Source organism: Elaeis guineensis, chromosome 14, assembly GCF_000442705.2.
Source record: "Elaeis guineensis isolate ETL-2024a chromosome 14, EG11, whole genome shotgun sequence".
Taxonomy (NCBI): Eukaryota; Viridiplantae; Streptophyta; class Magnoliopsida; order Arecales; family Arecaceae; genus Elaeis; species Elaeis guineensis.
This window is the reverse complement of record NC_026006.2, coordinates 56,110,108-56,182,196: the sequence shown is the minus strand read 5'-3', so window position 1 is coordinate 56,182,196 and position 72,089 is coordinate 56,110,108. Positions and strand designations below refer to the sequence as shown.

The 72,089-nt window shown below is 39.9% G+C and overlaps 4 protein-coding genes across 9 annotated transcripts in view; 2 read left to right on the top strand and 2 right to left on the bottom strand.

Annotated features, from left to right (window-relative positions):
• Positions 1–31,991: 31,991 nt before the first annotated feature.
• On the bottom strand, positions 31,992–41,335 carry LOC105057704 (vesicle-associated protein 1-2). Of its 2 annotated transcripts, XM_010940398.4 has the most exons (10): positions 41,139–41,335; positions 40,945–41,029; positions 38,351–38,421; positions 37,791–37,872; positions 34,347–34,462; positions 34,073–34,270; positions 33,903–33,959; positions 33,705–33,767; positions 33,010–33,087; positions 31,992–32,376 (listed from the first exon to the last, which is right to left on the bottom strand). In XM_010940398.4, exons 2-10 carry the CDS (start codon positions 40,991–40,993, stop codon positions 32,266–32,268), a joined length of 825 nt encoding a protein of 274 aa, XP_010938700.1. In that variant the 5' UTR covers positions 40,994–41,029; positions 41,139–41,335; the 3' UTR covers positions 31,992–32,265. The 2 variants fall into 2 exon arrangements, with proteins under 2 accessions (XP_010938700.1, XP_029124058.1); XM_029268225.2 differs by lacking the exon at positions 33,903–33,959 and having other exon boundaries at positions 41,139–41,334.
• Positions 41,336–58,241: 16,906 nt separating this feature from the next.
• LOC105057703 (acyl carrier protein 1, chloroplastic) lies at positions 58,242–62,201 on the top strand. The gene is made up of 4 exons (XM_010940396.4): positions 58,242–58,461; positions 60,611–60,721; positions 61,378–61,500; positions 61,800–62,201. The coding sequence occupies exons 1-4, from the start codon at positions 58,396–58,398 to the stop codon at positions 61,926–61,928; spliced, it is 429 nt and encodes a 142-aa protein (XP_010938698.1). The 5' UTR covers positions 58,242–58,395; the 3' UTR covers positions 61,929–62,201.
• Positions 62,202–63,450: 1,249 nt separating this feature from the next.
• On the top strand, positions 63,451–69,645 carry LOC105057702 (protein NETWORKED 3C). 2 transcript variants are annotated; one of them, XM_029268226.2, is made up of 4 exons: positions 63,451–64,093; positions 65,577–65,681; positions 68,157–68,765; positions 69,457–69,645. In XM_029268226.2, the coding sequence occupies exons 1-4, from the start codon at positions 63,949–63,951 to the stop codon at positions 69,489–69,491; spliced, it is 894 nt and encodes a 297-aa protein (XP_029124059.1). In that variant the 5' UTR covers positions 63,451–63,948; the 3' UTR covers positions 69,492–69,645. The 2 variants fall into 2 exon arrangements, with proteins under 2 accessions (XP_029124059.1, XP_010938697.1); XM_010940395.4 differs by lacking the exon at positions 69,457–69,645 and having other exon boundaries at positions 63,460–64,093; positions 68,157–69,122.
• Positions 69,646–71,335: 1,690 nt separating this feature from the next.
• The window catches only part of LOC105057699 (serine/threonine-protein kinase RUNKEL), a 15,222-nt gene continuing 14,468 nt past the window's right edge, over positions 71,336–72,089 (bottom strand). For all 4 annotated transcript variants that reach the window (XM_073248408.1, XM_010940393.4, XM_073248409.1 and 1 more), the window contains one exon: positions 71,336–71,698. The gene's annotated coding sequence lies outside the window, so the exon portion shown is untranslated. The remainder of the gene's footprint in view (positions 71,699–72,089) is intronic.

The following is a 72,089-nucleotide window of genomic DNA, read 5'->3' as shown; positions in this document are numbered from 1 at the left end:
GATGGATCTGCACCCCCTGGCAGGCCACCATAACGGCCACAATCCTGCTCCACTTCCTGTGGCGGATTCCGCACAGCTCCATCATTCCCTGACAGGCCGCAGTAACCATCGCAGCTCTGCTCCACTTCCTGTGGCGGATTTCGCACAGCTCCACTACCCCCTGGCAGGCCACAATAACGGCCACGAACCTGCTCCACCTCCTGCGACGGATACCGGGCGATTCTCCCATCCGCTGGCAAGTCACGACAACGGACGCTGATCCACTCCTCGCAACTGATTCCACATGGCGAGCTGCGGTGATAGCCACGATTCTGCTCCACTACCCTTCGCAATAAATTCTCCCTGACTATGGGCGGCCCACGACCAGACGGTTACAGACGTCGCCATCAATCCGTTACCTCCTCCGCCTATAAAAAGGGAGATCCAGATACGTTATTCTCTAAACTCATTTCTTATCTCAAAACTCTGCTAAATTCTTCGTTCGAGCACTCCATTCTTGTTGAGGTAGAGAACTGACTTGAGCGTCGGAGGGTCTTGCCGGAGCAACCCCACCTCCGATTTAGACTTCCTTTGCAGGTCCCGACGGCGACCGCGGCTTCTCCGACTCCAGCTTCTCCGGCGCGAGCAGATTTTCGCACCAACAGGATTGGCGCTAGAAGGAGGGGCTTGTGTCTTCGCAGCACCCTTGTTCTTAAAGGAGTGTTCAACGGAGTCACCTCCGACCGTCTCTCCGTCACCCACTCCTAATCTTCCCCCGCGAGATCGACACTCGATGCCTCCGCGCAAGGCGTCCACCCGACGGTCCACGGCCTCCGCGGCCAGATCTCAGGCTCCGGCCTCCCCTCCTGTTTCTCAGCCTCCTCCTCCCATTCTGGCGGCGGCGGTCGGTGCGGAGCAATTTGACTTGCTGGCACAGCAGGTCAGAGGCCTTGTCGAAGCTGTGCAAGCAATGCAGCAGCAGCAACCGTAGGCGTCAGCGCACCCGGAAAGGGCATCGCCAGAATGCCAGAACCCGGTGGCGGGGCGGACCACCTAGGCCAGCCGCCCCGTCCTTCCCGGGAAAACAAATCCGAGGGTAGAGAGCCCTCAATCGGACCACGACTCCACCCCTGGAAGATCCCTGCCCCCGTTCTGCCAAAGGACCTTCGAGACTCGAAGTCGAGAGGATTTCCTGGACCGGAGGCTCCAGGAGATGAACCGGCGGATTGAAGAACTCCGCCACGCGCCCCCCGCTTATGGTGAGGATATTTGCACTGACCCTCCCTTCTCCCAAATGATTATGCAGGAACCGATCCCGCCAAACTTCAAGCTTCCCCAATTCGAAAGCTACGACGGGACCTCGGACCCGGTTGATCATCTGGAGGCCTTCCGAACGATGATGCTGCTTCACGGCGCTCCTGACGCCATCTTATGCCGGACTTTTTCGTCTACTTTGAAGGGAGCAGCGAGGAACTGGTACTCGGCTTTGAAGTCGGGTACCATCTTTTCCTTCGATCAAATGAGCCACCAATTTGTGGCCCATTTTGTCAGCAGCCGTCGTCCCCGGAAGGGTTCGGAGTCCCTCATCAACATCAAGCAGAGGGAAGGGGAGTCCATACGGGCCTACGTCAACCGCTTTAACATCGCGGTGTTGGAGGTCCGGAACTTGGACCAGTCAGTTGCCATGGCCGCCCTGAAAGGTGGCCTTCAGAAGAATGATCTTTTGTACTCCCTGGAGAAGAAGTACCCCAGGAATTTTGCCGATTTACTGGCTCGGGCTGAAGGATACGCCCGAGCGGAAGAAGCCTTCAAAATGAAGGACGAAGAGACAGCAAGGGAACGTCAAGCAGGAGATTCGAGTAAGCCCGCAGCTGAGAAAAGGCCAAAGGAAGCCCGGCCGCGTTCCCGATCCCCTCCTGGGCATAAGCGCGCCCATACTCCACCCCGGGCACGCAGGCAGAGAAGCCCGGACCGCGGGGTTCGGCGGGGCTCCCCACCAGGGAGATTTCGCAACTACGCCCCCCTCAACGCCTCGAAGGCCCAGGTATTAATGGAGGTCAGGGAGCAGCTTCCTAGGCCGGAGAGGATGCGCACACATCCCGGGAAGCGCAACCCCAACAAGTTCTGCCTCTATCACCGCGACCACGGCCATGACACCGAAGAATGCATCCAGCTCCAGGACGAGATCGAGGAGCTCATTCGGCGAGGTCGACTCGACAGATTCATCCGCTGCAGGCCTGAGGGTAGAGGAGACCGGCCAAGAGCCCTCCTACAGCCTGAACCGCAGAAAAGGGAGGAGCAACCCGGGGACCGGCCTCCCATCGGGACCATCGACTCCATCACCGGAGGGCCTCAAGGAGGAGCAGAAAAACTGTAAATGTATCACTTACGATTTCGCCTTGAATCTAATTTTCTTTCTACCTAACGTGCTCTTCCCACCTGGCATGGATTTGTTACGACTGGATACGACCCCTCCAAAAACCACAGCCATGTCAGGAACAGGAGGAGAACCTCGTCCTGACATGAGCGAAGTCAAAGGCCCGGTTCTTTTAGACCGGATGGGGGGAGAGGCCTTACAACGCCCTAATGTGCCCCCACAACCCTGTTAGGGACAGGAGGAGAACCTCGCCCTAACTTGAGCAAAGTCAAAGGCCCGGTTCTTTTAGACCGGATGGGGGGAGAGGCCTTACAACGCCCTAATGTGCCCCCACAGCCCTGTTAGGGACAGGAGGAAAACCTCGCCCTAACTTGAGCAAAGTCAAAGGCCCGGTTCTTTTAGACCGGATGGGGGAGAGGCCTTACAACGCCCTAATGTGCCCCCACAGCCCTGTTAGGGACAGGAGGAGAACCTCGTCCTAACTTGAGCAAAGTCAAAGGCCCGATTCTTTTAGACCGTATGGGGGGAGAGGCCTTACAACGCCCTAATGTGCCCCCACAGCCCTGTTAGGGACAGGAGGAAAATCTCGCCCTAACTTGAGCAAAGTCAAAGGCCCGGTTCTTTTAGATCGGATGGGGGGAGAGGCCTTACAACGCCCTAATGTGCCCCCACAGCCATGTCAGAAACAGGAGGAGAGCCTCGTCCTGACATGAGCAAAGTCGAAGGCCCGATTCTTTTAGACCGGATGGGGGGAGAGGCCTTACAACGCCCTAATGTGTCCCCACAGCCATGTCAGGAACAGAAGGAGAGCCTCGTCCTGACATGAGCAAAGTCGAAGGCCCGATTCTTTTAGACCGGATGGGAAAGAGGCCTTACGGCGCCCTAACGCGCCCCCACAAGCCAGGCTGATAACGAGAGGAGAACCTTACGCCGGCTCGAGCAAAATGGAAGGCCCGGACTCCTACGGGAGCCGGGTTCCAACGCCAAGGAAGACTTCACCCGGACTCCTACGGGAGCCGGGTCCCAACGCCAAGAAAGACTTCACCCGGACTCCTACAGGAGCCGGATTCCGTCTACAAGGAAGACTTCACCCGGACTCCTACGGGAGCCGGGTTCCAACGCCAAGGAAGACTTCACCCGGACTCCTACGGGAGCCGAGTTTCGCCTGCAAGGAAGACTTCACCCGGACTCCTACGGGAGCCGGGTTCCGCCTACAAGGAAGACTCCACCCGAACTCCTACGGGAGCCGGGTTCCGCCTACAAGGAAGACTCCACCCGGACTCCTACGGGAGCCGGGTTCCGCCTACAAGGAAGACTTCACCCGGACTCCTACGGGAGCCGGGTTCCACCTACAAGGAAGACTTCACCCGGACTCCTACGGGAGCCGGGTTCCGTCTACAAGGAAGACTCCACCCGGACTCCTACGGGAGCCGGGTTCCGCCTACAAGGAAGACTTCGCCCGGACTCCAACGGGAGCTGGGCTCCATCCACGACTTCCGCAGCGGGGGTTAATGGTGGCGAAACCCGATCGCCTAACAAGATCGGATGAAGAAAAAAAGCCCCCCCCAACGACGTCTACATCAAACAAGTCAAACGATAAGAAAGGTTCAGCAGACAACAATATCAGTGCAACGTGTGGACGAGGTAACACAAAATGCTCTTTTTTTTCATTTCCGATATACACACTACAGGGCCAGGATGGCCAAGGAAAGAAGGACAAAACGACAAAAAGGAAGTAACTACATGATAAGACATAAAGACAAAAGAGCTCTAAGGAGGCCCTGCTCCCTCCGACCTAGGGTTATCTACTCCATCCCTCAACCAGGACTGCCTCAGGTTCTCTATTGCTTCTTCTAGTTCTTTCCTCTTCCGCAGCGCGTCCTGGAGCGCCCGACGAAGTTGCTGGCTCTCAGCCTCCGCTTCTCGACACCTCTTCCGCAAAACTTCGGACTCCACCTCCGCATCTGCGACGGCCTGCCGCTCAAGTGCCAGTTGGATCTTCACTTGTTGCAGCTCGGTTGTCTTCTCCCTGAGGGAGACAGAAATCCCTTCAACAGTGCCTCTCAGGGCTTGGAGCTCTTCGGAATCTTGGGCGGAAGTAAGCTGCGTCCTATTAGCCAGCTGCCTCTAGAGATGAACGATTTCGTCAGCCGCCGTCCGGAATCTCCCTTTATACTCTTCCACTTGCCGGCGCCAGCTGGCCCGCTGCACGTCGTGGCTCATCTCGGCGTCTTGGAGCTGCTTTTGAAGGTCGGAGACTTTCTGCGACCACTTCTGTCCATCATCGACCCGGGCCAAGAGCCGGGATGAGTTTTTTTCCAGCTGGCCGATCTTCCTCTTCGCAGCTGACAGTTCCACCTTAAGGGCGCTGATCCTGGCTTCTTGAGCCCAAATTCGGTCGCTGGTGCTCTTCTTGCATTCCTCGAGCTCCTTCGTGAAGTTCGCTTTCCTCCGGCTGTAATCCATGATCGCCTTCACATGGAGACTCCGAAAGTGGGCGGCCTCAGCGGCGGCTTCAGAATGGCCTTCTCTTGATTTGCGGAGCTCGCCTTCCGTCTTCTTTAACTTCTTCGTCAGGTGAAGGACCTCCTTTTTCAACCGCTGGATTGTTGATTTCAGCGGGACCCCCAGGGGCAAGGGGAGTGCTTCAGCAGGGCACTGCCATCGGAAGATGCAAGCATCAAAGATCGACTCATTACCAGAAGAAAAGCAGAAAGAAGGAGGAGGGGGAAGGAGAAGCCATCCACAACAAGAAATTCGACTTTATTGATTGAATAATTTTGAAGACAAACAGAAAGAAAATATGGCGACAAAATAAGGGCACAAGATCAGAGATCTCAGACCTCAGGGGCAGGAGGTGGAGAACTCGGTGCGGGGGGTGCGACCGCGGTGGCGGCGGACGAGGGGCCGGCCTCATCTTCAGACTCCTCAAGAAAGCCGAGATCGAGTTCGGGGTATTTGCTGGCCACCTTCTCTTGGCAGAGCTCGAACCCCTTGGTGAACGCCTCCTAGCCGAACTGGACATTCAGGTCCCTCATCTCCGCGGAGGCCTTGAATTTCTCCACCGCAAGGGCCCTGGCCTCCGAGATCAGGACCGGAGTTTGCTCGACCAAATGGGCGACCTCGGCCTCCGCCTTCCTCGCCAACTCCTCCAAGATCCGTCTCTCCTCTTCCCGGGCTTGCCTTTCTCTTTCCAGGGCCTCCTGGAGGGCGACTACTTCGGTCGTCTTCGCTTGGAGGCGAGCAACCTCGGCTTGGCAGCGTTCCTCCGCCTGAAGGAGGTCCCTCCTCATGCGGCTCGTCGCCTCGACATAGGCGAAGAGCTGGTGCCCAATCTGCAAGGACGGATAGAGAATTACGACAAAGGCCGAGTGACCGTGTAAATAAATATCCACTTACCTCGAGGAAGGACCTCAAAGAGTCCCAAGCCCGCTGCTCAGGATCGGCGCGGTCGATCCTCTCCACGACGTCGGACAGGATGCAGCCGTCGAGCAGCCGCCTGATCAAGTCCCTATCGTTGAAGGGGTTCTCCGATCTCTCCTCGGAGCAGACAGACTCGTCTGCAGTGGCTCGGTGGCTACTCGCCCTGCGAGCCATCGATTTCCTCCTCCTCCCCGCGGCGGGCGCCTCCGTGGGGCGAACCCCCGGAGCGGGGGTCCCAGTCGGCGGGCTCCTCGAGGAAGCCCGGGGAGCCACTGGCTCGGCATCTGAAGGAATGTCGATGGCCGGGGCCGCCCGGACGGGCGCAGCCAAGCTCGTCTCCTCCGCCCTAGCCCTCTTCGTCGATCCGGAGGCCGCTGCGCCCTTTCTCTTCTGAGCTCTCATGCCCCTGGCGAGCATCCGCGTTGCTTCGGCGTCCATTGCTAAAAAAAAAAAATGATGAGAAAAGAAAAAAGGAGAAGGAAGAAGAAAAAAGGAAAAAAGAAGCAACACCGATCAATCAAGAGTCAAAAAAAAAAAAGAAGAAAGAAAGAAAAAGAAGAGAGTGGGAAGGAAAAAGAGGTAAAGAGAAGAAGAAGAGGAAGGCAAGAAAAGAAAAGATAAGATGAATACTCGCTGGATCCTGAGGGCTCAGGCCGATATTGAAAAGAAGCTGCTCCCTCAGAAGATTAGGAAGGGAAGGAGCGGGATAAGTTAGAAGCTTCTGGGTGGCCTGAAGGTCGTCCTCTCCCAGGCTGGGAGCCCGGCGGATGGAATCCCTCAGAGAACCCCAAGGGGGCAGGCTCAGTTCCAAGGTCGGGCAGTGGACGAAGAGGTATTTTCCCTTCCAATTGTGAATCGAAGAAGGGGCGCCCTTCAGCAACCCCTTCTTACCGAACTGGGGGGAGAAGTACCACCAGTCCTTCGCCGAAGGATGGCGTTTGAAGGTATAAAAATGCCTAAACAAGGAGAGGGACGGCTGAACCTCGACTATGTGGCAGAGGGAGAGAAACCCTATCAGAAACCTAAAGGAGTTCGGGGCCACGGAAGCGAGAAAGATGTCCAAGAAGCGGAAGAAGGCAGCGACAAAGGCAGGAAGCGGAAGCCGGAGTCCGGCACGGAACGCTTCCTGATACAAACAGAAGCGACCGGGAGGAGGAGTGCTGGCCCGGTCAGAGGGGCCAGGTAGCTCCAGATCGTACTCCGGAGGAACCCCATACCGAACCCTTATCAGAAGGAGTTCCTCCGAAGTCGTCGAACATGGAATAACGCCCGGTGCAAAAATCGGGCGAGGCCAAGCCCCGGACGTGGGTTCGTCCGCAGAGACATGGACCTGGGGGTTTGAAGCAGAAGAACTCTCGGAACTGCTGGGAGCAGAAGAGCCAGAGGACATTTTGAGTAGTTTCGAAGGGAGGATCTAAAGGACCCTAAAAAGACGGACCGAAAGGGGAATAAGAGGCTGAAGGCTAACTCGGAGGGAGGCACAAAAGTAATGGTGAGAGGAGAAGCCCCTAGGCGGTGAGAGGAAGGTTGGCACTAACCTATATTACTCTGAGGGACTTGGGGGACGAGAAATAGGAGGCGCCTACGGCTCGAGAAGATGCTCACTAAAACAGGGCTCTCGAAGAGAAGACAGACACCAGCGAAAACTCAAGAATGGAGTAGGACGCCTAAAGGAGGGAGGACGGGTTTAAATAGACCCTGGGATCCGGCGCCATAATGATCGCGAATCCCCCAGGCCAGTCCGCATCCAACACGTGTCCCACTCCCCCTGGCAGACGGCTAAAAGCGGCTGACGGTTGGCAGGATCATAATTATGCCGTACCTAGGCCAGAGTACATGTGGGATTTTCGAAGCGTCCCCTCGTACCGCTCCAATTCGAAAAGACTCCGGCACGCGCTCATTTAATGCCAAAATATCTGGAGGCGGCAGTGCGCAGGATTCGAAGGGACGATTCCGGCTGTGCCCATCTCTCTCTCTGTACTTCCCTCGTTTGAAATTCAAACTCGAAAGTAGGAGGACTGGTGTTGGGTATAAAATGCCCACAGCCGAAACCCTCAGTAGAATCGACTACAGGACAGCTCCACCCGGACTCCTACGGGAGCCGGGCTCCGTCACCGACAACTCCAACGGCTACGAGCGGGACAGCTCCGCCCGGACTCCTACGGGAGCCGGGCTCCGCCGCCGACATCAACTACAGGACAGCTCCGCCCGGACTCCTACGGGAGCCGGGCTCCGCCGCCGACATCAACTACAGGACAGCTCCGCCTGGACTCCTACGGGAGCCGGGCTCTGCCGCCGACATCGACTACAGGACAGCTCCGCCCGGACTCCTACGGGAGCCGGGCTCCGTCACCAACAACTCCAACGGCTACGAGCGGGACAGCTCCGCCCGGACTCCTACGAGAGCCGGGCTCCGCCGCCGACATCGACTATAGGATAGCTCCGCCCGGACTCCTATGGGAGCCGGGCTCCGTCACCGACAACTCCAACGGCTACGAGCGGGACAGCTCCGCCCGGACTCCTACGGGAGCCGGGCTCCGCCGCCGACATCGACTACAGGACAGCTCCGCTCGGACTCCTATGGGAGCCGGGCTCCGTCACCAACAACTCCAACGGCTACGAGCGGGACAGCTCCGCCCGGACTCCTACGGGAGCCGGGCTCCGCCGCCGACATCGACTACAGGACAGCTCCGCCCGGACTCCTACGGGAGCCGGGCTCCGTCACCAACAACTCCAATGGCTACGAGCGGGACAGCTCCGCCCGGACTCCTACGGGAGCTGGGCTCCGCCGCCGACATCAACTACAGGACAGCTCCGCCCGGACTCCTACGGGAGCCGGGCTCCGCCGCCGACATCAACTACAGGACAGCTCCGCCCGGACTCCTACGGGAGTCGGGCTCCGCCGCCGACATCGACTACAGGACAGCTCCGCTCGGACTCCTACGGGAGCCGGGCTCCGTCACCGACAACTCCAACGGCTACGAGCGGGACAGCTCCGCCCAGACTCCTACGGGAGCCGGGCTCCGCCGCCGACATCAACTACAGGACAGCTCCGCCCGGACTCCTACGGGAGCCGGGCTCCGCCGCCGACATCGACTACAGGACAGCTCTGCTCGGACTCTTACGGGAGCCGGGCTCCGTCACCGACAACTCCAACGGCTACGAGCGGGACAGCTCCGCCCGGACTCCTACGGGAGCCGGGCTCCGCCGCCGACATCGACTATGGGACAGCTCCGCCCGGACTCCTACGGGAGCCGGGCTCCGTCCTCAACAACGACTGCTGGTAAGCCCCGTCCGGACTCCTACGGGAGCCGGACTTCGCCTTTAACTTTCATTACAGGAAGACCACGCCCGGACTCCTACGGGGGCCGGACTCCGACCGCTGCCGAACTTCAGCCGATGGATCTGCACCCCCTGGCAGGCCACCATAACGGCCACGATCCTGCTCCACTTCCTGTGGCGGATTCCGTGCAGCTCCATTATTCCCTGACAGGCCGCAGTAACCATCGCAGCTCTGCTCCACTTCCTGTGGTGGATTCCGCACAGCTCCACTACCCCCTGACAGGCCACAATAACGGCCACGAACCTGCTCCACCTCCTGCGACTGATACCGGGCGATTCTTCCTTCCGCTGGCAAGTCATGACAACGGACGCTGATCCACTCCTCGCAACTGATTCCACGTGGCGAGCTGCGGTGATAGCCACGATTCTGCTCCACTACCCTTCGCAATAAATTCTCCCTGACTATGGGCGGCCCACGACCAGACGGTTACAGACGTCGCCATCAATCCGTTACCTCCTCCGCCTATAAAAAGGGGGATCCAGATACGTTATTCTCTAAGCTCATTTCTTATCTCAAAACTCTGCTAAATTCTCCGTTCGAGCACTCCATTCTTGTTGAGGCAGAGAACTGACTTGAGCATCGGAGGGTCTTGCCGGAGCAACCCCACCTTTGGTTTAGACTTCCTTTGCAGGTCCCGGTGGCGACCGCGGCTTCCCCGACTCCAGCTTCTCCGGCGCGAGCAGATTTTCGCACCAATATGTTTGATGCTTACCATCTTCTGTGGTATATCTTCCACATAAGTGAATGGATTGGAAAAGGAAGTAAGATGGAAGGGTGGTACAGATTGGGGGAGGATGATCATACACATCTAAGATTTCCAATAAGCTAGAAATCACCTCACCCCCTGCTCATATTCCCACTTCACTCTTTCTCCACTGCTTAATTATTAGGATTTTTTTTAAATAATATATTTTTAATAACATATTCCGAAAATATCGTGGTTCAAAAATTATTTACGAAACTATCGTGGGGAGGGCACATAGGATAAATTCGTGGGTTCAACCCACGAATTCACTGTCCACGTGGATGATTTGTGGGTTGAATCCACAAATTTTCTCAATCGACGTGGCATAAGAGCACGAAAATTAAGGTTTGAATTCGTGTATCGAAGACACGGATTCAAATTAATTCGTGGCTTCAACCCATGAATTCAAAAATTCATGGATTGAGTCCACGATTTTCTTTTTTTTTTTTAAATCATGACCTCAAGTCACGTTTCTCCTCTATTCCTCCCCAAACCGCCGGTCCCCCTCCCCCACTCCGTTCCCTCTCTTCCAATCATCCAATCCCCCCCCCCGCCGTTCCCTCTCTTCCGACCGTCCAGTCCCCCCTCGCCCCCTGGGCCCCGTCCCCCTCCACATTGCCCCCCCCGCCTGTATCGTCACCCTCGGATCGTACCCGTCGGACCCCCCCACCTCCGCCCCCCGGTGCTCCCCTCCCATCCGACAAGGGTCACGCTCTCTGGGCCCTGCCCCCCTCCATGGTCCCCCCTGACTGCCGTTGTGTCCTCACCCTGGGAATCGCTCCGCCCGGACCCCCTCTCCCCCCTCCCCTCCGACAAGGGTCGTGCTCCCTGGGCCTGCCCCCCCTCCACGGTCTCCCTCCGGCTGCCGGTCCGATCATCGGTGTTCCCATCATCCTGGCATTTTTTTATATCATTATCTATTTTTTAAATTATTATAAATAAAAAAATAAAATTAATAATTATAATTTTTTTTAATATGTAAAATTTTATAATATTGTAAAAAATTGTTAAGTCACATAATTTGTTCTGATGAATTGTTATTAGAAGATTTTATTTTAATTGATGACCTTGAGCTATGTAGTTTACTTTATTTTGCATTTAATTGGTGATTTTATGTAGATAATGCTAAAATTATTATATTTATTATGTATGTAGTGATGGAAGAAAATATCACGGTCTTATGCTACATAAATGGTTCTATAATTTATAGACCAAATGGCATTGAATACATTGATCGTCCTTAAAAGATAATTAGAATTAAATCCGAAATTAAATTTGAAGAGTTGGAGAATAAATTATGTAGTCTTTTATATAGACAAAAGCAAGAATAGATTCACGATAATATATAGATATCCACAGGTTGTGTAGCCGATATTATTAAAGTATGAACCTGTTTCGATTAATGAAGATGAAGATATTGAAGTAATCTTTTCAACAGTTAGTTCGCACCCATATTTATCAGGTACAGAGTTGTATCTAAAAGTGCATCCTATTGAAGCTCAACAGGATGAATATGAAGTAGCCGATAGGGATATAAGAATAACTCAGGGCATTGAACAGATCGATCCATCTAGAACAACTTAAGGCACTAAACAGATCGGTCCATCTAGAACAACTCAGGGCACTGACCATGTATCAGGGACTCAAAGTTTCAGACATGCAAAGGACCAGTTTCCTATAGTAGATCTTGATGTGGTAAGTGTCACTATCAGACAATCATCAATTTATACACCTGTCGATGATATGGTGCACATAGACAATCGGCTATTTGAGGAAGATGACATATGAAGTGAAGATGAGATGGACTTTCATCCTCGGCAAGATGGTACTTCTACTAATATAGAATGCAGACCTGTGGAAGAGCATCCAAATTTAGGAGCATTTGAAGCTCCTTCTAAAATATTTAGATCAATTGATTGGACGGCAGCTAATGTATCAATATATTCTGGATTAGAGGCATGGTGTACCAGCTAGAAAAGAGGTGCTGAGTTGTCAAAAGGGCTTCATTTTGTAGATAAGATGAAACTGCAAACTACAGTAAAATAGTATCATATTGAGAGGCATTATGAATTTAGAATTATCGAGTTGGAGCCAAAGCTTTGGGTGGTAAAATACAAAAATAGAGAGTCAGGATGTAATTGGATGCTTCGAGCCGTTAAGTGATACGTTTATTTTGAAATCACAAGATATATCGGTCCACATACATGTGTTTCGACTATGCTTTCTCAGGATCATTCTGGTCTTAATTCAAATTTTATTGCCAATAAAATTCAGGATGTTGTAAAAGAAATGCCCACAATTTTTATTGCTGGCATCGGTGCAATTATTAAAAATAGATTCAACTATACAGTCAGTTATAGAAAATTGTTGGAGGCAAAGCAAAAAGCAATGGCATTGACATATGGAGACTGGGATAAATCTTATGACTTATTGCCAAAATGGTTGCATGCTGTACAGGAATTTAATCCCGACTCTTGGGTGAAGTTCATCAGCACTTCCACCGGTTATCCTCCATTGGCTGTATTTGATCATGATTTTTGGGCATTTGCACTATCAATTGAAAGCTTCAAACACTGTAGATCAATTATCAGTATCGATGCTATATTTATGTACAAAAAATATCGAGAGAAGCTGATGATTACAACAGCTGTTGATGGAAACAATCAAATTTTTTTACTTGCCTTTGCTATAGTAGATGATGAGTCTACTGATATATGGGGCTGGTTCTTGGTTTGTCTTAGATGTTGTATTACATCACGTCGTGGTATATGTCTTATTTCAGATCGACATTCAGGTATATTGTCGGCTTTGCAGAACGAACATCTTGGCTGGCAACCTCCAAATGCACATCATGTTTATTGTTTACACCACATAGCAAGTAACTTCAATACTTAATTTCGAGACTCCAGACTCAGAGATTTGGTGAAAATAATTAGAATGCAAACACAACTTATGAAGTTCAATAAATATATGATGAAGATTGAAAAGGTGAATTCAGAAGCTATTCAATGGTTGAATAAAATTATCGTGGAGAAATGGTCTCGTGCATATGATGGTGGTCGAAGATTTGGAATGATGATCACTAATTTTTTAGAATATTTTAATGGTATACTAAAAAATACACACTTTATGCCGATAACTTCATTGGTGCAACTGATATTTTTTCGACTTGTATCATATTTTGATGGCCGATGTGCCCAGGCAGATAAAGTATTAATCAGAGGTAAAAATTTTATTTCATTTGCTACAACTTGTGTGATTGCCAATCAATCAAAAGCAACATCTCATAATGTCACAAAGTTCAATAGAGCAAGTACAATATTTCATGTCCAAACAATATTCCGTGGGCCGTATTGAAGGAAAAAATCATCTTTTTTCTTGTAGGATCTTCCAGATCTAATGAGATCTGGGACGGAATATTTTTTTTAAAAAAATTATCCTACTTTATTTTAGATCTAAGGTCTATTAGATCTAATTCTTATTATATGATATTTAATCTAAAATTAAATCTAAAACTTGAGGATTAGAGAAATACCTCTAGGGGAACTAGATTACCCTGTAGATGATCGCAGCAACGTCCAAGGTTCTAAAATAGCCACGCAGTCGCCTGGCCTCTATCGATATCCACTAAAGAAGGATCTAGATTGTCTTCTCCTCACAAATCTTTACTCCAAAAATTAGATCTAGATCTGATTTGCAAGATCTTCAAAAGATCTTCTGAAGCTGGAGCAGCAGCTTTTCGATAAATCCCTGCAGCTTTCTGATCAGGAAGCCACCACACCTTGGACAAGCACCAGATGGATGCCCAACCTCTTGGACGTGAAGAGGAGAGGGAGAGGAGCAGACGGGGCATGGAGAAGTGGAGGGGTTTCACATTTTTTCTGGGTATTGATCATAGAGTCTAAACCCTAGGCGCAGACAGGGTTTAAATAGACCCTGCTGCGCCATGCAGTGCCACATCATTCGACCAATCAAAAAATTTTAATTAATTTTGAAAAAAATTTAATTGGTGGAGTGATGTCATCTAATCATATCAGATAAGAATCCCCTCAATCCCTCCTACTGTTGGCGCCAACACTGGATAAGCACAGTGAGATTGGCACCCAACAGTTTGAGTCGATCAAGGCATAGAGTCCGCATTTCATGGGACTCTATCCTTATCCACTTGGGGCGCACGCCATATCTGATTATGGCACCCATTTTGAGGGTAAAATTAACAGATGAACACTCCATAAAAACTCTCCAATGACCTCTTGCCAAGTGGCCTTCAGTCCAAGATCCATGGGTCAATGTTTGACCGATGTCCTAAAATAGAAATGGCAGGTGACAGGAATTGGCAGGTGTTGTCCTAAATTCATCTTATGAATTAAGACAAGAGCTTTTTGAGCTGGACTGGCTTCAGTCAGACTGAGAGAAACCTTCTAAAAGTTTTCTGAGTGAGTCAAATCACATTTGGCTTAATCGAGATAGAAAAGATTACACGAGGAGAAAGTTAGGCTCAATCGTGTGCTAGCATGATTTTCTTGAACCTAATTGGATCTAATCCAAATCAATCGAACTGGACTAGCTCAATTGATGACATCCAAACTCTAACTCTTATTTGTGTGACCCAATTAGGTTTATTTCTGTATGGTAATGAGACATGTCGTGATCTCATCATCGACATCATCGAAACTCCTTTCGATGGACCAGAACTCTTCTGATTCAGATAATTAGAATGATTGATCATCAAAATCATTCTAATTGCTCTCAAAATCTATCAGTGATATCTAGCAGTATATGGTGGCAATCCATCAGAAATGAAGACGAACCTCTCGGTGCAGCTACCTGTGTGATTGAGTTCCTCTATCATGAGTTCCGACTGAATTAGGATTAAGGTGAACTCGTCAAACCCAACATCAGTCATATGAATCAATCAATCGATCCAAATTCGATGTGAAATCTTAATGAAAATTTTTTTTCCATTATTTCACTCTGTCATGGCCATGGGCTTAAGGACTCGATCTTTCGATCATATAGAACTACTCCCTTCATCTATCGAGATTGATAGATCCCATCTTGGTGCAATCTGGTTCCTACAATGAATATGCTACAGCCAACATACACCTCAAGATTTTGAATGGCTAGGAGATCGAGTTATGGTGTAGTCAAACTATAACACACTCAAGGTGAACTATCGATGTACCTCAGGTCAAAGAACTAGACACACAGCTGCAGCATCAAGCTAGTCATCGACGAGAAGGTAGACTTCCTTATGACTGCTCGAGATGGTCACACTCAGTACTCTCGTTCTTAACGAATACCTGTACTCTCACTTTGGTGTCTCCACACCATAGACTCAAGACACATCTATCTTAAGAAAGTGATCATACACCAACCTTCCGGATCGATCACCATCCTCATGATGATCCTATGGTCAGGAGCTGTTTATGAGTTAATTATGTAAATTCATGCCTTAAATTTTTAACTCTTGAAAATATGAATTAACATTCCTACTAACTCAAAGGATGTATCACAGATATAATGTATACAATGTAATAGTAGAGTAACCCTTTTATTCATTTATAGTCAAAATTATAAATTTATTCTTACATTTATACAGGAATGTGTCAGCCAATTTGGCATCTAGGGCACACATCTAACAAACTTTCACTTGACCTAATGTCAATTGGCTACATATCTAAGTCCCATCTTCTCAAGGTGGGCTTCGATCTTCTGCTGGCCTAATGGCTTTGTTAGTGGATCTGCCACATTGTCTATGGAGTCGACTCTCTTAACCTCGACATAATCTTTTTCGAGGTAATCACGGATCAAATGAAATCATCGCTCGATATGCTTAGACTTCTGGTGAGACCTTGGCTCTTTAGCTAGGGCTATGGCACCATTATTGTCGCAGTAAAGAGGGATGGCATCCGATGACATCACTCCAAGCTCTGCGGCAAACTTCTTGTACCAGAATACCTCCTTCGCAGCTTCCAATGCAGCAATATACTCTGCCTCCATGATGGAATCAGTAATTACCATCTGCTTGAAACTCTTCCAGTTGAATGCACCATCATTGCAAATGAACAGACTCTCAGATGTTGACTTTCGATCATCTATATCAGACATAAAGTCTGAGTCTGTAAATCTCTGAACCTGGAGTTCTCCATTCTCAAAGACTAGAAACATATCCTTAGTCCTTCTCAAGTACTTAAGGATACATTTCACAGAAGTCCAGTGCTCTTCATCTGGATTCGACTGATATCTGCTTGTGACACTCACAGCATGGGCTATATCAGGTCTGTACATAGCATGGCATACATGAGGCTCCCTATTGCTGAAGCATAAGGGATCTTGCTCATGCATTTAATCTCCTCAGGTGTGCTAGGGCACATCTTCTTGGAGAGATGAATGCCATATCTAAAAGGTACTAAACCTCTTTTGGAGTTTTTCATGCTAAATCTTTTTAGCACCTCCTCTATATACATCTTCTGTGAAAGTCCTAGCATTCTATTTGATCTATCTCTATAGACCTTAATACCCAGTATAAAAGATGCTTCTCCTAGATCTTTTATAGAGAACTCTTTAGACAATCATATTTTGACTGAGGTCAACATGAAAATATCATTTTCAATCAGGAGGATGTCATCAACGTACAGTACGAGGAAGACAACTGCGCTCCCACTTACCTTCTTGAATACACATGGTTCCTCCTCATTCTTGATGAAACCAAACATTTTGATCACATCATTGAAACGAGTATTCCAGCTCTGAGATGCTTGCTTAAGTCCATAAATGGACCTTTGCAGCTTGCAAACCTTGTGATCATCATCACTAGATGTGAAACCAAGCGGCTGTTCCATATAGATATCTTCCTCAAGATATCCATTTAAGAATACCGTTTTCACATCCACCTGCCATATTTCATAATTGAAATAGGCTGCAACAGCAAACAATGTGTGGATGAATTTTAGCATGACTACGGGCGAAAAGGTATCCTGATAGTCAATACCTTCACGTTGACTATAACCTTTCGCTACGAGCCTAGCCTTGAATGTCTCCACATTTCCATCTGCACCTATCTTTCTCTTGAAGATCCATTTACACCTAATAGATACAATACCTTCAGGTGGATCTACCAAAGTCCGGACTTGGTTTGAGTGCATCGAGTCAATTTCTGATCTCATTGCCTCTAACCATTTCTCGGAGTCGATATCTGATATCATCTCGTCATAGGTCTTGGGGTCATCACCATGAGCCCCATTTTCCGTAAGAAATATTTTCCCTACTTTCTCTTGTATAGTACCTAAGTACCTTTCAGGAGGATGGAAAATCCTAGTCGATCTACGAGGTGGAAGAGGTTGTGTTAGGACTGGTTCTAATTGATTGGGTTCCTCAGGTTCTTTAGCTTGTTGCTCTTGAGAGACATTCTCCTTGAGCTTAATTATTCTTTCGATGCCACTATCTTGAATAAACTGTTTTTCAAGAAAAATAGCATGTCGATTCACAATCACATTATGATCGTCTGGAATATAAAAATAATATCTTAATGACTCTTTAGGATATCATATGAACCGAGCTCTTAAAGACCTGAACTCTAACTTATCCGCCTGCTATCTCTTGACATGAGCCGGACAACCCCAAATTTTGAGATGACTCAGACTTGGCTTCTTACCATGCCATATCTCATACGGTGTGGTAGGAACGATTTTAGAGGAAATCCTATTCAATACATATATTGCTGTTATGAGACAATGTCCTAAAGAAACTCAGGGAGGTCCGTGAAGCTCATCATGGAACGGACTATATCTAATAGGGTCTGATTTCTCCATTCTGAAACTCCGTTGAGTTATGGTGTTCTAGGTGGAGTCCATTAAGAGACTATGCCATTATCTTTAAGATAGTCTAGAAACTTTCGACTAAGGTATTCACCTCCTCGATCTAATCGAAGAACCTTAATGGACTTTCTTGTTTGTTTTTCTATCTCATGCCTAAATTCTTTGAACTTTTCAAAGGCTTCAGACTTGTGTTTCATTAGAAACATATATCCGTACCTAGACATATCATCGATAAAGATAATAAAGTAGACATAGTTACCTCTAGCCGGCACATCAAATGAGCTGCACACATCCGTATGTACTAGGACAAGTAGGTCTGTGGCCCTTTTCCCATGTCCCACAAAAGGGAGCTTGGTCATTTTGCCTTGAAGGCATGATTCACAAACTGGATATGACTCGAAAGTCAACGGACTCAATAGCCCGTATTTCTCCAATTTGTTAACCTTGTCTTCCGCTATATGACCAAGCCTTAGGTGCCATAGATACCTAACATTTAGACTATCTCTAGGCCTTTTAATTCCCATGGCATTCACATTTTGCTCAATATGAAATACAGATACATCAATATGGAGCTGATAGAGATCATTAATAAGAAAATCATTTGTAACTTTATTATTTTCATAAAATATGTTACAATGGTTCTTATGAAAGCTAATCACATAGCCTTCCTGTGCTAAACATGAAACAGAAATCAAATTCCTGCTTGCTGCAGGCACATAATAACAATCTCTAAGAACTAAATCTAATCCTAACAGTAATCGCAGAGGATAGGTTCCCACGGCCACAGCAGCAACTCTTGCTCCGTTCCTGATGCGTAGGATCATATCCCCATCTCTCAGCTTTCTGCTCTCCTCAAGACCCTGCATAGAAGTGCACAAATAAGCACTAGAATCAGAGTCAAGTATCCAACTGGATGCAGAGAAAACCGTAAGATTAGATTCTATAACGAGCATACCTCCAAAAGGACCATCCTTCTTATTCTTCAGGGTGGCCAGATACTGAGGACAGTTCCGTTTCTAATGACCGTCTGAATTACAGTGGAAATATTTTTCCTTTTCAGCAGTCTTCTTCTTCGGTTCTGTCTTCTTCCTATTTCCATCCACTTTCTGCTTCTTCGCAGATTTTTTCTTCATTCCAAAAGATTTTCTCTTGGAAGAAGTCTGCTCCACAGTAAGGACTAAGCCTTTTGAACTCTTCAAACAAAGTTCAGCCGTAACCAACATGTTCATTAACTCAGCCAAGGTACACTGCATCTTATGCATATAAAAGTTCATGATGAACTGACCATATGCATCGGACAAGGACTGAAAAATCACATCAATCTGAAAATCCTTGTCTAAGATGATACCGAGCTTCTCAAGCTCCTCAAGGTCCTTGATCATTGTCAAATAATGATCTTGGACTGACTGTCCATCACGTATTTTAGCCTTAAAAAGTCTTTGACAGACTTGATACTTGGCTGCGCGACTTTGTTCACCAAACAACTCTTGTAGGTGAGCCAATATTTGGTGGGTAGTCATAATATTCTCATGCTGGCGCTGCAAGTCATCAGACATTATACCCAATATGTAGTACATGGCTTTGTTATCTTCATCCATCCACTTTTTCAAAGATGCTCTCTATTCAGCAGTCGGACGTGCTGGCATGGCAGGTGAGTCCTGGTCCAAGACATGAGTCAGTTTTTCAGAATCCAGAATAATTCTGTAGTTCCTCAATCAGTCTTTGAAATTGGATCCAGTCAATCTGAGGGTGTCTAGTATTTTGGTCAGGAGGTTGGACGCAGACATGTTTCTTGTAGAGAGTCAAAAGTTTCTAGTTAAATTTTGTAATCAGACTTAACCAATTTATTTAGGTGTTTCATTTTTAAACAAATTAGGCTCCCACTATTTTCTCAGATCCCTACACTCCCTAGGTAGAGATGTGAAAATCTCCGTGATTAGTGATTTCTAGTGGGTGGTACGATCTCACCGACTGGCTCACCACCTCACCTAACAGTTATTGGTGATGGGTCAACTGATGAGTGAACAACTTTTATCCAATGATACTCTAATCATGGTGCACCCAAAACTTGATCTCTAATTAATGAAGCTCACCGTGTCCGAAATATTACTCCAATCCTTAGTTAAGTCAGACCCACCATTTGTATGAACTAGATTCCAGATTGAGTTCCTCACTGTATCCAGAATATTGAGCATAACCCATCCTCTAATCCGTAGCATCCAATGCCTAATGGACATGGTTGCATCTTTCTGATGCAACTGAGCCACTGTAACCAGCTGAGAATAATCAACCCCGGGAAGAACCCGCACATCCATAATAGTGGAAGACCTTAGACTTAATATTTTCTTAGAAAGATTTAATTTAGATCTCATTGAACTTGACTTGACATAGTCATAACAATTATGACTAACCTAGTGGCATGGGTTAGCTCAAATTGTTAGTCACCTCAAATCAGAACTGGATCGACACATATGGTCAGGTAAGTGAGACCGGTGGAAGGGATATGCCATTAACTCGATAAGAACGCATTCAAGTCGAGTAGCTCCCAATTAAAAACCATTCGATCGCATCTGTCCAACTTACCTTAGACACCAAATTATCGAACCAGAATCAATTGGGTTAGTCTACAATCCAGGCTCTAACCACTAAGCCAAATTAGGTCTTAACTTGATCGAGTCACATCTAAATATGATTCGACCTTGACCTAGACTTAATTCTATTAGGCTGGTCAATTATTAGCTTTCATGATCTCACCTAACTAACTTTTGATTCGATTTGATCAACCGCTATACCTAATTGAGCTACCCAAGCCCGAACCTAATTTTATGAAAATGACTTAGATCTGAAATTCTTAATTTTAGACCTAATTAGATTTCATAAGCTTAATTCATTAATTAAGTCTTGGATTCATAAACAAAATATGTAAAATAAATCCTAGGATTTTAAGATTTAGGATTTTGCAGAAAAGTAAATTTGATTTCTGATTAAGGATGAACGCGCAGCACCCCTACCCGCTATAAGAACATCCCATTAAATGAGAGGAGAGGGTCTTAAATCCTACTTTGTTCTTATGACCGGACGGCCATGAGGAACACCTTAATCAGAAATATTAATTTAACTACAAAACTAGTTAGATCTAAGTTACATATCACATATATAATTTTATATCTAACTTATACATGCTTTGCATACATCTCATGTATTAAAATCTGATCTAATTAGTAGGCTTTCAGATCTGATACATCATATATAACATCTAAAAAATAAGATTTAAATTGAACTATTTAATATGAAATCTATTTTAGACAGTTACTAGAACAATTCTACAACTAGTCTAGGCATGCAACAGATCAATCTTATGAATTAATTAAATTTTATTTTTTATTTTTTGATCTGAATATAATATTTATAACATCAAAAAATTAAAGAATAAATTAGATCTAATTTATATTTTAATCACATTAAAATATAAAACTTCAAGGCTATTCATAGTTTAAACTATTCCTAGTCTAGTCATACATCTCATACATGTTAGATCTACTTAGATTTAATTTTAAATTTTTTAATTTTAGATCCAATCATATCTGATGTGATATCTAAAATTTATTAATATCAAATAAATAAAAATAAAAAATAAATCTAAATTAGATCTGAAATAGAGCCATCAATCTGGCTCTGATACTAGTTGAAAGAAAAAATCATCTTTTTCCTTGTAGGATCTTCCAGATCTAATGAGATCTGGGACAGAATATTTTTTTAAAAAAAATTATCCTACTTTATTTTAGATCTAAAGTCTATTAGATCTAATTCTTATTATCTGATATTTAATATAAAATTAAATCTAAAACTTGAAGATTAGAGAAATACCTCTAGGATAACTAGATTATCCTGTAGATGATCGCAGCAACACCCAAGATTCTAAAATAGCCATGCAGTTGTCTGATCTCTATCGATATCCACTTAAGTAGGATCTGGATCATTTTCTCCTCATAAATCTTTGCTCCAAAAATCAGATCTAGATCTGATTTGCAAGATCTTCAAAAGATCTTCTAAAGCTGGAGCAGCAGCTTCTCGACAAATCTCTGCAGCCTTTTGATCAGGGAGCCACCACACCTTGGACAAGCACCAGATGGATGTCCAACCTCTTGGACGTGAAGAGGGGAGGGAGAGGAGTAGAGGGGGAATGGAGAAGTGGAGGGGTTTCACATTTTTGCTGGGTATTGAGCATAGAGTCTAAACCCTAAGCGCAGATAGGGTTTAAATAGATCCTGCTGTGCCATGCAGTGCCACATCATTCGATCAATCAAAAAATTTTAATTAATTCTGGAAAAATTTTGATTAGTGGAGTGATGTCATCTGATTATATCAGATAAGAATCTCCTCAATCCCTCCTACTGTTGGCGCCAACACTGGATAAGCACAGTGAGATTGGCGCCCAACAGTTTGAGTCAATCAAGGCATAGAGTTCTCATCTCATGGGACTCTATCCTTATCCACTTGGGGCGCACGCCATATCTGATTATGGTGTCCACTTTGAGGGTAAAATTAGCAGGTGGACACTCCACAAAAATTTTTCAATGACCTCTTGCCAAGTGGCCTTCAGTCCAAGGTCCATGGGTCAACGTTTGATCGATGTCCTAAAATAAAAATGGCAGGTGACAGGAATTGACATATGTTGTCTTAAATTCATCTTATGAATTAAGACAAGACTTTTCTGACCTGGACTGGCTCTAGTCAGACTGAAAAAAATTTTCTCAAGGTTCTCTGGGTGAGTCAAATCATATTTGGCTCAGTCGAGATAGAAAAGATTACATGAGAAAAAAATTAGGCTCAATCGTGTGCTAGAATGATTTTCTTGAACCTAATTGGATCTAATCTAAATCAATCAAACTGGGCTAGCTCAATTGATGGCATCCAGACCCTAACTCTTATTTGTGTGACCCAGTTAGATTCATTTTCATATGGTAATGAGACATGTCATGATCTCATCATCGACATCATCAAAACTCCTTTCGATGGATCAGAACTCTTCTGATTCAGACAATTAGAATGATCGATCATCAAGATCATTCTAATTGCTTTCAAAATTCACTAGTGACACTTAGCAGTATATGGTGGCAACCCATCAGAAATGAAGATGAATCTCTCGGTGCAGCTACCTGTGTGATTGAGTTCCTCTATCATGAGTTTCGACTGAATTAGGATTAAGGTGAACTCGTCAAATCCAACATCAGTCATATGAATCAATCGATCGATCCAAATTCGATGTGAAATCTTAATGAAAAACTCTTTTTCATTATTTCACTCTACCATGGTCATGGGCTTAAGGACTCGATCTTTCGATCATCATAGGACTACTCTCATCTATCGAGGTTGATAGATCCCATCTTGGTGCAATCTGGTTTCTATAATGAATATGCTACAGCCAACATACATCTCAGGGTTCTGAATGGCTAGGAGATCAAGTTATGGTGTAGTCAAACTATAACACCTCATGGTGAACTGTCGATGTACCTCAGGTCAAAGAACTAGACACAGCTGCAGCATCGAGCTAGTCATCGATGAGAAGGTAGACTTCCTTATGACTGCTCGAGGTGGTCACGCTCAGTACTCTCATTCTCAATGAATATCTGTACTCTCGTTCTGGTGTCTCCATACCGTAGACTCAAGACACATCTATCCTAAGAAAGCGATCGTACACCAACCTTCCGGATCGATCACATCCTCATGATGATCCTATGGTCAGGAGCTGTTTATGAGTTAGTTATGTAAATTCATGCCTTAAATTTTAACTCTTGAAAATATGAATTAACATTCCTACTAACTCAAATGATGTATCACAGACATAATGTACACAATGTGATAGTAGAGTAACCCTTTTATTCATTTATAGTCAAAATTATAAATTTGTCCTTACATTTGTACAGGAATATGTCAGCCAATCTGGCATCTAGGGCACACATCTAACACGTATAATAATAAAGGCAACGATAATCAGGTGATAGTAGATTTTAGAAGAATCAATACGTTTAAGTTATTACATATTACAAATAAAAAATAATTTTTTGATCTAATAAGCTAATATGCATGCAGATAGTATGATTATCTGAGCGTACATGTATGTGTCAGAAATGATAGTATTATCATTTATTGTGTTCTCATGTGATGGCTGTCTGGGCATATGTGTCAATTAATTTTTGACGATATATTGATCGGTGTTACACACTAGAGGAGTATCATCATAGTTATAGCCATCAATTTCAACCCATCCCGCATGCAGATTATTGGGTGCAATAAACAAGTGACATCACTATTATACCACAGAAAGAACGGTTGAGACAAAAGAGAAGGCCACGATCCTCTAGACTGAGGAATGAAATGGATTGGATGAAAGTCGGAAATAGAACTTCATGCCAAAATTATGGTGAAGTTAGACATAGCAGACGGACATGTCCGAGAATCAGAGAATGAATTTTTTTTATTTTGATTTGTATTATTATCAAAAAAAAAATTGTATTATTATCCGTTGTAATGTGATACTACTTTTGTTCTAACTTGTTTCAAATATGTATTTCTTTGATGGGGTATCAAATATGTATTTATTTGATTCAATAACAAAAATTTATTTTTACAAATATCTTCTATAGTATTGTGCACATGGAACCAGGGCTGGTAGATCAGATGGTGTTATATGCTCAGACGTCTCATCGATCTTCCACCATTTGGGATGGATAGGTATGTATTTATATTACATATGTTTAAAGACTCAGTGATTTAAGTTAACTTCTTTTCATGTTTATAAGAGCATTTCTTTCTTCGATATCAACGGCAAGAGCTAGCATTTACTCGCTCGACCCCACTGGATATACGGATAGTTCCACTTTTGTAGCAGATGGATTTTTATGGGCTTAGCCACATGGGATTCATCTCATTAGATTGTCATTTGATCACTGCGTTCGTAGAGTGGTGGCGTCTAGAAACTCATTCATTTCATCTGCCACCTGGTGAGTGCACTATCACTCTGGAGGACGTCAATATTCAGTTGGATTTACCAGTTGATGATCTTCCAGTGATAGGTAGCACACGTTAGGACTGGCATCAGGTATGTTTTGACTTGCTAGGTGTTATCCCACCTGCTAATAAACTCAAGGGTTGTCGATTGAATCTTGCATGGTTGGGATAACAATTTTTTGAGCTACCACTAGATGCAGACATTATAGCCATATAGCGTTATGCTAGGACATATATTCTATAGCTGATGGGGGGTGTTTATGTACAGATAAATCAAATAATATGATGCATATAATATTTTTGCCACTACTTGTCGATTTTGAGGCTGCAGGACATTACAGCTGGGATAATGCGGGCTTAGCATAGTTGTATAGAAAGCTTTGTAGGGCAAATAGGATAGATGCACATGATATTACGAGACCTTTGATTTTACTCCAGGTGTGGGCCTGGGATAGGTTTCTATCTATAGCTCCTCGTAGATTACTTCAGCCTTCTATAGATCCTATTATGGATTTGGCAGGTGGAGGTATATTACCAGCTGGTCCTCTAGTCACGAGGTATATAATTATATGTGCCATTATAATCTTCAAACTCTAAATTTTTATATTTGAAGTACACTTGTATGTACCATTATAATTCATTATGTAGGTGGAGAAATGCTTTTGAGGTGATGGAGGTTTCTACCCATGTTTTACTGAGTTATCGGCATCATCTTGATCGTCTCGGATTTAAGCAGGTATAAAAATAACTGATTTATATTATTTGGATAATCTCTTAGAACGGCTATTTTCATATTACTTATACTTAACCCTATGGATGAAAAGATTGTATAGTAGACATATACTCCTCTGGTCTTAGCAGGTCTATCAGATTATTGTTTTAGTGGACAGCATATATGGCGGTGTTGGGTGATACTTCTATGCTTTTTTATCGTCGAGTGGCATTATCCGGATAGAATGATGCGCCAACTCGGATTACAACAGACTATTTCGGAGGTTTGTAATACGGATTTCAAACCTCATCTATCGACCTTTGGGGGCAAGCCGATCATGACAGAGGAAGAATTCATCAGCAGTGGATTGCACTTTGACAGAGTCGGCAGGATTATATTGTAGACGGTCTAGCGGCTGACGGTATGATGGACTATTATGATGACTACATGAAGTGGTGTCGTCGCATTACACATCGATTCATTTGTCATGATGGAGTGATGATTGACTATCTGGTAAGATTTCATATTTTATTTTTTATTTTCTATGATTAACACAGGTTTATTTGCCTACTGCTCATCTTTTATTTCTGTCAGAGTGACAGTCTGACAAGGATTCATTGTTTGGCTCATCTAGACTCGTTATCCATATTCGGACAGCTTATCCAAGATATTTGTACTTTAGACCTCCACGCTATCCCACAACATGCTCATATCTCCATCGATATCCACGATCATAGTCGTGGCACTGTAGAGTCCACTCCATCTTTCATATATCCCTCATCATCAGGAGCACCTGCATTACATAGAGGAGGAACCAGACGATATTGCTCATCATCATTTTCAATTTCAGATCTTCCATCATTCAGTTCATATATGCCCTCGCCCATATATATGCATAATGATATGACCCAGTTTCAGTCCATAGAGGAGACTACAGCACATTTTGAGTATGCAGTGGCCGAGTATGAGGAACCGAGTGAGGGCCTGATGGAGTATTGTACCGAGTCGCACTAGGATCCGACTGAGGGTCTGGGCGAGCATCGTCCCGAGTCGCACAAGGGTCTGACTGAGGGTCCGAATGAGCATCGTACTGAAGAGGGACCGAGTGAGGCTCCACCTATGGATCGTCAAGTGCAACCTACAAGGAAGAAGCGAAGATCGCCTTGTGGCATATGATGTATATATTTTTATGTTTTTTCATATTTGTAGGACGTGTGGATTTATGGATTTATAGTATCACACATATTTTATTTTATACATTTTGGCATGCCAAAGGAGATTTATGGATTTATCTAAGCGAAAAACATTTAACAAAAAAAATTATGATCCTAATAATTTAACAAAAAAATTAAAAAAAAACTTGAACTGACCCAACGGTCGACCGGCTACATCCTGCGGTTAACCACATTGGCACATTTTGCGTGCCACAGTGGTCAATCGGACAGGCCGACCTAGGTCAACCGGGTGGCTCGATCTACAGCGGTTGACCAAAATCACCAAACGGTCGACCGCATTGGCACATTTTGCATGCCACAGTGATCGATCAGACAGGCCAACCTAGGTCGATCGGTCGATTTGATCTGCAGCAGTCGATGAAATCACCAGGTGGTCGACTGCATGCAAAGGAAATTGGACTCCTGATCGATCGACCTGAGGTTCTAGGCTCGATCGGTCAGCTCGGTGGGCCTCAATCGATCAAAATTCTCAAATGAATGACCGCAATGGCACGGCTTACGTGCCATAGTGGTCAATCGATCTGAGGTTCTAGGCTCAACCGATCGGTTCGATGGGTCTCGGTCGATCGATTTCCTCAGGTGGTCGACCGTCCTGACTAATTTTCAATATATTTTTTAAATTATAAAATTTTTTATTCAATTTTTTATAATTATTGATTGGACACTAATTATTAATTAACCACTTTGCTGCCAAAATCATATCTTAAATTTCACATAATTTTGATCAGATTACAAGATTTTTCATCTAAAATGACAGCAATAAAAAAAAGATACATATGCTTATATCAAACTGAAGTACATTTATCTAAAACTAAATAAAAAAGATGATAGGTCTTCGGGTGAAGCCTCACATACTGCAACCAATCGTTGAAGTTTAATCATCCGAAGTAGGGTCTTGTGGTGGTGGAGAAAATTGATGATAAAAATACTGTATGAACTGATCAAATCATCTAAATCTCTCATCCAATGGACACCCATCTGTGCAAATCTCTCATCCAGTCGAGATAATGCATCTATGCGAGCAGATAATGCATGCTGATCAGATGACTGCTGATCGGATTGTGTAGCATGTGTAGGCTTCTCTCCGTCGGTAGGCTGACCACCTCCTTCACCGTCATGTTCTTCTTCATCTATTGTAGACGTACGCATCCATACCCCATCATGAAATGTATACCCCATACGCCTCAAAGATGTATGATTGTAAATATCACTACGTTTAACTTTAATAACTTCATCATCAGCCGTGAAGTGGATATCAAATGCCTCAAATATAGCAGTCAGAATAGCTTTATATGGCAAGATAATTTTTGAACTTTGAAAACATTCATTCATATAAAACATAATTAAATAGGGCAAATTAACCCTATCACCTAAAAGAACCATTCTGAGGAGATAAACATCTAAATATGGTACGTGTTCTCTGTGACCTCCTCTGGGCAAAAAATTAAACGTAAAAATATGATGGATTAATCTAGTTTCAAGTGGTAATAGATTTGCATCAGATTTAACGGTCGCACTTATATTATCCTCAAAAATAGTTCTAACACAAGAAGTATAGTCTGATACTGGATGATTCCAAACAGTATTACTATTGAAAAATCTATCACCATCTGATGGAATATCCAAAATTTGACCTAAAACTTCACAGTCAAATTCAATCAATTATCCTTTAACATACGATGAAATGGAACAAGACTTACTATTAAAACTAAAATTACTATAAAAATAGTGAACCAGAGTAGGATACGTTGGCTTGCTGAGCATAATCATGATAGTCAATCCATCCTTTCAAACAAAAATTTAATATAAAAATCACTAAAACTATTTAAATTGACTATTCTACCTCCTACAACTTTTCTTTCGGAAAAGTTTGATTGAAAATTTTCACTACACTTACTATTTAAAAAAAAGAACTCTTCATACCTACGAGATGGTTGCTTTCCTTTCTCTACTCGAGCCCTCTTTCTTTTCGACAAAATTTTACTTTTTTTGAAGCCATAATCGGTTTTAAGAAGGGAGATCAAAATTTGTAGACTAAATGCACCGATACAAGAAAATTTCTGAAAATCTCAATGAGTAGGAAGGGTTGGGGTGATTTTAAAAACAATAAAATCATGGATTAGACCCACAATTTCTCAAATTCGTGGGTTCAACCCACGAATTTATCCAACAGTAGAAAATTTCAAAAGAAATCATGGGTTAAACTCATGAATATAAGAATTCATGGGTTCAACCCACGAATTTATCCAACGATACAAAATTTCAAAAGAAATCATGGATTAAACTCACGAATACAAGAATTCATGGGTTCAATCCATAAATTTTGTTCAAATTTTAAAAAAAAAAATAGTTGAGGAATGGGCTGGACCCATGAATTCCTGAATTTGTGGATTGGACCCACAAATCCATTTATTTAATTCATGGCTCCAACCATAGAATTCAAATTTTAAAATTCGTGCATGCAATCTACGTGGACCAGAGAATTCGTGGGTTCAACCCACAAATTATCCACGTGGATAGTGAATTCATGAGTTGAACCCACGAATTTATCCGACGTGCCCTTTCTACGATAGTTTCGTAAATAATTTTTGAATCACGGTATTTTCAAAATATTTTATTAAAAATATATTATTTAAAAAATCCTAATTATTATATTAATTTTTTTTTATAAATTCAAAGAAAAATTCCACCTTTCAAAAATGAACTCAGAACCTTTACCTAGCGCATGCACCACAAGTGGTACCAAGGACCCAAGCCCTATTGGCAAATCATTACAGTTCATGGAGTAACACTGTACTTAAAATGAAAAATGAAGAACCAATGTCTAAGATAAGAAAATCCTTAGCTTAAGAGACTCTTTTATTTGCAAGGGCAACTGCCGACCACCATGAATGCTATAGGCTTTCTTCTCTTTTTCTAAAAAATTTTTCTCTGATTTTTCCTTTGTTTGGAATCATTCGACTCCTATATAATTACAAATAAGGACATAGCATCACTTTGTCCCATGGAAGGGGAGTTTGCAAGGACTGAAAGAGGATGTAAACACAACAACCTCCAAGAAATTAGGATGATGAATTCGAATTAAAAGATGATTCTGCCTACTTGTGTAGGAATTATGAGTTCACAGTCTCCTTCCAACCCTCTGCTAGTCCCTTGAAAATTTTCTCAATCAACGTACATGGAGATACTTTTCCATTGACAATCTAGTATATTGGACCACCGTGTATGTGATACTTCATTTCGAGTCTGAAAAGGTAAGAGCAAATGGTTTTGAAGATCTATCGACACAGCTTTTTTTTTTTTTCCTGTAATGTGTAGAAATATAAAATATTTTTACATATATATCGTTCTAAATATTTAAATTTACATGAATATTCTTTCAAAATTAATATATATATATATTTTTTAATAAAATACTTATTTTACATATATATTCTTTTTTTTATTTTTTTACATATATACCCATATCATCTAATGCTGTTAAAAAATTAATGGTTTAAAATTTAAATGACTAAAATATCTTTATGGATAGATATATAAAAAAAAATTATAAGAGTATATATATAAATAGTAATTTTATGAAGATATTCATGTAAATTTGAATGTTTAGAAGGATATATATACAAAAAATTTTAATTTAATTTTTATCTATTTCATCTAGATGTATTCAAGTCCTCTTACTGTACAATGTAATAACATATTACATAATATAACAACACGATAACGATATTATATAATATTTTATATATTAAAATATTATATTTTATTTTATTTTATGCAAGAGATGACGATTATGTCTATCTTATAACAACATGATATATATTATACACTTCACAAAGTTATTTTTGATAAAAAATTTTAAAATAAAATATAATAAAATTATAAATTTTTATTGTTACATAATGTCTAAATCTATAACTATGTCCATTTTATGCAAATGTGCAAGCTATTCATCTAATATCAGATTTAGATACATTTTCTTAGAAGCATATTATTATACATTAGAAGAAATATGGATGGCTACGATCTGTTTATTTTCTAGATAAAATAATTTTGATCTATCATTTGATAAAAAGATTATTTTATCTATATAAATTAATAACTTAAATAAATTTATTATTTTAGTTATATATATTAATTTTTTTCTATTAAAATAAAAAAAAAATTAATAAGAGAAATGTATTTATGTTAAAATTTTTTTGCATGTATACATTTTAAAATATTCAAATTTACGTAAATATCCTCATAAAATTACTATTTATATATACATCCTTATAAATTTTTTTTTCACATCTATCTATTAGAATATTTTAATCATTTTAATTTTAAACCGTTAAATTTTAACGATGTTAGATGATATATATATAATATTTTATAAAGATATACATGTAGATATCAATTTTAAAAAAATATTTATGTAAATTTAAATATTTAGATGGATATATATGTAAAAAATCCAAATATATATTACGCAACCAAAATATCATAGTTTTGAATAGAAAAGGAGAATTACCAAATAAAACCTGATACAAGTGAAATACTTGAAAGATAATTAAAGTGCAAAACAGAAATGAAATTTTCTCCACCCAAAGCACAATATACCATTGGAAGGAAACCATTTCATATTATTTTTCAGATATCATAATCAAAAGTAAAATACTGAATCGGAAAATTGCTGCCCCATTTTCTATCAAAAGAAGAAAGCGATTTGCACCACTTTTATCCTGGCTTAAATATGGGACCATTCTCCCCGAATTAAGCCCAAACAAGCAAGAAACAGATTCCACTTTTTGGATGTCGTTGTAAGCTGGAAGAATCTAATTGCCTCAAAGTGCTCTCTGCTGAATCTGTGGATATCTGGCAAACATCACATTCCATAATACCATTTAGAGTTCTCAGTTCCACTTTAATAATCGAATCCTTGGCTGGGGGATTCATACAGAAACAAAGTCTCATTTCCACTACAAGCTGAGGCAACAGGCGCCCGTCGTGTCATAATATTCCACTCTGAATGTTAGCATTTTAGAAAACAAGGCATCACCACCATCCTAGTCACTGTAAGTAGATCTTGCAATGAGAGCATTTGAGAGCAGAGATCTTTTGGCACTTCGGCAGATTGCACTTCATTTCTCCTGCCTTCAAAACACAGTCAGAATTCTAGAGAAGATTCCAACATGGTCAAATTGAACCTTCTTGGACGGTAAAGGTCCATTAAAGGCCACAAGGACAGTCAGTTTTACATGTCCAATCCAAATCACAAAGCCCATTTTTGGTAGCCCAAATTATAGCTCAAGGTCCAGCAGATTTGTCCTAAAGATGGCCAATAAAGTGAGGATGGAAACAATCTGATACAAAATCGTCAACATGCTTTATTATTATGGGAAAAAAAAAAAAACTCAAGGTTAGTCTGCCAGGAGAGAGCATCTCAAATTGTCCCTCTGTACAAAGTAAGAACTGTCCTTTATAACCTAATATATTTTCTCTGATGCAAAACCATCATAATAGAGAGATATACATGAAGCATTTTATTTTTTATCACTAGGAAAGAGTAGTTTTCTATTGCATTCAATGTCACAGACTACAAAGCAGCTGTTCTGGCCTTTGCCTTTCATTCCGTCTCTCATAGTTGCAACAGGTATCCAAATGCCGCACCAACTATTGTCATGAAAACCACAAATAAAGAGGGAAAACCAACCCGAGTCCTTGTCATACACTTCCTTTTAAACAATATCTGAAATTAGACGCCAAGATATCAGACACCAATTACATTTTATAAAAGAATGCACAAGGTGGTAGTGACAAACTGAATAAAGATGATGAACTCATACTAGGGTATAAATAAGAATGCAGGTCTGGGTGCATGACCAGCCACTAAATAAATATTTAATTCCCAAGAGTGCTTAAAGATATTAAATATGCAAAGATAAACTATGTAAGGCAGGAAATCATCAAGCAACTACACAGCAACGTGTGCACTAATTTGTTCATGAATTACTGTCTTGAACTTTATGTAACAGAATCGTTGCTGGTCATCTAATTGAAAGGTCTAAATAAATTAGAGGCAAAAGAAGCAATTCAAGCATATAAAATGGTCCCATTTTTTGGGTGGGGGTGGGGAACGCAGAAAAAGCCTGATGAAGAAAAGGTTCTATACTTCAATATTGCAATGCTCTATAGACTACCGCATAAGGCTTAGAAAAAGTGCCACTCAGAGCTGCCATAGTTTAAAAGGAATACAACTAGAGTTTACAAATTAATTGGCTTTCCCTGATCTCCCAGTCAAATAAGCTGCAAATTTCTGAACTCGAAAACAGTGGTGTTACAAGAGATATAAAAGTTTGCTTTTAAACAAAATAAGACTCACTATTTCTTGTTGCAACTTATCCCTCTCTTGAATGGCCGCACCATTCTCTTCTTTCAGCCTTGTGATGGTATTTTCAGCCTGCAAAATTACCATTTCTCTTATGCTTCAAAGATTATCCTTTGAATGATAAAGTATATCTCAGTGTAGAAGTACGGTAGAATTTGACAATAGATAAATGAAAAAAATGATAAATCCCTTGCACCTACCATGACCTGCTCCCCGGTTCATGTGCAATACAGCAGTTCCATCAATAAGAAAAACTTATTTTAACTAACAATATGTTCTATGCTATGCTAGATCCCCGAGAAGAATTATATGGACTTGGAAGGAGGTTACCTCCAAAGTCTAAACAAAACCTTTAAGAAAAGTTTTTGTGCTCAAATGGAAGAGCAGACATTACATAGCATTGACATCATTTTCATTTCTCAGTATTACTAAACAGCAACCACATTCGCTTATTATTATGATACTTGCTACCATATGTTATCTATACCCAAACATAGAAAGCATATATATCAGGAAGCATGGATTCCCAATTTGAGGTAGGATCCTGATTACAGCATGTGATGGGTGGCATGGGCCAATGATAAATGGTAAGCATGGGGCAGAAAAGATCCAAGAAAGTGACATTAAAAACAAAAGTAGCAAAGACTAAAGTCAAGGCCATAAAACAAGTCATATGTATAAAAACTGACCTCATTTAGTTTCACTTCAAGATCATTCAGCTTCAACTTTAGATCCTCAGCATCCTTGGCAACCTGAAGATAATATGAACGGACAACCGAAAAGAGACATTTCACAAAACCAATATAGAAATTATGGTGTCCATATTATCTAATGTTTAAAAAAATTAAAAAAGCACTGTTTCTGAGACTGAAGATTCAAAAACTAACATGGAGAACCAAACTGATTGTCTTCTCAATGGAATGCATTTCAATATCCAGTAGGCTCTGTATTAATTTCATCTAAATAATTATAAAATTGCAGCAAAATATAAGGTGCACTACCATGTGGTCCTAGTAAAACATAAAAAGCGATATGTAGCTGGAACCAAATCTCTTACATGAAATGGATGAAGATTCTCGACCCCATTCATTTCTTGATTGGTTGAAACAGGAGTTTCCTTCAAATCAGGTGCTTCGTAAACTGGCTCCTGCTTTAAAGCTCCATTAAGTGGTTGCAGTACTGGAGAATGAGGTGGGCTAACAAGAACGACTCTCATTTTGTTCTCTTCAATATATCTGCCATTTTCTTTAGAAAACTGAACCAGGAAAATGAAGAGGATTATCAAAGGGGAAAATAAAAAGTCAATTGTTGGGGAAACAATATATACTCACAAAGCTGGGGATAACTTCCTCATCTGTAGTACCATATGGAACAGTTGTACTTTGAACTAGGAACTTATCTCTTAACTGCATATCAGGAGGAGCTGTCTTCTGAGCTTGCATGGTAACTAGATTGAGATTGAATCAGAAACATAGAGATCAGCTAAAAAAAAAGTAACTAATACTAAATAGTAAATACAAATCTAAGAGATAAATTTAAAGCACTGAGGATAATTGCTATAATATGATCCTACAGTGACATTAACTGCTAGGTTTGTTTCAGTTAGAAACACTGAAGGCCAACAAAAAGAAATTCAGTAATGAATGAAGAATCTAGGTGATAAAACTAAATTGTGATACACAATAACCATTATTGTGTTCATATATCATTTTTGCTGGGAATGGTGAAAATGAGAATGAAAAGACAATTTCTGGCATCAAATTTATTCTGAGGCAATTCAGATGATGAAATAACATGGTCTTGCATACCACAGAAAGAGCCCATTTGCACATTGAGTGCACTCTTCTCTCCTCTCTCAACCTTCACATTAGCATTCTTTTTTCCTACTGTTGTATATTACCATTCTATCTCCCTTGTTCTATCATAATTTCCAGTCTTTAGCTTGCACATCACATAATTTGAAAACCAGCTAGTACATGAGGTTTTTTGCCGATTTAATTTCCATGGAGTGATTTCCAGGGATAGAATATTTATTAAATGGATTAACTGAAACAAAAGAAACTGCTCAGAATAGTCCACTAACAAGACTGACTTCACGATGATACTAAGCACAGAGAAGCATCTAAGTTGTCCTAGGAGCGGGTGCACATGAACATTGATGCATTATTAATTTAGATGCCCAGATTATGACATAGTTTTATGATATAATGAATCGATGGAATACCTCCAATATTTTTTTTTTTTTTGGGAATCAAAGAAGAAAGATGCAATAAAAATGGCCTATTTCTTTTTTTAAAAAAATATATCTGGCTCGAATTTTCTTTTCTTTATTTTTGCCTTTGAACGTTTGACAAGGTCTTGCAGAAACTTATGCTGAACTCATAAAGTACTTGATGGACTGAATCTCTACCAACATTTAACAAGCAATACAGAAGAGATGCATGAAAAGTATTATCATGGCCACATCCATAGCTTGCTTGAGGACAATATATAACGAAGTGCAACCATCTATTCTTACAAGTGACTTACCCCGAAAGTATAACGACACTCATGAATGCCATGTCCACCTGTTTTCCCTTACCAATTTGAATACCTGGCAATAAGTCCATATATCTCTTGATCATGGCAAGTCATTTAGTAAATGCAGAATTCTCATGGTGATTGTGATTCCAGTGTAGCTCATGCCAGAGGCTCAAGTAATATCTGCACTGCTGTAGATGTTTTTTAACATGGTGTAGCCATATTTTCAGGACTACTTTCAAAAGCCAACATGGGCCAATCATGATACAATCGCTTATCGCCCCCTGCCAATGATTGTTTTTATTTTCTTTTTGTTAAATGCTCACTCCAAGTGCACTGCTTTTCCTCAGACCAAAAAAAGGGTCATAAATTCCACAACCTCCAGTTTCATAAAAAGTTCATGATTGCTATTGTTACCTTTTGCTATTCCTTTTTCATCCCACAGTATTTTAGAAGTTAATTTAACATCCTATTAACTACTTAAGACTTAAAAGCTCTCCTGCCATAGTAAGAATAATGATCTGGAGGGTACTGTAATTCCTATTACGCAATGGAAAACTAAACATGTGTTACTAGTCATCCAATCACTAATTTACTTCCTTGAGTAACTTCAATTCAGGTTATTATTAGTTTACCTTTTTGTTCCTTGTCCTCCCAACTTTATCATTAAATCTTTGGTTGAAGCCTTTTCTCATGATGGTTGGAAGCATCACAATGCAAGGACAACATAAATTGCTCCCCATGAAAATAACAATTATCAAGCCATTCCTCTTCCTAAAGAGATAATTAATGGATATAGGTAGGCCCATGAAATATAATTCTAACGAAACCCAAACTAGGCATCACGTAACATGCATAGACCTAACTCAGTTAATACCTCTCCACTGGATGACATGACACCCTTTCCGTTATCATATCTCTTGCAGCCAATCTGAAGTATGAAATCAACCAACAAGTTAAAAATAACTTCTTTTCCAAAAAAAATAAAAGAAGATGTATATGCATCATCACAGGATTTACAGCTCAAGAGAGAGAAGAACTCTAAAAAGGGTGCATCTAAGGCCTTGAACAGACACTGGAACCTGATTTCACAAATCCAGCAGGGTTTTGTAGAATATGAACTTACAAGAAATTATATTAACATTGTAAGGAAGAGTTTCTCCTAGCTAACTACATTATATGATTGGAAGCAACGCCTTAGAGTTGCGGAACTGAAATTGCTGAGACACATTTTCATGGAAAAAGACCTTCTTTGATCTGCATATTTCCTTCAAGTAGAAGCATTAATGTCAATATGAAGTAAACTCTTTTGTAACCACCGTATTTATTGATCAAGTTCCACAAGCAGGACTACTTGGAAGTGAGTGAACTGATTTTACTTAAAGATTAGATAAGCTGGTTTTATTTGAAGCCAATCAAGTTCCACAAGCAGGACTACTTGGGAGTGACCCTGTTAAGGCACCAATTCAAATTCACTACTAATGAATTAAAACTGCTGGCAAATCCTAGACCAACTAGTGAGTGAACTGATTTTACTTAAATTAGATGACCTGGTTTTTATTTGAAGCCAATGCCATCTACAATTTCTACCTTGATCTTTTAATTAACTTCTAAGTACTACCTTCATTGTTGTTTCGTTCCTCCTTCTCAATGACAGTCCCTCCTCTATCTAGAAATGCAAAAAATGATATTTCTGCAGAGTTTACATGAGATTAGTTACAGCATTCAAGGCTTCTCATTTGAGTCACCTGAAGCAAGGTTTGCCGTACAATCATAACCAGTGCATACTGACCATACCATACTACTGAACCGGTACATGGTACGGGGAGTGTACCAACACTTGGTATGCCAAATTGGATACTATACTGGATATACCGATACTCGATATGCCGAGCTAAGTACCATATTGGGCATACCAATACTATAATAGGATGATACTAGTATGAGTTCTGATATCGAGAAAGCGAATCTTGACTAGAAGTAATATATTCCTTACAGCCATTGTATTGATTTCAAATGAAAAAATAGTATTACAAGGTCAATGAGAGAACCTTTTATATGAGATGTAAAAATCATAAAAATATATGAAAAGTGTGTAGAAATTTGAGGATATAAGATTTTGATGATCAGCATACACATGAAGCAAAACTACATTATATAATTTGAGGATTAGGCAAGTATGCAACTTGATGCCGCATCTCTTTTATTAAACAAACAGCAACATGCTAGTAGCAAATGTATATATGTATAGCTACCTGTAAAATCACATGTTGATCTGGGTAGAATGACTCCAGTGTTTGGTCGCACACAATATCTCTTGGGTGATGTAGTTTTAACCTAGTAAATGTGTTATAGTCCAATCAGTCACTATTATGATTCAGTCTAATACATAATGATAGATCTAAAATGGAGGATCAACATTTCATGGTACCAAGTGATTCCAAATGAAAATCATGAGACTACATTTGTTTCACGTATATCAGTTGGCAGTAAGGGGAAAAATTTGAGCGCAAAAGGCATTTTAATGATCAATAATAATAGTGAAGAAAAATGAACAGAACTGAGAACAGAAATTTAGTAACGCATAGGTGACCATGATCAACTAATTAGTTACTCATGCTACAGAGACAGATCCAGAACTAAGACCAGAAATCTGCCCTAATGAATGATCTTAAAAATCACAGGAATAATCACAAAGTTCTTGTAAGCACATAATTTTCAAGAGGCAGCAAAGCAGAATTTACAACCACTGCACTTGATGATTGACTGCATTATAAACAAAAGACATGCAAAAAAAAAAGCAAGAAGCACTTACTTTGAAGGCAATGTAATCATTGGTTTTGTTGACAAGATGAACCGAACACGAACTCTGCTTCTTCAACTCAACTGACAGAAAAAACACATTACAATCTGTAAGACTTCTAAACATTTCCAAATCAGAAATGAGACACATAAACACCTTTGGAAAAGAGAAAAGTTCTAGACAGGTTACTGACTGTTTGAAATCTATGATATTCTACAATAATAACAATAAAAAGAGACGAGAAATCATATATACTGCTATATTTATACAATACAGGAAGCATATCAAATTAACAAAAATTATGAGAGAAATTTATCCCCAATAACATGACAAACTATTAGATGAAAAATCATAGCAGGCAACCAGAAAATCAACGCAACATATTATCAGAAAATGAAAATGTTATTGGGATCAGTCAGAACTTCTTATCAGAATCACATGGACTCAAATAGCTAGTTGTGGTATAAAACAAGAGTGGCGGAATATTCTTCAAGTAATGTCAAAGGATCAGAATGCCAGTTCATATTATACTATATCCTAGGAGACAAACTATCTCAGCAAGTTATGCACACAATAAAAGGATGAGTGCCTTCACCACATTAACGTCAGCTTGTATCAGTCTATACCGGCGCTTTTCAGTTCAATATAGCTGATACAAGCCAATAGCTACTAGTCCATACTTGGTTCCCCCTTTTAAATTCATCCTAAAAATACTGATTCTCTCAGTGACAATCTAGAGTTCTTTTCCTGTCAATTTTTATATTGTTAAATTTGAGAACATAAAAGCTCATCAAAGGCTTAAAAACAAGGTGACCAATTATTCCTTATTATCTTTCCTTTCAAAACTTCTCTTTTTTTGCTTCAGAATTAAATCAAATTTCAAATTCAGATAACTATCACATAAGAGGAACAACAATGTTTGATCCTCCAGGAGACATTCAAAGACCATGAGGCTATTAATAGGGTCCTCAGGTGAGGTATGATCTGTCAGAAATTATCAGCAGGTGAACAGGACCTCCACAACTCTCATCATAACAGCGGGACATTGCACATGGATGCCTAGCGCTACATCCACATATATCCTTACATGTATGTGATAATTAGAGCAAAATCCAACACTCAACATGCATACGTGATGTCACCAAACAGTTTCCAAACACTTATTCTATAGATGTCTGGCAGATGTCCATAGTCCTCTCCCACCATGATTAACCAGGTAACATTAACTTTTTTAGAAGGTATTGCATTATCTGTCATAAGTGTGGTAAAAAAAAAATTTTAAATGTGGAGCAGATGCAGTATGCAAAATGAAACTACGAATGGTTTGTATTAGGTGTGGCCTTACCGATATATGGGCTTCCTAGTTTCCACAATGTCAATTATACATGAATGATAGCTATAGAAGTGTTGTTATAGTGTAAAAATAGTTTTTTGTCAGCCGACAGTTTTTATACTAAATTTCAAGCTAATATCTAAAGTTAACACAACATGAATCGAGGAGCATGTCTCCTGTGGCAATTGTGAAACTATTGAGGGAATTTCATATTGCATCTCTAATCAAGCTTACTTTGGTAGGTTTTATTCGAATTCAAAACTTTGTATAAGTTTCCTGGACCTACCTAGCACAAAATGTAGGACTAAACAAACACTATAACATGGGCCTTTTTGACCACATGCAGATCATGGTATTTATGATTGGATTTGGACTCTAGCATAACGAGGATGCCAAGACTTATGCAGGGAAAGTATGTGAAAAGCCATCCAAGTGTGTCCCACACTCATTGTGAGCTATGTAGATTCTAGGTACTAATACAAGACCAAAAAACCCAAATAAAATTTTCAGCTAGCCTTTTAGATGAGGTCCTTGATTATTACAATTATAGTATTATACCCTTGTATTTCCTTCTTACTTGTTAGTGGACATTCAAAAAGTTACATATATTTCTACATTGTTCATTTACTCATTCTATCTCATTGTTTATGCTGGGAAAATTGCATGTAATCCTAATCTAATCCATTAATCTGCTTTTCCCACCTAAAGAACACATAAGACCATGCATATATTTAATATTAAGAATCAACTCACTTATATGAAATTATTCATCCTAGACTTGCTACGTTATTGATTCTGAAGCATTTCAATACTATTAGAAAATGTATACAGTTTTCACCCACTTCCTCTTCTCAAAAAAAAAAAAAAATCTACACCATCCAAGTACCACAAAATTCCTATTTAGGCAAGTAGCATTACGAGCATCTCCATGCTCGGGTCCCCTATTCCCCCGCCATCCAATCAGGTGGGTCGCACATTAGCTGGCGGGTCCCAATGGAGAATCAACAACGGGACAACACGATCACATCGTGGGTGATGGAACATATTCCACTGTCATCAGATTGAGCAATATATTCCTCAAAAAGATAGGATCAAAGAGCATGCTTTTCCCTACGCTACCTATCAAAAACAATAATAATGAAAAACAGAAGCAATATGATTCCATTTGAAGCATCTACAATACTTCATGCAATAAAAATAAAAAAACAAAATTAATCAAAACAAACGGTTTTGAAATCTCAAGAGACTACTCCGATTCTTCTAACCAACTTACAGGTGAACTTCAGTTCCCGAGGTTCGATTTCCAGAAGCACTTGGCCCATCCCTCCTTCCACGCTCTCTCTGGGATCACCAAACTCCTTCGATCCATAAATCCAAAAGCACGAAAAAAGAAAAAAAATCAAACACCAAACTTCTACCAGAAACTAAACAAATCGAGCGGAATCGGGGAGTTCGGGAACCACTTACTTCCGTATGGCAACGAGACTTCCAAATCCGTTCACGGAACGAAGGAAGAGAGATCTCCAACTTCGTCTCCGATAAAATCACCGACCAAGAGAAGGAAATTTTAATTCGGTAACGCAAGGGATGCAACGTGGAACCCTAGGCTCGAGAACAACTATAACTGAAATGCCGGCGAACGGTTGCCGACGGAATTTATTAAGACAGAGAAGAAATAAATAATTTCTCGAGAGAGAGGAGAGCGAGTGGGGCCGGGAAACTGCGAGGGAGTACCACAAATTAGTAAATGAAAAAATCAGCTGTACAGGATAGAATTCCGGACAGCGTAGAAGGGGAATAAAATTCGTGGAAACCTAGGAATGCTGCACGTGTCACTTGATGGTTGGTTTCTAAAAATGACGGTGATGGGGGATGAGTAGATGTTCTGTTGCTTTATTTTTACGTCTAAAAATAAAAATGTTTATCAAAAATGGCTAAAAGTTTTTTTTTTCCGCCCGTGAAAGGCCTCTGAAAAGATGTCAGAATTATTTTAAATTCTTATATTCTTACCCGTTTATTAGTTACTGCCTAGGAAGATGGTAAGGATTGCTTCCAAGTCGAAAAAGAAAAAACAGTGGGTGAAAATATCAACTTTTCCTTTTGCACTGGTGGGACCGGTGGATCTGAGTGATAAGTCAGTAGCAGCAGAGACCACGTGAAATTGATGTTCTGTTGTCACTCCTGGCACCACCGGCATCATGTATATTTCCAGACTTTGACCAATAAGGCGAGCTAGTGCACGTGTTAGTACTGACTAATTTTGTCTTTTAGGGTAGAAGTACGTTAGCCTAAGATGTGTCAGGGGAGCAAAATTTGATGTATGGGTGGCCGGGTTGCGGGGGCTGGTGAGGCCGTTGCACCGGCCGCGTTGCGTGGCTGGCGTCCTCCGGAAGCGAAGCAACCGGTTATAGCGGACGTTACTGATTTGATATGACCGTTATGTCCCATGTCTCTTCTTTTTTTTTTTTTCTTTTTTCCTTTTTTTTTTTTTTTTCTTCCGGTAGTGATAAGTCCCATTGTCTTTGAGACAAGGTTTAACGGCAGTCAACAATCCAGTCGTTTGGATAATTCCACGTATATAATTTTCTTCACATTAGGATAGATATAATTTTTTAAAATATAGAAAAATATTTTTTTAATTAACAATATTAATTTTATTCATGTGCATATTGAATTATATGTGATTATTTTTAACTAAAAATATTTTTATATAAATAAATATTTGAAATTAATATTGAAATACTGATCAATTTGTTGGTTAATTTGAGTGGTGGAGTTAAGCACGTGTAAAAGAGTGATGGGAAACTATTCTATATTTTTTTTTTGTTATTAGAGTTCTTGAGAAGGGGCCTGCAACGTTGAGTCAGAAGAAAGGATAGTGCAATGATGATGATAATGATGAATATATAGATTTTAAAAGAAAAAATAATAAATATTTTAATAAGTTATTTTCCATGATATCACTCTCTTATAATGGTTGTTAATTATATTTATACCATCTTTTTTTACAAAACAATTTACCCTCAAAATATGATTCCTCCTTATCTATCATTTTATTAAGCAAGGAATTAGTGATTAAGGAGTGACAAAATAGATAAGAAAGAAATTCCTAACAGATAACTACAAAAACTTTGGAAACATAGGGTCCAAGTTTAAACTTTGTTCTTTCTTATCTTTATTCTCGCTCAGCCAATGATCAAATAGAGATATGGTCCCTATCATCTCATTGTCAAATGGTTCAGTGAGCATTGACCTCATCTTATCTTCAAGTTTTTTCCACTTGGTGCATACATGGGATCCACATTAATTACAATTATATGATAGTATGTTAGCTTGAGATATCTTTGGATACCCTTCCATCACATAATAATACATGTTCCATTCAATCACTTAAAATAAGAGTAGCACAACAAAATAATATCTCATATCAAAATTCATAATATCATCTTACATCATTGATGGATTGATAGGCAAACATCAGTGAACAAAATACATAAAGATCAATATGCTATAATAATGCTTCATCTTTTAAATAATTATATCTTTTTAATTAAAAAAAATTGTGGCCACTCATCTGCCATTTGTCAACACATTAAGATTTCCGTGCACACAAATCTACTCAAATCTTATGCCCAAATTTCACACACTACTGGATGGCAAATAGGTCATTTTATCCTTTTTTTTCTCATAGATGCTTGCTCATCAAAAATTTGGTTGGTTATGTAATCTGATATTCTCTTAAGAATTAAAACATTTATGTTGCCATTAATCTTTGAGTTGCCGATGCATAGCACCTTTGTCAGCCTCCATTGACATGCAAGATAACAAAAGGGTTAGAGGATTTATCGAATTGGCTTCAGTCGGATCCTTGGATGCTTTTATCATAAAAAGTTTTTGGTGAAAACGAAAGAGGAAATAGAAGATTATTCTAATTATAATTTAGTGATTTAGCTTTTATTTATAACCGCAGGATCTCAAATATTTTATGAATCATATCTTAAATCGTTTGGAATACATTGCACCCATTTAAAGATTTGATGTGGCCACCTAGGGCTATTATGGTAATCTTTACTCCTAGCATGACAGATAGAATATCCTTTTGTATAGAGAGAAAAAATTATATTAATCTAAGGATTGATTTTAATGATATCAAAATAATTGAATAGAAATCATCTAAATGTTAGCTTGAGGGAATAGTTGTATGATTTCTTGTAGTTCTCAAAGATTACACCAAAATTCAAGAAGAAATCCTCCTCAAAATAATCAAAATTTAAGTTTCTCAAAGAATTTCAATAAGTATTAGAAGAAAGAGTCAACCCATCGTCATTAAGAGCCAACTCTTGAATATTCACAAACTTAAACAGAAGGCAACCTATCTTTGAAAAGTTCAAGAGCTGATCCCAAGTATCAATAGTCGACCTTGATATGCCTAGACAAGATTGACACAATCCACGAGCCGATCCTAAGAATAGATAAGTCTGTCTCTATAATGGTCTCAAGGTGCAAACAAAGAGCTATAAAATTTGACCCACTTACAAGTCGATCCTAGAGCTCAACGAGTTAACCATAACAAGATAGGAGCCGACCTTAGATTCAGACGAATCACCCTCAGAATTGTCTCAGAGTGAAGATAGAGAGCAGTAAAAAATGACCTATTCCCAAGTCGACCTCGGTGCTTTTATCGAGTTGAACCTCAAAAAGGATGAGTCAATCCCAACTTTAGCTAAGTCGACCTCAAAAAAACCAAAATTAAAAGATCAAGAGCTGTCCAAAGAAACTTTAATTTATGAGTCGACCCGTGACAAAAATGAGTCAAACCTTGGAGAACATTAGTTGACTTCTTTGTATTTGAAAGCCTAACCGTTATTTTTTAGAACTTGTCCAGTGGACAGAAAATGAGCATAATGGTTAGTTTGAGCTCTCCAATGATCAAGTTATTACTTTTAGTCATTTCTAAGCATATTTAAGCAAGGAATTCAAATAGTGAGTAAAGAGAGGATATAAATATTCATTGAGTGTGCTAGCAATTGAAAAATTAATTATGGGAATTCATCTATGCTCTTTCAAGCAATTAAAGAGGAAGTCATAGCATTCAAAGAAATTTTATCAGTGACTTCCCAAGAGCTTCAACAAAAATTTTGTTTTGAGCTTTAAATTCTTGTTTCTTGTATTTATTGCTTTGTAATAAGTTTCTTGGGATAAAAATTTGACGATAAAAGCTCGTTCAAGTCCGAAATTAGATATGTATATTTGACTGGATCTTGGAAGATTTAAAAAGATTTTGGTTGGTGAGCCTATACAAGATCAATTGGCTTTAGTTGTCAAACTGGATAAAATAATTAGGTTACAATCAAAAGGATTATAGTTAAAATTTTCAAATAGAAGATCTTGAGAAGTGTACATAGATATCGGATTTAACACCAAGTCATCATAGATTTCTTATGTTTACAATTGTGTGATTATTTGCCTTTACTTTCCATTGCATTAGTTATTTTATTACTTGCACATCACAAACACACTCTTAATTGATAATTAGAGTATATATTTGCTTTAATTTTTAAAAAACTCAATTCATCCCTCCCTCCCACATTCACTCTTGGATTGCTACCTCTGGGCAATAAATCACCAGCCAAGGTGAGAATATTCAGGTTAGTTTGGGATAGATGCCAAGCTGAGTATCTATGTATTTGAGATTTGAAAATTTACATCGGATGGTATATCACCTTGAAGATCAGTTGCTTCTAATGTACTTGTCCTGACCTTCATGTTAGGAATAAGGGTGGTCCCGATCTGATTACCTTGAAATATTTAGAGAATTTATGGATTGCCATGTTGACTGTTGAGCTAGATTAATCTAATCATACCGTATCATCAAGCTCATTTTCCACCATATATACCACTTTCTTAATTCTCAAATGAATAAGATCAAGGTACAAGACCACTAGAGCTTGCATCCCCAAAGCATGTAACTTCGGATCAAGCTATGGGTTAGGCCCAACTTCGGATCAAGTTATGGGCTAGGCCTAAGTAAACTCGATTTAGGTTTGAAATTAGGGCCTACAAATATTTTGGATAAGGCACGAGAACATATTTGGCTCAGCCTAGATTCAATCCAAGCCCGAGCTTAGACCAAACCCAAAAATCAATCCTGATTTTAGGATCAGATTTGGCTCAATATCTAGTCTGAGGTCTGGCCTAGATTTGACCTGACACTTAGCTCGAGGTCAATTTCTTAGTTTGGTTCATCAAGTTTGATCTAAATGAGCTAGGGCTGAGGTCGTGACCATTAGATTCATCAGTCTCTACTCTCGAAAAATCATGATCAGCTTGTTGAAAATTATATTCTAAAATCAATCGTGTGACGATTGAGTTCATCTTTGTATATAAATTATTATTTAATAAATAAAAATTATTCTGATATTTTTTTCATCACAAAGTAACTTCTTCTTTGAACTCTTGTATTGTGATGAAGTTCTTAGAACTATACTGGTATGCGATAAAGAAAAGATTTATCGTATAGTTCTTAAATATGTTCATGATCAAATGATACGTCATTACAGGACGATGACGTTTATCGAGTGGAAGTCGTTGTGTGCCATATGGGTTGGTTGTCCTCTTAATCAAGGAGTATGGTGATACTAATATGGCATACAGATGAGATATAGGGATACATCATCATTGAACAAATGACTCACCTGCTGAGCATTCTGCTGTCAAAAGCTGCTCGCAAAATACATGAGCATCAGTGCCTTTCAAATCTGAGATCATCATAGTGACTTGCAAGTAACTCACTGTGCTTTGGTGCCAGACTATCTAGATTTCTAATGAGTGATGGAAGGCTACTGGGTACAGTCAAGTATTTACGAAGTCTGTATGTAGATCAAGATGGGATTGATCCCTCTGAATTATTAGAATTGATATATCGTTGTATTTCAATTTAGCAAAGCTTTGGCCAGGATAATCCATTAGATGGATTTGAAAAGTTGAAATACAATGCGGATGAAGCAATCTCAGTTGACAGTTAACTTGAGACCATCCTAGAACATTCAGAGTCAAAAGGATGAATTATGCGGTAATCATGTGTATGGGTTCTGAAATATTCTTTTACAATAATTCGACCTATCTGGATATCGAAAATTATTGCTAGATGGTATCTCGATTAGTACAGAAATTGGTTCCTGTGCTACCAGCTTAGTATTTGACCTATCAAGTCACACACACAAGTCGGACAAAGTAGGAAGAAATTGACCTATATTTATATATCCAATTTGAAAGTACAAGACTTGATTGAACATATAAGCTAACTTGATTGAGAATTAAGTTATGGGTCAAACAAAATTGAAGAGTAAACTATATCTAGCTAGCAATACACATGAAGTTTAGGTTCGATTTCGAGGATGAACAATTTCTGATCTATGATCCATGGAGCATATAAAAGATTAGATTTAAGTGCTAATTAATTTTAAATTAGATATGAATTACTTAGACTTAATTAGGTTTAAAATTCAAGTTAGACTTAGTACAAAAGTCTTAAAGAGTTCGGGATTGACAGCCTTTCGAAATTATTTCGAACCAGCTTCGAATTGGATTCGAATTGGATCCATTTTGGATGAGATATGAGTATTCCTCTTGCACTAAGAATACCCTCCCATGTAGGCCGACCAACACCTGATATGAAGTTGGTTTGGGGCATCCCATGTGGGTGAGGAGTGGGTACAAGTTGATTGTCATATGTGATGGCAATTCTATCTCATATTGAAATTCTTCTTTCATGAGTATTGGATCAATTCAAATCAGATTTGAGTTAAGAGTCTTACTCTCATTGGGTTATGAGAATTATCTATAAATAGAGAAATTCTCTACCTATGGATGCATAGCAAACAAATCAAATTGAGAGAAGAGAGAAAGAGAGAGATGTATAAAGAGAGAGGTCCTTAATCTTCTCCTACATCTCTCTCTTTGTTGCCACCTTCCTCTCCTTGGATGTGGATTCTTTTTGGGCATCCCATCTGCTGGTGTGAGGTGTCACACCAACACATCTCATTCTTCATTTGGTTGGCTTGTGAAGGCAATTGGATTGAAGTTCATTCCGCTTTTCTGCGGTGTCTGACGTGCATGCGAAGTAGAGGATCTACACATCCAGGCCTCCGTGAAGGTTTAATCTAGATAAATTGAGATTTGATCTTTGGTTCTACTGCTAATCAGATAAATATTTGATCCTTAATTATGTAGATAAATAAAAAAAAATTTAGATACAATCTGGACCTTCTTAGGAGAAATAATTTCTTTCCCTTTAATTGGTATCGGAGCAAGTCTGAAATATATATATATGTATAACAAAATTTTTTGAAAATAATTATATGAGATATAATTAAAATTTTTTATGAGATATTATCTAATTTAAATCTATTTATATAAAATTTTTTATCTGATTTTGATTGGATTAAAGGTGCCTAATCAATGGTTGATTGAGGTTGTTATAAGTCTGTTATAACAGAATTCTGTTGTTGCTGAATTTTTGATGGAATAACAATGTAAATTAAAATCTATTTTAAATTTATTTTAATAGAATTTTAATATTATTATTTTTTTTATGAAGTGAGGTTTATTGTAGATCTGAATTAGATCTATTTTGATGAATATTTAGATCTGAATCCTATCAGAATTCAGCACTGCGTGAAAATAGATTTTATTAGAAATTTATTCTTTATGCATTTATATTTGCATCTAATTAATTTTTTATATGATATCAAATCTGAAATTGATGTTTTATAACCAGTATAAGATATGTTTTAGATCTGATATGATGTATATGATATATTAAATCTAATTAGATTAGATAAAGAATATAATTGATGAGATCAAGGATATGTTCATGATATAAAATAGTTTTGTCAATAATTGCATGTTGATGTAATTATATATGAAATTAAATTTCAGATCTTAGTAGCCTAGTACTCAGATTGATAAGATCACCAGATCATCTGGTCATAGGAGATTGAAGAAATTAATCTCTCTTTTACCTATTCGATGGATTCTCTTATGATGTATATGGGCATCATTGTGATCCGATTTTATGAAGAAGAAAAGTGAACAGATTTTTATGTATTATTTTGATCATAAATATATTTGGATTAGATCTAAAGTAATTTATGATTCATTATAATAGGATAAAATTTAGATATAAAATTATTTTAGATCTGAATTGCATGTTACATATGATGTAATTGGTATTGATCTAAAAGTTGTCATGATATATGAGATATATGTATGAAGTTTAAATCATACCTATTTATGTTTAATTGTTAAACATATTATGAAAAATTTATTTTGATGTGTGAAAACATATGGCATGCTTCATCTGAAATTCTTGTAGAATAGTTTTACAGACTGAAATACATGTTTTACACACTTAATTATGAATTAAGTTTTGAATGATCTAGATTTGAGAATTGAAGATCATTAAGACACCACATAAAATGATGGGCAAAGGGTTAGTATGAATCAGGGCCTTCTAATGGGTTAGACCTGGGGTTAGAAACACATATGGACCATGTAGAGAAATTGATTAAATCTAATTAAGTGTTGAATTAGATCAGGTCAGTATTTCTCTAAATCAATCTCAATAGCTGTAGTTTGATCAAGTTCATGTGTTTGACCCTAATAAATGGACTATGATCATGGCTCCGTGGTTGAGCCCGAATCTTCTGATAGACCAAATCGAAACTAATTGACCAGTTGGTGTCTAAGGTAAGTTTGACAGATTCGATCAAGTAGTTTTTAATTGAAAGCTATTCACCTAGATGCGTCTACGGTGAGTTAAGAATATATCCCTTCCACTGATCTCACTTACTTGGCCAACATGATAGATTATATTTTGATTAGGTTACTAGTCCATTCGTGCAGACCCATACCATTAAGGTAAATCAGTGTGACTGATTTAGGTGTCTTTAGACCAACTTGTGTCTAATCCTTTACATGACTTGGTGAAGTTAGTGAGAGGATTTGCAGCTTGCAGGTCAACTTCTTCTCTTATCTTTAGATCAATGAAATCAAATCTTCTAAATTATTAGGTCCATAAAGTGATAAAATTATGAGATAACTTGATCATTGTCTCTCATTAAGGTGTGTAATAATGAGTCCAATATTCTAAATAGATATTGGAGGCACCACACGCCTGGTGTCTATTACATATTAGAATTATCATTCATCATATGACCATCATGATGTACCTTCAGATCAATGCTCAGGTTGGTCGAGCTACACTCGGATTTGAACATCTATTTATTGGATGCACTTGGTGTACCATGTTAATGGTTGGATCTAATCGAGATTTTTAGTGGAAGCGCCACACGCCTGCTGAAGGGATGCCTGAGGTAAAATTTATTACTAGAAGTTGTTTGGAGAAATAATTAGTTATGAACCTACCCATGAATGCACTAGGGTTGGTCGAGCCACACTCGGATCCGAATGCAGTCCGTGTGGATTCTAGTACCTGCTAAAAAATTAGTGTAATTTCTTGAGTTGGAGGTAGAGGCTACCAATTCGTAAAAATAGTGAGAGAATCTTTAGACTAAAGTCCATGTCTTCAGAATTAAAAATAATCTATATACTAATATGCTAATATTTTTTCTTTCAGTTATGCCCAACACACTATCCTTCCGTATGCTGTTGGATAGCGATAGGCTCCTCGGATCCAACTTCGATAGCTGGTATCGAAAGTTGAAGATCATCTTGGAGCATAAGAGGATTTTATACATTCTTACGGATCAGATACCTGAAGAACCTGCAGCCAATGCTTCTCGTACCGTGAGAGATATTTACATGAAGTGGCTCAATGACCACACGACCATGCATTACATGATGAGGGCAGTCATGAACGACGAACTTAGTCGTAAGTTCGAAGATGCGTAGTCAAAGGAGATCATTCAAATGTTGAATGAGTCTTTCAGCACCTCTAAGGATGCAGAGAGACATAAAATCTTCTGCGCAGTATTCAAAACTCATATACAAGAGGGAGCTTCAATCATCAATCATGTATTATACATGATTGAGCAGATTGAATGCCTTAGCAAACTTGACTTTTCGTTTCATGAACAGTTAGGCAACGATGCTATCCTCAATTCATTATCAAAATCTTATCTACCCTTTCTCAGTCATTACAGAATGACGAAGCTTGCAGTAAACTACCATGGTTTGCTAGGATTATTGCAGACTTTTAAGAAGGATCATCAGCTTCAGAAGAAGTCAGTGAATTTAGTGGGAGGTTCATTTGCAGGGCGTCGATCCTTTAGGAGAGAAAAAAAAGTACAGAAATCCCATGCCACCGATCTCAAGCAGAGCAAACCATCAAAAGTTGACAAGAGCCAGGTAGAGTACTTCTTCTGTAAGAAACTGGATCACTGAAAAAGAAATTATCCTGCTTATATAGCCACTCTTGACCCAAACAGATCTAAAAATAAGAGAAAGAAGTAAGCGGTTGCTTCACAAGGTACTTATATAATAACTCCTTGTAATTTCTCTGATTGTGATACTACTACCTGGGTATTGAATATCGAAAGTCCTATTAATATATGTAATTTGTTGCAGGGACTGCAGATAAGTAGAAAGTTTCGAGAGGACAAGCGGTTCCTTAATATTGGAGATAGAAGTCTTGTTCCAATTCTGGCCTTGGGAACCTTGTAACTTGTCTTCGAGTCCAGTAGTGTCATGTTAAATGATTGTCATTATCATCTCTCCTTTTTGATGAATGTTATCTCTGTAGGCCTTTTGGCCAAATTTAGTTACAAGTTTATAATAAAGGATGATTTTTATGATATCATTATGAATGATACTACAATTATATGTGGATAATTAAAACATGACATATACATAATATCACGACCTGTTAGTGTAATGTATATAACCAGTAAACACCCTAAATTAGATAATATCAGTGAATCCTACCTTTGGCATTGTAGGCTTGGTCATGTAAACAAGAATAGGATTGACAGATTGATCAAGGAACGTATTCTTGAGATAGATGATTGTGAATCATTGCCTACCTGTTAATTATATCTATTTGGTAAGATGACTAAGTCATCTTTTAAAGAAAAAGGTGAAAGAGCCAGCGATGTCCTAGGTCTAATACAAACTGATGTATATGGCCCTATGAACATAAGTACCAGAGAAGGATACTACTACTTCATTATATTTACAGATAATTTATCGAGATATGGGTATGTCATCTTATAAAGCGTAAGTCAGAATCATGTAAAATATTCAAACGATTCTGTGCTGAAGTAGAGAAACAAACTGGAAAGAGTATTAAGATCTTTCGATCAGATCGAGGAAGTGAATACCTCACCAGTGAATTTCTGACATATCTAAAAGAGAATGAGATTCTCTTATAATGGATTCCTCCTAGAACACCACAATATAATGGTGTGTCTGAGAGAAGAAATCGAATCTTGTTAGACATGGTCCAATCTATGATGGGCTTTGAGAGTCTGCCAATCTCTTTTTGACGATATGCTCTAGAAACTGCCTGCTATATTTTAAATAAGGTACCCAACAAGTCTGTCGATAACACTCCGTATGAGATATGAACTGGACGTAAACCAGTACTCTCACACCTTAGGGTCTGGGGGTGTCTTGCTTATATCAAGCATTTAAAGACGGATAAGCTTGGACCGAAGTTCGATAAATGCTTGTTTGTAGGGTATCCAAAGAAAATTAAAGGGTACTACTTCTACCATGCTGCAGAGCAAAAGGTGTTTGTCAGCAACCGGACAGTCTTTTTGAAAAAAAAAAATTTTAGTGAAGAAGCTAATGCCTATAAAATTAAACTTGATGAAGTTCATGAGGTTGGAGGACTGACACACACAAAATTGAATTTGATTGGTGAATCGAATCCGGAGCCAATAAAGGCACCATTAAGGAGATCCGATAGAGTATCGTGTCAACCAAACAGATACTATAATTTTTTGGTCCAGAAGGGTGACCCCATCAAACTTGATGAGAACGATGAGGATCCGATCACCTATATGGAGGTCATGCAAAAGCATGACTCTCAGAAATGGCTTGAGGCTGTGAAGTCTGAGATGGAGTCCATGGAGATCAATGGTGTATGGACACTGATTGATCCGCTCGAAGAGATAAAATTCATAGGGTGTAAATAGATTTTCAAGAGAAAAAGAGGAGCGGATGGGAAAGTGGAGACCTTTTAAGCCCGTCTAGTTGCCAAAGATTATCGTCAACGTTATGGTATTGACTATGATGAGATGTTTTCTCCTGTGGTAATGCTCAAGTCCATCCAGATTATGCTTGCTATCACTGCACACTTAGATTATAAGATCTGGTAGATAGATGTCAAAATCACTTTCCTTAACGGAGAGCTGGAAGAAGAGGTGTATATGATACAATCTGAAGGGTTCACATCTACAGATGAGTCAAAAGTGTGCAAGCTAAAAAGGTCTATTTATGGACTTAAGCAGGCGTCTAAGAGTTGGAACATGTGTTTTAATCAAAATATATGACTTCATTAGGAACGGAGAAGAGCCTTGCGTCTATAAGTGGACTTCTGATTTTGTAGTCCTCTTCTTTGTGCTGTATGTGGATGACGTACTGTTATTAGAAAATGATATTTTGATTTTGTAGAGTGTGAAGCTGTGGCTATCATCACAGTTCTCCATAAAAGACTTGGAGAAACATCCCACATCCTTGGGATGAAGATCTATAGGGATAGATCTAGAAAGATGCTTGGACTATCCCAATCCACGTATATTGATACCTTATTGAAGCAGTTCAACATAGATAATTTCAAGAAAGGCTATCTTTCGATAAGCCATGGAACTACTCTTCTCAAGAAGGATTGTCCAACAACTCCTGAGGAGAGAGAATGCATGAGTAGAATACCATATACTTCGACAGTGGGATCTATCATGTATGCTATGACATGTACGAGGTCGGATGTGACCTATTCACTAGGGGTAGTGAGTAGGTACCAGTCTGATCTGGGTGAGAAGCATTGAAAGACTGCAAAAGTAATTCTTAAGTATTTGAGAAATACTAAAGACCAATGGCTTATCTATGGAGACACTGATCTAAAACTTGTGGGATATACTGATTTCAGTTTTCAATCAGATTGTGATGACAACAGAAGTGTGTCAAACTACGTATTTACTCTGAATGGAGGAGCTGTTTGTTGGAAGAGTTTCAAGCAACATACTATGGCCAATTCTGTTTGTGAAGCAGAATACATTGCTGCATCGAATGCTGCAAAAAAGATGGTATGGTTATGGAAGTTCATCAGCAAGCTGGGAGTTACACCTTCCAGTAATGGCCCTGCATTGCTGTACTGTGATAACTCCAGTACCATAGCTCAGGCGAAAGAATCCAAATCGCACCATCGCACCAAGCATGTTCTGCATCGTTATCACCTGGTGTGAGAGATCGTAAATCGTGGTAACGTCGAACTTCAGAAGATCGACGAAAAAAAAAACCTAACCGACCCCTTTACTAAATCTCTCAGGATCAAAAAGTTCGATGACTTGATCAAATGGAAGATGGGTATAAGATATTGCCCCGATTGGCTTTAGTCCAAGTAGGAGTTGTTGAAAATTATATCTTAAAATCAATCATATGACGATTGAGTTCATCTTTGTATATGAATTATTATTTAATAAATAAAAATTATTCTGATATTTTTTTATCACAAAGTAATATCTTTCTTGAGCTTTTGTATTGTGATGAAGTCCTTAGAACTATGCTAGTATGCGATAAAGAGAGAATTTATCGTATAGTTCTTAAATATATTCGCGACCAAATGATACGTCATTACAGGACGATGACGTTTATCGAGTGGAGGTCGTTGTGTGCCATATGGGTTGGTTGTCTTCTTAACCAAAGAGTATGGTGACACAGGTATGGCATACAAGTGAGATGTAGGGGTACATTGTTATAAAATAAGTGACTCACCTACTGAGCATTTTGCTGTCAAGAGCTGCTCGCGAAACACATGGGTATAAGTATCCTTCAGACCTAAGATCACCATAGTGACTTGCAAGCAACTCACTGTGTATTGGTGCCAGACTATCTAAATTTTTAATGCAGTGACGGAAGGCTACTGGGTACAGTCAAGTACTTGCGAAGTCTGTGTATGGATCAAGATGGGATTGATCCCTCTGGATTATTGGAGTTGATGTATCACTATATTTCAATGTAGCAAAGCCTTAGTCAGGATAATCCATGAGATGGATTTGAAAGGTTGAAATACGGTGCGAATGAAGCAATCTCGATTGACAGTTAACCTTAAGACCATCCTAGAGCATTCAGGATCCAAAGGATAAATTATGCGGTAACCATTTGTATGGGTTCTGAAATATTTTTTTACGATAATTCGATCTATTTGGACGTCAGAAATTATTGCTAGATGGTATCTCGATTAGTGCAGGAATTGGTTCCTGTGCTACCGGCTTAGTGTTTGAACCTATGAAGTCACGCACATAAGTCAAATAAAGTAGAAAGGAATTGATTTATGTTTATATGTCTAATTTAGAAGTACTAGACTTAATTGAATATATAAACTAACTTGATTGAGAATTAAGTTATGGGTCAAACGGGATTGAAGAGTTGACTATGTCTAACTAGTACTACACATGAGATTCAGATTCAATCCCAGAGATGAACAGTTTTTGATCTATGATCTATGAAGTATATGAAAGATTGGATTTAAGTGCTAATTAATTTTAGATTAGATCTGAATTAATTAGACTTAATTGGGTCCAAAATCTGAGTTAGACTTGGTACAAAAATTCTAAAGAGTTTGGGATTGACAGTGTTTCGAAATTATTTCGAACCAGCTTCAAATTGGATTCGAATTGAATCCGTTTTGGATGAGATATGAGTATTCCTACTTACACTGGGAATACCCTCCTATGTGGGCTGACCAACACCTAATATGAAGTTGGTTTGGGGCATCCCATGTAGGTGAGGGAGTGGGTGCAAGTTGATTGTCATATGTGATGGCAATTCTATCTCATGTAGGAATCCTTCTTTCATGAGTATTGGACCAATTTCAATCAGATTTGAGTTAAGAGTCCTACTCTCATTGGGTCATGAGAATCATCTATAAATAGAGAGGATCTCTACCTATGGATGCATAGTAAACAAATCAGATTGAGAAAAGAGAGAAAAAGAGAAAGAGAGGCATGTGAAGATAGAGGTCCTTAATCTTCTCCTACATCTCTCCATTTGTTGCCACCTCTTCTCTTTGGGAGTGGATCCTTCTTGAGCATCTCATCTACTGGTGTGAGGTGTCACACCAGCACATCTCCTCCCTCATTTGGTTGGCTTGCGAAGATAATTGGATTAGAGTTCATCCCGCTTTCTCGTGGTGTCTGGCATGCATGCGAAGTAGAGGGTCTGCACATCCAGGCTTCCGCAAAGATTTAATCCAGATAAATTGAGATTTGATCTTTGATTCTGCTACTAATCCGGTAAGGATTGATCCTTAATCATATAGATGAATAGAAAAAATTTTAGATGCAACCTGGGCCTTCCTAGAAGAAATAGTTTCCTTCCCTTCACGGCTAATCCTTAATCAAATCAATTAAGATTCTTAAAGAGTCCCCATTAGTCACCACCTCCTTTGGTTGTGGCTTCTCAAAGCTACTAAGTGCTCAGTGTTTGGCCAAGATGTCGCAATAGCGGACATCATTATGGGGACTCCATAGGAGGCTCGGGCACTTGTGGTCTTAAAGAATGGGATCATAGAGAAGGTTAAGGTGGTAGAGGTCCTAGAAGCAATCCAGGAGAGCTCAGAAGACCTTGAGGCAGTTGACACAAGAGCGAAAGGCCAAGATGGACATGGGGTCAAGGGTAAGGGGATGATTGCAGTCGATAATGGTGTTGCCGCTGAAATTCAGATCGCAATCGAAAAAAGCTAGAGTGATGGCACGTCCTCCCGATTAGGAAATCTGCAAACAAGTTCTGACCGAAGTTGGCTCCGGTAGGAATCCTCCAATGATCAAATCAGATCACAAGAAAACAAATGAGAATGAATGTTTATGAGATTATGGTTGCATGCCTTGGGAGGTCCTCTGTAGATTCTTTTGTAGGTTAGAGTCGTGTAACTATTTGGAAAGATCATGGGACGATTCAGGTGCGATGTGGCAAGACTTCTGGTCGAGATCGATGGGGTGATTATTGCGTCTTCCTTTTCCATTCTAGAATCAACTGAAAGTGGTGGGTGGTTTCGAATTTTGAATTAAGGTGCAGGTGAGATCAGTCCTACCTCTTTAGTTGAAGGTTCGGTGTAATTTAATGAAAGCAAATGCTGAGGGAGAGAAATAGCCAAGTTGAATCTCACCCAGCGGGATGAAGATCGGTGCGTGCTCACGGTCAGAGCTCAATTTGCCCAAGTGTCCCACCATTTGCAGTTGTCAGTATTAATACCAGTCGTTGTAAAAGACAGAAGTAAATATGACGATAAAGTCAAGAATGGCCGATCCTTAAACTCTACTCAAGACTGCGGTCTAGGTTCCAGGATTATTATAGACCAAAGTTGGGATTGCTCCATCTTATTGTATTCATCAGCTCATAACCAGCTATCTGCCCCTGCCTTTGGCCCAAGAAGAAAATATCCCCCAACATATGGCATTGGCAATGCAGCTAGTAGTGTAGCAGGCAATGGCAGTATAGCCGATGAAGCAAGCAGCGGCGAAGGTTCACGGGACTTCACGGTCCCCAAGTCCAAAACGTCTTTCTATTCCCCTTCTCAATGTGAAGCAAATGGTCTCTTTTCTTTATCCCCTTCTTAAGGTGTGAAGTTGAGAGCGATACCAAGCACCGAGATTCACATGAGAGACGGTACGAGCAAAGCTTCTGTACAAAAGTGTCCAAGTCCAAATTGGACTGTCCAATTTGTTTTAGTTTTTCTCGCTTATTGGAAACTACTCTTTGGCTTAAATGGTTGCCATAGTCCATGGATTTTGCATTCAAAACATGATTGAAAGTTGATTCATATAACGCCTAACCCACCAAGTCTCGAACGCGGATGGAATGAAGCAGGCGCCGTAGTCAAAATCTGGGCCAATTCGATGTAGCCCAGATTTTGGCCCAAAGGGCTAAATTCTGGCTAGCCCAATCAGATTTTGAGTCCGGGTCGGCCGTAGGCTCTGCTCGGATTCGGATCTAATTTTTTAAATCCGACCTGAAGCCCGATAACAATATTTCTGGCCGGCGTCGGTTAGCGGGTTGGCCCTTCCAGACCCGGCCCGTTTCAGCGTATCAACTACCAAGTGAGCGGGAATTATGAAAGGGCGGGCCGCGGGCGGTAAGCTTGGTGACGGGCTCGGTCAGTAATTGGTTGAACTGCCACCGGCCACGTGGAAAACAGCGGACAAAGCCCATCGAATCGATATTTCCAAAGCCTCCTCACTTCCTTTAACCCACCGACCCTTCCGAAACAGCACCCAAATCTTCCTCGATTTACCATAAACCCATCCCAAGTTTATCGTTATTTGGTGCAACGTATGAGGCCAATATAGGAATGTTATATCCTCGCCAGTACAATCTCCCGTTTCGATACTACCGAGGCCCAGGGGTGCCACAGCGGCGCCCTAGCCTCGCTCCCTTTATATGTGGGTCGTGCTCGTGTCTCTCCGAGGTCGAGCTCCTCCCTCTCTCTCACTTTCCCTTTAGATCTCTCTCTCTATCGCCTTTTCTTTTCTTTCATCGATCGATGGCTTCGATCTCGGGAACGGCGATCGGCACCTCGGCTCGGCCTCTTTTGGCCGCGCGGGCTCAGGTATTGATCTCTCTAAACTCCTTTCTCGTTCGAGATCTGCTCTGTTTCTTTTCCTGTGCGCGGATCTGTTTTGTGGATGAGATTTAGTTTATTCGTCCTCGATTTTGAACGATTTGGCATGTTGTAGTGGCGATCTGCTGATGGTTTAGGGTTTTATATGCTCATTTCACTGTTTTAAGGTTGATAGTCTTTTCTTTCCTGGTTTTTGTGGATTTTTGGGATTTCCCGGTGGTGATTATGTTTTAGGAAGCGTTTTTTGTAGTTCGATAGAACTTACTGGCATCATTCGATCTATCATCTCTCTCTCTCTCTCTCTCTCTCTCTCTCGTTTTTGTTGGGGGGGTCTTTTCGATGATCAATCAGCTGGCAAATCTATGATAGATCATGATGGGACGTGAGTTTTTTCTCATTGTATCTCCTCGTTTTTGAGATTCCGAGAACATGAAATTTATGCGGTGTTTTTGGTTTGATTAGAAAAAAAGTGTTTGCTTTTCATACCGGTGCGGGCAGTTTCAAAGTCAGATGACAAAAAATTCATGCTAGTTTCAAGATAAGGTTTTGAAGTATGCAAATATTTGTTCATCTAAAGATGCCTGAGTTCCAGTTTGGATTCGTCATGCCTTGCATGAGGAGATGAATTTATTGTCACTGATTTATCTTTGTTTGTGATAAAAATCATTGTTTTCTTTTTTTTTTTGGTCAGCAAGGATCTGAATTGTGAGCCTTATCGGACTTCATCAGCCGCTTGCGAATAGTTAATGGTTTTCCAATAATTTTGTTTTTTTTTTTAAAAAAAATTCTTTGCGAAAGATCACTTGTTTAAATTGAATAGTCCTCTTCTTTGTGTGTTCACTATATCTTAGGCTCACATGGTTGAGCAGAGAACATAGATGATGGAAGACAACAAACAGAAATTTTCTCTTTCCTTAGACTTCCAGATGCATTACTTGGCGGACTCTTGTCTAGTTGATGCATGCGTCTCATGTCTTTGGAAAGTTGGATGCTGATAAACTGGAGATTTAATCACATTCTTAGATCTGGCTAAATATGATTCTGATTTACACGTGCAAAACTGAAGAACGCGTTTTATTTCTCTTGCAGACTACACTTTGGGTTCTTGTTTGATTTATTTTCAGCACTCCACTGGAGTTGGGAGGGCTCCTATAGGAACTATACATTAATCTTAGCACATTAATTGCTTGTTTGTTTGGTTTTCAGGATGCTCAACGACCTAGACTATGTTTATTTTAGATAGCTGGGTAGTATGGTGTCCTCCCATTTCCAACCCCCTCCACTCCCCTTCTCTTGTTTTGTTGTTTTGTTTTTGGCACTCCCAAGGGGCTAAGCTATATTCATCTTAGGTAGTTGGGCAGCATGATTTCCTCCCATGGATTTTTTTTTTTTTTCCCGCTATTGAGATGTGTGCCTGTATTTAAGTGGTCCGCTCTGATCATATATTTTGTTATTTCTTTTAAATGTTTAATTTCTAAATAAGGTTTTTGTTTGTTAAGAAAGATAGCAGTTTAAAAGAGAGACTAGAAGATAAGAAAAATCAATATTTGCAAAGAATCTACTCAATATAAGGAACCAAAGGATTTGGAATATCATTTCCATGGTTCTTAGGAGTTAACTATTCTTCAAAACACACCGAGAGTTTGTGACCCACATTAATATAAAGTCATGAGTCTTTTTTCAAAAAAAATTATGCAAAATCACTAATTAGCTTGATTGTGATGCGATTTTGAATTTCATTTCCGCATACTTGGGAGTTATCTAACCTGGAGTCTGAAACACGGATTAATATAAAGTCACAACTTTAAAAAAAAAAAAATTATGCAGAATCACTAATTAGCTTGATTGTGATGCGCAGTCAAATGTAGCCTAAGTGGCATGAACTACTTGATGTAAGGGAAATAAAGGAATGCATGTATCAGCACAACCCTTGATACCATAGTTGATCGGTTGTCATGGTCATAAATCATTATTTTTTCAGTAGACAAAATTGTTGCATTTCTACTAAATGTTTCCTATGCTTGATAGATTCTTGTACATGAGATGTGGCAGAACACGTTTTGTACCTTATCCAGCATGAAATTTGCTGAATTAATGAATTAATGGTATAAACTAGGTGTGGATTGTCATTTTGCAGGTTGTGAAAGGGTTTTCTGGACTGAAATCCGTTTCCTTTTCCATTCAAAGGAAGAGCTTTCCATCAGTTCGGCTGCAAGCAGCCTCACGACGCCTTCAAGTTTCCTGTGTTGTATGTATCTCAATATCAGCAGCTTGTCATTTTTTCTGTGCTTTGTTGTTTTCAAAATTGGTGTCAACTATGGTCATCCAGTACCAACCATTATTAGGTGGTGTTGTTTTTTTTTTTTCTCTCTTCTCTCCAGGGGATCCCATTTATCAAACTAGATCTGTGAACAACAGGCCTTGCCACAAAATTTATGGATAATATCTAGTTGGATAAATCATTGGATTCTATTCTTGCATCAGATCACCATTTTCAACTTTTATCAAATATTGAAAATTATATCTGATTTAGGTATGGAACACTTTACTGTATGTTAACAGACATGCATTTCTGAAGAATCTGAACACTCGGCCATGTGTCACTGACTTGCAAAAGTGAACTGACCCCTTTCATTGCAGTACGATATGATCAACTGAGACGTTAGCGTAATCTATGGTTAATTGTTAGATGGGCCTTCTATGATACATCTTTGTTTCTGCTCAGTATTTTCGTTTTTCTGCTGAAGGCCCGTAAAGCAACTGTCACTTTTGTAGTGCGCTACCATTTTAGCCCACGTGCAAACAGGCACCTTGATACATGAACTCATTAACGTAGGCCATCGGGCATCTGAAGATGTCAGGTCACAAGAGTGTTAGTAATAGGGACCTTTACCTTTTATACAGGCAAAACCAGAGACGGTTCAGAAGGTGTGTGACATAGTGAAGAAGCAGCTGGCGCTGTCTGATGATACTCCTGTGACTGGTGAATCAAAGTTTTCAACACTTGGGGCTGATTCTCTTGACACGGTACTATTCATTGTATTCATATTATTTAGTTATTTTTCAGAATTTGTATGGCAAAGTCATCCTTGAAATCTTGTGCGCATCTATATTATCATCATCCCAAAATTTGTGGTGCTTAATGCACTTCTTTGATCTTACAGTTGACACCTGAAAGCATGATCCCTCCAATTGAGTCATATAACACTTGCATGTCCATATCTCATGGACTAGATACCAGTTACCATTTTTCTTGCATTTTTTTGGATCATTTAGTATGCGTTGTCACACATCCTTACGTGGAGGTCTTTATTTTCTTTTTGTAGGTTGAGATTGTCATGGGCCTTGAGGAGGCATTTGGGATATCTGTTGAAGAAGAAAGCGCACAGAGCATCACAACAGTGCAGGATGCTGCTGATCTGATTGAGAAGCTTGTGGATGCAAAATCTAGTTAGATGAATAACAATGTTCAAGAATTAAAGTTTTTCGAGTCGGGCACATTTCCATTATCCTGGTTTTGCACTTTGTCAGCTCTCTGCCAGTTAGATGGTTTCATTGTTAGGGTTCATATTTAATTTTGTTTTGTTCTATGGAACTGCTAGGAGGCCGTATCAGATATTCTGTTGGGTTTTTAATTTAATCTTTTCTGCATCCGTGTCGTTGGCCTAAACATACCAATTACATTTTATCTATTATGAACTTCAAAAATGTGAAATGAGTTTGAAGTATTTGCAATTTGATACTATTTAGCAGATTGATTGTTAAATTAATTCATCAGGACTCAGAAGGCATCTAGGTTGGGAATGCAAGGGAATCCCAATATCCGTTGCTTCAAATCTAAATTTAAATTGAAATTGGGTTATGCTCTGTCACAAAATTGGTAGGTTTTCTTACTTTTTATCTAATGCAGCCAATATCAGTTGCATGGTATTTCTTGAGATATTCTTGGTAGACAACAGAGATGTATCATTGGTGGCTCAACTAACTTGAACCTAAGATTTTGCAGTACAACAACGTGCCTAGCATCACATGTTGATCCACTAGAAGTCCCTTTTCTGGAAAATAAAAATAAAAACAAGTGGGTGGAGATCTTACCTTCTGTGCCCGTGCGTACCTCTTTACTTGGGCTGAACCCGCTTACGTTTGAGTTACGAAACCGTGATGTAGGTAGCAAGGGGCTGATGGGAGGGTCGGCGCCCTTCAAAATCGAGCCCTCTTTTCTTTAAAGTCGGAAGGGCAGTATCATCCAAACCGAGCTTCGGAGTTCTAACAAATTATATTGATCAAACTTATGCTGGTTATAACTATTCTGTCTGGAGGAGTAGATCAGCAGAGCTCGTGATCGGCAAAGAGTGAAACAGCAGCACTTGGGAGGCACGGGAAGATGTGGGCTTGGATTTTGAAAAAGGATGGGGAGGGGACTTTCTTTTATTTTCCCTTTGCGTTGCCAAATTCCGAGCCTGAGGTCAGAGATGATTTTCCTCTGGGTGAAAGACGAGGAAGGCTAGTCTTCAGCTCAAGTACCGAGGTGGCAAACTCCAGGAGCTAAAATGAGACTTGCAAAATGTCCTAGTCGAAGTGTTCTCCAAGAGAGATTCTTCGGCGTTCAAATCAATAGAGAGAGATTTTGTAGGAGTTTATTTTGAGGTTCTCGCTCTTCTTTATTTATAAAAGAAGAATGTACAAGTCCGAGGGACTAATCGATTTTCAAATATCGCATACAGATCATACTGACAGTGATCGCTCTCATGTTCACGATACAGGCCAGTTGTGATTTGATCTTAGTAATCTTCTTCTTCATTGTTTGGACTCTCCATAATCGTAAAATGGATGAACTCTTTCTCAATTAAGATAGTGGTCTTATACCAGAAGTTTCTTTTAGGTCGGTCGTGATCGATCTCCACATAGCCGATGTCCATGCTGCTGCCTATAGGAGTCGAAAGCTCTAGATCAAGCCAGTAATTTTGGATCTTCATATTTATCTCCTCCTAGTTGATCGTAGCTAATCTCTTGCTATTTTTGCATCCACTTAGGATCCCGTCCTTTGAGTCTTCGACCATGGCTGGGGACATAAAGATGGTGGTCCACATTCCACAACGCCCCCCTTAAGCTATGGTGGCGGGATTGGCCACTTGGTGAAAACATCAATGGGTACGGCGTATCGCTGAGGTGATGCATTAGATGCAGGATATAATTTTTGGGTTAAATGAGTTCAACTAATGAGTAATTATTAGTTGGATCAAATCCAACAGCTCAGCGGTGGGTTAGTCCAACCAGAACGCAACATGGTTGGACCGATCCACCGTTGAGCTGGTGAGCCTGGTCCAACTAAAAACGGCGCCATTGAAGCGAGAATCCAAAATTTCGACGACGAGGGATGGGGATAGGAATGGGGATCGGGATAGGGATAGGGATAGGGATAGGGACTGATGAGTCGAGGCCTCGAGGGGTTTGGAAGGAGCGGGATGGGGACTGATGAGTCGAGGGGTTTGGAGGGAGCGGGACTCTGCCTCCAGTTTTTTTCCAAATAAGAACCTCTTCGCCATCGCTTCCTTTCTCTTCGCGCCCGAACCGAGAAGAAGACGAACGTCGAGGCCGGGACTAAGAAGACTCTCACCACGTTCTCTCTATATCTCTATCTATTTTTTCCTTATTCTTTATCAGATTTTCAGGTTTTTTTGGTGTTTGAATCTCTTCCTTTTCTTTTTGTGCAGAAAAAGGATAGGATTTTTTTTTTTTTTCGAAAAGAATAGGAGTCGGAATAGAGAGCAGGAAAGAGTCGTTTGTTCTATCCACTGGATACCTACTTAAAATTTTTTATCCATAGCGAGTACAGAAGTAGAGGAAGAAGAAAACAGAGGCAAAAAAAAAAAGTCTTTTGCTTTTTTTTTCCTATTTATTTCCCACTCTTGGACTCTGTTTGAGGGTTTCTGGAACGATCGGTAGCTATAGGCCGTGATATAATTTTACTTCAATGTAGTCTTTTTGCTTTTATTTAGCGTGATATAGTTTTTGGGTATTCGAATCCTTACTTGTTCTTTTTGTTCTGAAAAAAATCGGATTTTTTGTTTGTTTTCTAAAAGAATAGGAGTCAGACAGGGAGCAGGAAAGAGTGGTTTATTCCATCTACTGCATACCTACTTAAGAATCTTTTATCCTTAGCGATTAAGGAGGTAGAGGAATAAGAAAACAGAGCCCAAGAAAGTGTTTTTGTTTTTTTCTTCTTTTTCATTTATTTTCCACTCTTGGGTTCTGTTTGTGGCTTTCTGGAATGATGGGTGGTGATACAGTTTTATTTCATTCGATCTGTGGCTGTTTCTCTAAAATTGTCATGTTTTACCTTGATGACGTTTCATTTCGGGAAAGGAAGGAGGGGAGGGAGAAAAATCCCATTTATATGCCTTGAAAATCATAATTTCGTAGCATCTAATCCCTCTACCATCTTGATTGTTAGTCGGATTTAGTACTATTATGGTGTAAGAGGGAGGGCATCAATAGTTATACATTGGTTGTGAATCAAGGGGGACTCTAGCTTTTATGGGATAAGACCTTCTCTCCCTCATGAAGCTCTTTTGAAGCGCAAAACTATAAGGTCCCGTGCCATAGCGGACAATACCTCACATAAGCTAGAGTGGAGATAGATCCATCCAAGCCACGAGACCTTAACTGCAATATTGACACTAGAGGAAGGGTCGGTGTGCCTCCAATGGACTATAGTGCACCTCCTGACTCTTGCAATCTTGCCCAGAGTCTCCTTTGACTAGGGGACTGTTGTGGTGTAGGAGAGAAAGTATCATTAGTCCTACATTGGTTGTGAGTTAATAAGGACTCTAGCTTATACGAAATGAGATCTCTCCCGCGAGGCTCCTTTTAAAGGGCAAAATCATGAAACCTCGGACCAAAGCGGACAATACCTCACGTACGCGGGAGCAGACCTATCTGCCCGAGCCATGAGCCCTTGACCGTAATAAGTACCATAAAGCAATCTGACCTAGGAATTTCAAACTAAGCTGTCTGAAGCCTAATAATCCGTGTTACCATCCAATGGATGCTACGTTTTAATTTGAATTGATTGATGAATATGGTGGTGGTCATGGATGCAGGTAAGGAAGCAAGGATGATGGTGAAGAAGGAGCTCCCCCATTCATGGTTATTCGATAGCCACAACAATTCAAGGCAATCTCCGTGGTTGTTATCGACTCTTTCTGGTTTGTTTCTTTCTATCACTGTTATGTAGTTGAATTTAGAAGATTGTAGACAATGTTGCAATAGAATTGTTTGTGTATTATATGATCCATTTTGCCTCGGCATTCCTTGATCCTCCATTGGTTGTAAAACTGCATTATCTACATTGTTTGATTCTGCCACCGTTAGTGTTAATTTTATGAGCTAATAAGATATTGGATCAAGAAATGCAAGACAGGCAATATAAAATTAGATTTGAAGACTGCAATGAATCATTTAATTGCTGTAAGATTTTGAGAGAAGAATAGGAGTTTCTCCATACAGAAGTCAGTTGATCAACAAACAGATGCGACAAATCAAGATGGATACCAAAAAAAACTACATTGTTTAGCTCTGATTCATACTTCTCTTCACTTGTGACCAACTTGATGCGGTGTGCCTTGAAATATGTACCAGCAGTACTCAGCCTAGTTCATCATGTCATGGCAAATTTTTGTTTAATCTCTTTCCCATCAATCGTTAAGTCTGGCCAGTTTAGCTTGCAACAAGTCCTACGAGAAGAGAAATAAGAATTAAAATTACTGAAATTCATCATGATACAGCTCGACAATAGTAACACCAATGGCAGAGTCATAAAATGCATTATGATGGTAAATGTACAACATAGTACATACTGAATGATGTGAGATATGATGGACTAACACTTAAATCCTCTGTTATTATTATACTTATAAATCCTATTTGTGATATGGCAGCCACTATGAAGCAGTGTAGGTTTTCTTGTACTGTGTTGCATCCTAAGGAGTCTCGGTCATCATTTGTTGAAAGGCCACAACATATGCATTGTAGTGGGACAAAATGTTATGCAAGTTAACATCATCCTAAAGCAAATTTTCAGCCATAAATACCTAGTGATTATTTTTTTTGGATTCGTTGTTTCTTTCAGTTATGAAAGCAATTTTTATAGCATGAAGTTAACAAAAATCATAGCAGGGCAAAAGTTTTAATTCATTATTTCTCTCGATTATAACAATCTAGCATTTTATGTCAAACATGATTACCTAGAGCCTCCCCCCCACCTCTTTTGTTTGTTTAGGTTTTTCAAACACCATTTATCATCATTGCATTTAATGTTTGAAAATATATACATGATTTGGAAACATTAACATTGCATAGACCTGGTTTTATGTAGTACCAAAAAACAATAGATCACTCTGTCCTTATTTTATTGACAGTCAGACATTTTGAACATTGTCTCTTGACATTCCCGTTGAATAAAGACAATAAATGCTCTCTTAAGGTTCAATAAATCACTCTCTCTTTTCTATGGGCCTATTTTAGTTATACTGTGACAAAGAGTCAAAGACATTGCATCTCGAAACTTGTATGTTAATAACTGTGGCCGTATTTCCACCCCAGACAGTTTGCGAGCAAGCATCCATAAATGACATTGTGATAACATTTTGTATAATGTTGTTGATGTCCTCTCATAATAAAAACTAGATGAAAATTTTTTTTCCAATTAATCATGAAGTATTAAAAGAAGATGGTGAGAATGTCCTTGGGTTGCTATTTTAATAAGAGTTCTAGTAAAGCATATAACAGAATAACAAAGAACAAAGAGCCAAGTTACATTCCATATTTATTTGATTGATCAGATGTTTTAAATACAATAGAAAATAGCTGAAGGTATGATGCTACCTTCTTAGTATCCTACTATTCTTCTTTTATAGTGGATCATTCTCTTGATAATCTTCAGGTGGAGATCCATGTAGAGTTAAAGAGTTGGTGACAATATGCTGCTAAGTTACATAGTATAATGGTAAAGTTATTCACATACAATATAGCATAGTATACTAGGCTCAAGTATCATATTATTAATTCATTCAATTTATATATCTGCAGACATGCATCACAATTTATTTGACATACTTATCTTCATGTGAAACTACGAGGATATATCTTTGTATATTATATAAAGTTGGACTTAGCTATACTTAAGTGGATCTTCACTCAAATCTAGTTAGGTCTATATATTAGACAATGAAAGTCTTGTATTGATGGTCCAAGCTATTGGATATGATCTTCATCTACTAATTTTAAATTGCTTAAACATTAAAAAACATGTGATTTGGGTATCCCTAAACTATGCATCAAGTGTGTGTGTGTGTGTGTGTGTGTGTGTGTGTATAGTTTCAAGTTGTTTAGGCTATCCAATTTTTTGACCACTTGATGTATAGGCTGGGGTTTCTCTAGATCATATGTTTTTTTTTTTTTATTCATAGTAGATCACATTCGATAGCTCAGGTCATTGTTGATATAGGACCCACATTGTCCAATATAGAACTGGCCAAATTTGAATGGAGATCCAATATACGTACATACATATTGGCTACCTGGTACCACTATTCAATTAGGTACTAATTAAATTTGACGTCTCTAAATTTGCGTTATCATGGTAATTAGGGAGTCAAAGCTTTTTTTTTTTTTATGTGCAGACCTGGAAGAGAAGACCATGCAAATGCTGAAACTGATAGATGAAGATGCGGATTCATTTGCTCAGCGTGCAGAGATGTTCTACAAGAAGAGACCCCAACTTGTAAACATGATTGAGGATTTCTATCGAACTCACCGTTCATTGGCTGAACAATATGACCAGCTCAAGTCAGGATGTGGAACACGTTGCAGCACATCATTTGGTCCCTCTGTCTTAGAAAAAGGATGGTCACAGAAGGTAAGGAACAGCTCAACAGAGGCGTCATCAGAGCTTTCCTCAGATTTTCTTGATTCTGAGGATTGTGAAGTCAATGATCCTGAACAAGAAGCTGAAGTAGGGAGCAAGCTGAGAGAGATGCCAGATGAGAAGAGTGACTATGATGTGGTGAAGCAGATGAGCGAAGAACTAGAAAGACTAAAACAGGAGAATGCAACTCTGAAGGCTGAGCTAGCAGAGAAAATGGAAGAGAAGAGGGAGGTCATCAGACAGCTTTCTTTGCCCTTGGACATCCTAAAGGAGGAAAATGCTGATTTGAGGAAGTGCATCAAGGACGCAAAGAATATGGGTTGCCATTTTGCATTCAAGAAGCTTGCCAAGAAAATATTTTCATGTAAATTGTTTACTGGATTCTCAAAGCCTCAGATTACAATTGTGGCCTCCTAATGATTACTCAAATGCGATCTAACATTTTTTGAACTCTTTATAACAATTTTATAGGGTTAAGAGTGTGACATTTTCCTTGCTAGGCTTGAGTTGAAGCAACATGATTTTATAGAGATTCATTGTTTTAGCAATTCTTTTTATGTATACTCAAGAAATGTGATCTTCTCTAACATTTTTTGAACCTTCATTGTCTCTTTATAACAATTTTATAGGGTTAAGAGTGTGACCTTTTCCTTGCTAGGCTTGAGTTGAAGCAACATGATTTCATAGAGATTCATTGTTTCGGCAATTCTTTTTATGTATACTCGAGAAATATAATGTGGTCTTCTGGTGTCAGACCCACCCTTGCATGTAATCTTTCCTTGCGACATTCTCTCTTAATTACAAAAATTATAAACCCAGGATGTCTCTGTGTAGAAATGACATCAGTAGCTTCTATTAGAAATTCTCTGTTTACCTATCTTCTTGTCTGGTGGCAAAACTGCCATGATAGCCAGCTACCTATGAACCCCACCTATTTTGTTCTGTGTACATGATGGCCAAATATTGGTCTGTAGGGCTTTTCACAATTTCACCTTTTCTTGTGAAAACTTCACATGTGGACACCATTCTCTTGTTCTTACATACTGCAGTTACAGTTCTTTTTCAGAGCAAGGGAAGATGCTGCATCTGAAAGCACTCAGAAAAGGCAACGCTAGAAGTTCTTGTTTGGACAATTAACAGAAGTGGAGTCCCAATGGATGGAGCCTACGTTACTGCTCGCCGGTGAGAATCTACACCGACATAGATGGCTCATATGAAATGTCACAAGAGCTGCATTCCACTCAGGGTTTTGGCACTACGACTATCGCAATCTTCCAAAAGCTATTAGCTGGCTCTTAACAGCTTACCACCTAATTCTCATGTAGGACGATCCATGGCTGTCTCGTGACAAGAGTTCCTTCCATCTTGTGCTCTTATACATAGACTTATTCTGATCATCTACAAAAGCAAGAACAAGGAATCAGTTCGAGAAACATTTTAACAAATAAGGGTAGAAAGGATTCTCACTTAAATTTAGAATGGTAGGCTTGTACACGAAAGAGAGTTCTCCATCATACCTCTCGAAACCATTTCCATAAGCTCACTAAGGAAATTATAAATCCCCCAGCAAAGAACTCACTGCTAAGTATTCTTCTTGAACTAATGAACTACAAACTTCTAAGAGAAATACTGGCATGATGGGACTTATTAGAATGGATAGCATTCGCTGAATCACATCAAAAAGTGGTTGAATATAGTTATTAGTTTGGCAATGAGTAAGGAAGCAATACTATGACAACAAACTTCATTTAACATCTCCCCTTTATGGGAGAAAACTTGTACATCGTATAATTAGCATTTGCTTCTCGTCATGATAACTTGCCGTCCTTCTGGTGAAGGTGAGGCGAGTACTTACCATTCCTTCTTTATTATTTCCTCCACTCACTTTTAGCTCTCCAATTTGGACCGTCTAGAGCCCTTCAGACCCCACTAAGGCCCCAACCACCCATGCTGTAGGATCCCCTCATCTTTGTCACCTTGCACCCATGCCAAACTGTGCCCTGCTACCCACCTCCCAATCACCACACTCCACATGTCAACCATTACACACTCCACTAACCGACCCTGCCCTCCCTTGCCTCCCTTCTTTAAACTCTCACACACACTAAGAGCACCATCTTTTTTTGCACTACTCCATAATGGCCGCCGCCGCCACCACCACCACCACTTTCTTCACTCCCTTCTCTACTCTGATCACTCACACACAACTCCTCTTCACAGTCTTGGCTACACTTCTCCTCACCAACCCCATCCCCTGCAACTCCCTTCTTGAACGGGGAGTCCCCGGCATCTCGGTGGCACCAGCTTTCCTCCCTATGGAACCTACAATTTCCTCCATTCCACCCACATTGGCCCCTGACATGATGCCTTTTTTCCCCTCACCAGGAGGCAATGCCAGGGCGGCACCGGCCGGCACGTTGCCGATCGTTCCATCGAACCCGAGCACACCGAACCCCGACAAGTTGCACCCCAATTCGGTGATCACTCCAACTGGTTCTGCCGCTGTGACATCGGTGGAGAGTTCTCTGGGAAATGCGGGTAAGGCGAGCATGGTTTTGGTTTGTGGATTGGTGCTCATGTGGTGGTTAGAGCTTATGAACAAGTGATGTAGTGCAAGTGAGCTTGGTTCAAATGTTCGTGATTTTTTTTTTTTTTTCATTTTTTTTGTGCTGGTCTTCTCATATTTGTGCGCTGGTTGTTCAAACATTTTAGAAGCAGCTGTATTTTACATCATAGATTATATAGTTAATGGAAATAAAGTTGGTAAGAGTAATGTGTTATCATGCCATGAAAATATTTTTTTTTCTCCAAAGCAATTTTTATCAAAGACGCAAGTACACTGAGAAAATGGTGAGTGCTCAATCTTATCATTTCATCCGCACGAGTCGTCTGAAAACAAAGAAGATTTCTACTACAATATAGGGAGGATGACTGTTTGCTTTACCGTGCACTGTCAATTTTTATTTACTTCTTCAAATCCATAATTCCTTGAGATATTATAGGGTCCATAACTTCTTTATAGCTTGTCTCCTGTCCACCAATTTTTCTGGTGATACAAAAATCAAATAAACTGGATCTACCCTCTACCAAATCCATTAACAAACACTTTTTAAATTCCCAATCCCCGTCCTCACAAAATATATGAACTTTCACACAATTTTAATCTTATCATAAGTGTATCTCCTGCCAAATCCTCCGGTACCAAGCACCCCCACTTAGTGATTCTGGTTTAGTTTCTGCAGCTGACCTTGTTGCCAAGCTTGCATCGATGCATCTTCATCGCAGAGACAGTGATGCCTGCACAATTTGCTCACACGAGGAACGAGTATTTCAGAAGAGAGAGAAACCACTAGTCAAAATAGGAATATCAGATGCTATGTAGATTTTCTATTCACTTAAAATTGTGATTTGACAGGGAAGCGAATTGACGTATTAGACATCACTTTGCAATTAAGTAGGGTTCCCTGTAAATAAGGGATAATCGTAAGCTCAGAACACTCTAAAACAGTTGCATAAAATAGGGAAAGTGTCCAAGAGGGTGATCTAAAATAGTTCTATAGGATAAAAAACCTAGTTTAAATTATATTGACAAACTTTACAAAGGACAGTTATATCCAAATTAGTAGGTGAACACGGACATTAATATCTAAAACTTGTTTCTACAAGTTTTGCAAAATCTATATAATTC

Bases quoted from the DNA above. Each gene is read 5' to 3' on its own strand.
- LOC105057703 (XM_010940396.4), top strand. From the start codon at position 58,396: ATGGCTTCGATCTCGGGAACGGCGATCGGCACCTCGGCTCGGCCTCTT. The intron at 58,462-60,610 runs GTATTGATCTCT...GTCATTTTGCAG, and splicing joins TTTTGGCCGCGCGGGCTCAG to GTTGTGAAAGGGTTTTCTGG. The intron at 61,501-61,799 runs GTACTATTCATT...TTCTTTTTGTAG, and splicing joins GGGCTGATTCTCTTGACACG to GTTGAGATTGTCATGGGCCT.
- LOC105057704 (XM_010940398.4), bottom strand. From the start codon at position 40,993: ATGGGCCAAGTGCTTCTGGAAATCGAACCTCGGGAACTGAAGTTCACC. The intron at 38,422-40,944 runs GTAAGTTGGTTA...TTTTTCTGTCAG, and splicing joins TCGGGAACTGAAGTTCACCT to TTGAGTTGAAGAAGCAGAGT. The intron at 33,088-33,704 runs GTCAGTTTTTAT...GTAATTTTGCAG, and splicing joins TTGAAGTGAAACTAAATGAG to GCTGAAAATACCATCACAAG.
- LOC105057702 (XM_010940395.4), top strand. From the start codon at position 63,949: ATGAGTCGAGGGGTTTGGAGGGAGCGGGACTCTGCCTCCAGTTTTTTT. The intron at 64,094-65,576 runs GTTCTCTCTATA...TCATGGATGCAG, and splicing joins ACTAAGAAGACTCTCACCAC to GTAAGGAAGCAAGGATGATG. The intron at 65,682-68,156 runs GTTTGTTTCTTT...TTTTATGTGCAG, and splicing joins GTTGTTATCGACTCTTTCTG to ACCTGGAAGAGAAGACCATG.